Here is a 71394-nt window from a genome sequence, read left to right as displayed (position 1 = left end):
ACGCTTGACCACAACACGCGCGTGTGCAAATAAGTGTACACACACAGATAGGAGATTCTCCGTAACGTTTATGAGCACTCGCGCTACCGAGTCAGCGACTAAATGGATGTAAAGGATACAGCGCTAAAAATATATCAGGTTCGATTTGTACACTGAATTAGCATTGAAATAAAACTTCTTCCGCTAAAAGCATTCGTGCGGGAATGTTTGGGTGAATTTTGATGCTGGATACATTAGTGAAGTCGGCCGACCAGTGGCAAAAACATTTACGACAGAGAAGTACTTTGAATTCGGCCAATGAAGTTAATGGTATATGTTATAAAATGTCAACATTTTGATAGCGTTGAACAACTGGTCAACGAAGTGGCCATATAATGTGAGTCAGTCACTCTTCTGAAGGCCACCTTTTCCGGTAGAAAACTGACTGTGCTAGTGATAACTATTACTCATTGTCCTAGCAGAAACTAAGAGAATGCCAGCTATTCAGTCGGCGATACTCCGCGAACCGAATCGTACGTGCGGCATTAACACGATACGATAAATGCACTGTCTTATTTGTGCTAGTACGCCGATCCATGTAGCGGCTTTCTGCAGCTTAGGCGACAGATGCAAGCGCCTGATGCACTATTTCATTACAATTGTGTCCTGTGTTTAGGGAAAAAAAGCGCATAAACAAAACTACGCAGAAGCGCGCACGCGTGATGTTCCGGCAATGAAACGTGTACGTAGCACCCTCGATGTTTGATTGATACATAGAATAAATTAATGTAATTTCATAATGCTTACCTCGATGGGATCTTAATTATCAGGTGGAGCGCAAACGGGTGGCAAAAAAGGGTCGACTATTCCCGACAAAAGACAGTCCCTGAGCTCTGCACTTTCTTAAGGACGGCAAAATAGGCCCAATATTAGCCGCTGAAAAGGAACGTCTCCTGAATATCGGCAAAAGTGACCCAATATTAGCCGGTGAAAGCCAACGGCTCAGCCGACATCGGCTGAATACCGGTAAAACTGGCCCTATGTTTGCCGATGAAAGACATTGGCTCAGCCGATCTCGGCTGGACGGCGGCAAAGCCGGACCAATTTTGCCGGTGAAAATCCAATAATCGATGAAGGGTGGCGAAACCGACCCAATATTGCCGGCCATATTCATCGGCTCAGCCAATATTGGCTCAATGCCGGCAACAATGTTCCGAGATTGGGCCTTGCATAGCCGCCGTAAAACAAATATTGGCCCTGCGTTGTGTGCTGCCTGGGGTGCTGCGGCTTGTGCTCTCCCCAGTTTGATCGCGTGTCACTGCGATCTTCCCTACGTGTCTGTGTGCTGTCTCGCCTGCTTCCCACGCCATGCCATGCGCTACCTGCCCCTGCGTGCCAGCCCAGGACTCTGTTGCGTGCTAGCGCATTCCTTCCCGTCAGGACTTTCTCTCGGCCTGGCCCAGGCCCGTTTGTGCCGTCTCGGTTGTGCTGTATTCTAGCCCCTTCTCTCCTGTACAAAACATGAATAAACGAACTCTGTTCTTATCAGCTTAATATCTGATACGGGTCCTACTAGGGCCGAAGATATGAAACTTATTTTTCGAATGGGACGGAGTGCTTGAAGGTTGCTTCACCTCCGCCGTGGGTTGGCGCGGTATTGCACTATCTCCAGGATCGGCCCACTCACCCCCTCGGGGGTGAGAAAATTACAGTCTAAAATGAAGTAAAAGTGTGACTGAAGTAATCGTGAAATGCATCCTTTGTCTAGAAAAGTTTCTGTAGGCTGGTGTTCACCTGCTCGCCCGCCCCGTCTGACGCGGTTTTTGCGTGCACTCGCTCGCGCACGCGGTGAATGTTTCGCCCTTCGTGCACTCGTGGCGCTTGCTCCAGCTCGTTGTTGGTGTGAATGCTATTTTTTGACGGTGCTGTTAGTGTTTTTTTTCAATAGGAAGGGGGTTGAGACGAGACGACACCCATTTTGGCACTCTCGGGTTTTGAATATCTTGCGCACAATGCGAGAAATGAAGGTTTCGATTTTTATTTTGCATCTTTGTGCGTCCGTGTGGTCAGCGCTAACATTTCAAGCAACACGCATGCAGCTGCACACGCAAGCATACCCTTTTCGCCGCCTTGCGCTTGATGAAACCAAATGAAACGCTGGATGAAAAAATATATGAAGCCCTTTGAGTTGTGTTGTCATCACCGGCGCAATGACCGAGAGCACAAATTGTTCAGGTATCGAAACGTGCCGTCGGTGCCAGCAACTAATTGTCCCTGCCGCTGGTAGAATATGTGGCCCAAGTCGGCGGACACGAGAAACGCACACGAATACGCACACCCGGCGCTGCATTTCAAACGAATTCTCGCTCGTCGGGGCACCACTGCACCGGGTGGGAGGTGCGACTTTCGTTGTTTCTTAATTTTGCAGGGAATAGTATATAAGTAAGACGCGGTAAGAGAGTTTGCATCAAATTTTGGTGCTTGGCTGGCGACGAGCATTACAAGTAAACATGATGTTCGTGAAAAATGTGCACAGCATATCCACGGGTGAATGATGAAGAGCATGTGCGAAGCTCCTAAAGCAATCATGGTTACACTGTGAAATACTTAGTGGTTTCGCCCAGCAGTAATCAAAGCGATAGCCTAGTACATCATCAAAGACGTGCCAAACACTGTATATATGTATACAAGAAATTTTAGTAATCGTAAGTGGTAGCTAGACGTGGCTTCCGTTCCCCCTTCATTATAAAGGCTTTATGGCCGGTGAAGTGATGGATCGATGATGGATAGTAGTGCGATGTTTGCAAAGACGAAGTAGTGGGCAGTTTGCAAAGGATCGGTGATGGGTCGTAGTATACTGCCGGTTACGCCTTACGCCGGACGCGTGACAAGGTTAGACTAAGAAGAGGTTCGCCCCTAAAAAGAAGTGCTGGCTCGTGTTCTGTGTTGCGTGTGGACTCACGCGGCGACCGGCGTCGTGTGTGACGTCAGCGCGCGAGGGAGAGTACGTCCACATGCGTTTTTTTTGAAGTTTTGCCAAAACAAGTTGATGATTATAGAAGTCTTTTATACAGGCAAGCAATTTTTGTGGCGATTGGAGAAACAGCAATGCACTGGAGCACGCCAAACCGTGCTCATTGAACACGCCCAATTTGCCATGCTCGGCGGGTGAATTGCTTTGCTGTTATTTGCCTGGTGGTTTGCCGGATCTGTTAATATGGTCTGAAATGTTCCACTCCAATTAAGACCATTAATTCGTTATCGCATCTTGGTCTTATGGCTAAGATCAAAGAGAGCCGAGCAAGCCGTTTCATCGACCCGTTCTCGAGTCGTGCCTGGGGCCCCGTAGTTTGGCGCGGACTTCCGGGTCCCAACCAGCCCAAAAGAAGACTCTCCTTTGCGCTGCAGGCTCCCGCGCGCGGCACAGAGGCCCCCGGTCTCGGGCCTTCCAGCCCGACGCCCACCTTCCCACCGGCCAGGAGGAGTGATGACCCTGGGCGCTACCTGCAGCCCCGGAGGTTCCCGTCGCTACCGCTGCCGCCGCTACTGACTCCGCGGTTCCTGCTCCGGCTGAGCCACGAGTCACTCCCCCCGTCTCTGCGGCTCTACCGCCAACGAGCACGCGGTGACGCCCACCAGTGTGGCTGCCCACTGTGATTACCCGGTGAGGGAAAATTCTTTTCTGTTTAACGCGCCCGAATTAGATGTATCAGTAGACAACCTCATAGATGCAACAGAAGTAACAGCTGGCGATGAGAGCGGGTTGGGTCCCCAGCACATGTGGGGATGCAAGTTCCTTGTTTGTACGCGAAACGGGAGTCAGGCCACGAGGCTCACGGCAGCTGAGTGCTTCCGTGTAAAAAAGAGAAGGTGGCGGTGGAAGCCGTGGGGCCACCAATTACGTACGTGAACGTATGTCGCTTCCCCGCCTATATTCCGGACGACGTCTTCACCGATGCCCTCGCCCATTACGGCAAGGTCAAGTCCGTAACCTTCGCCACCGTGTCAAGCGGCCAGAACAAGCTTAATGGAGTACTGGTCGTCAAAGTCGAAATGAGCAGGCCGGTGCTCAATTTCGCGACAATCGCGGGGCACCGGGTAATGTTCGAATACCGCGGCATGCGCCGCGTGTGCGCGCGGTGCGGAGATATCGGCCACACGGCCGCCGCCTGTACGGCCCCGTACTGCAAGCGGTGCGGCGTTTTTGGCCATGCCACCGAGGGATGCGCGGAAGAATGCAAGAGGTGCGGCGGCCGACACGGCACGCGAGAGTGCTTTCGCCGGAAGTCTTACGTCGCGGCGGCACGTGGCTTCCCGACCGTGAATGAACTAACCCCGAACGGTAGCCAGACAAGCGGACCCGCTTCACCCAGGGCACCAGCGTCGACCTCGGACCTCCAGGTTCTGAAGCCCAAGACACTGCACCCAACGTCCAAGAAGGTGCCCAACTACTGGGATAACGGAATGACCATGGAGAGCGACGAAATGAGTGCCGCGACAACGCCGTCCGCACCCCAAGGAGGGGTAATAGAAAGCGCAGTAGACACGGCCAGCGCAACCACCGACAATGAACTAACGGCGGGTAGCGGGACGGCACTCAGCTCCACTGAGTCGACAACAGACTCGTCGTCTATACCACTGTGATGTACGCGCAGAAGATCCGCAATGCTCCTGTGGGATGTGATAGAAGAGAAAGCAGACGACGACGACTACGACGCCGGTGCTCGCGCAAGAATGCGCCAACTCTCTTAGCTGGGGGGTTGAAGAAGAAGAAAGAGAGGTGGGAGACGGTACTCTGCGTTCGATACAGTCGGGTGACCGGACCCGAGTGTCGAGGCTCCGGGACGCGGTCCACTAGTTGGAGCCAAGGTCTTCACGTGGTCGCTGACGTCCTCCGACGCTTCGCTGCGGCAAGACACCACGTTTCTCGGCATTCTTCTCACCCCATCGTCGACCTCTGCAAGAGTTCCCGCGCCGGTCGTCTCCTCTCGTCGCCCGAAGCATTGGACTCTCCGATGGGTGAGCCCGTGTCAGCTGGCTTAAGATCATAAGGACGCTCGCTGTTTAGAAACTGTTACTGTTCTTTCTCTGTTTGATGTGTTTTCGTTTGTGTGTGTGCCTTTCGTTCATGTGTTTATAAAGTGTTGGTGAAAACCTGCAAGCAGCCTCGTCGGTTTGTTAGGAACGTCCACGTTCTTAACTTGAAGATTTTAGGAACCTCACCGTTCCCATTACAATGGCGTCCGCGACAGGACGAGGCTGATTGTAGTGTTCAGCTACTCTAACGAAACATGGATCTGAAGTACTTCGTAAGCGCCAGCGAGAAGTAAGGCTTAACCGGGGACGCGCTTCGAAAGTGGGTGGAGGAGGAGCAAGCGCGTGCTCGAGAGGAGCGTGCCGCGGAGCGTGATGCGAGGCGCGAGCAGGCCGAGCGCGAGGAGCGCGCATTAGTTTTGGCTCGCGAGAAGGCAGCGTTGGACGAGAAAATTTTGTTGCTTCGCTTGCGTCTCACAGAAGCTGAAGCGGGTGCGGGTGGACGCGTAGAACCGGTCGCCGTCCCTGATCGTGTCGTGCCCCTGCAAATATGCCCCCGTAGCTTTATGCCTCCTTTTGATGAGAATCGGGACGACCTCGATGCGTACTTTAGGCGCTTCGAAGTGGTGGCAGCAGGGCAGGATTGGCCTAAAGATAAGTGGGCAACCGCATTGAGCATGCTTCTGGTGGGCGAGGCCCTCAAAGTGTTTGGACGGCTATCGCCCGCGGACTCTTTGGACTACGATAAGGCAAAAAAGGCTTTGTTGCAACGATTTCGTTTTACGGCAGATGGTTACCGTGAGAAGTTCCGTTCATGCAAGCCCGATGACCTCGAAACAGGCAGCCAGTTTGCGGTTCGGCTTCAGGGATACTTCGATCGATGGATCGAAATGTCTGAAATAGACAAAACTTTTGATGCTATGAGGGAGCTTCTGGTAGCGGAGCAGTTCCTGAAGAACTGTGATGACAGGCTGGCGGTGTTTATAAGAGAGATAAACTGCAGAACCTTAGCGGAGATGTCGGAAGCATGCGACCATTTCATGGAAGCTCAGCGACAACGCAATTTGGGTCAATGTGGAGAGACGCCTGGAGACCCGATTATAGCCGACGAAAGCAGGTATTGCAGAGTTCCGCAAAAAGCACTGCCAACAAAATGTTTCCTTTGCGACCGGGTAGGACATGACGCTTCCACGTGTCTCTGGAAGGTCGGATCACCGTTCTGCCACGCTTGTCAGAAGACGGGACATGTTGCTGCTAATTGTAAGCGGAGCAGGCTCGTCAGTAACGTGACGTGTGTGTTGGACGATGAAGCAGGAGGTGCGTCAACACAAAGGGAATGCGTGGGACAGGCGCGAGCCAATACACAGGAGTCTCGGAACACTGGCGAGTCATTACTTCTGGGTGTGTTAGCGAAAGACAAAAGTCCTGAACGTCGAGACGACGCAAAGAACAGTTATATGCCGACAAGGAAAGGCTACGTCTTCGGACGTAAGGTGACAGTGCTGCGGGACACTGGTAGCAACACAGTCATTGTCCAGCGAAGTTTAGTGCCCGATAGCGCGCTAACGGGAAAGACCGGAACTGTTGTCTTGGCGGACGGGACATCGCTCGATCTCCCAGAGGCAAGGGTCTATTTGTCATCACCGTATTATACAGACAAATTACTAGTGAGGCGTATGGAACGACCAATGTGGCAAGTAATTGTCGGGAATATCGTGGGTGCCCGAGAAGCCAATGACCCGAACCCAAAATGGCAGTAGGGGGCCAAAGAGTCAGACAACGACCCTTACTCCGTCAACTCGAACAGGAATCATAATTCCCGTGCAGTGGCTTCGTCTACGGAGTTGACTACCATCAAAGAAGGTCTACAGGGCCAACATCAAAAGTCTGGGCCTTTGTACAATAAGCTTGTTTCCCCTAATAGGCACCGGCGTACGAGATGCAGAAGCTCCTCAAAGAAGAGCGGCATGAGTTACGCACTCCCAGATGAAGCTTGTGAACATGGAGTTCCATGCTTCAGAGCCGGGCTATACAAAATCCCAGAAAAAAGAGAAAACTTTTCACCAGCTAAGCAAAAGACCATCACTTTTTGTGGTCACTCCCGCTGGTGTTGCTGTAAATGCTGCAAAGACGCCGAAAGGCAAGATCAATCTACACAGTGTGATCTTTTATTGCCAGCGTTTCGGCAAGGGCTACTTCTAACAAAGGAAGACAGGAGCGAACAGTTGTTTTTGTCCAAGTGTTCGGAGAAAAAGAAGGACATGCCGTTTGCGTGGCAGGCTGGCGCCGACAGAAACTGTATTCTGACGTATGTAGGCATAACCAAGGTGACTGTCCGAGCAGTGACAAACAAAGAAACCACTAAGACAAGATGGACACACGAGATAGAATTCTTGTTTTAAGGGATCGGCAATTCTCCACCTACGAAGCCAGTATTAAGCGCGCCAGAAATTTAGATATTCGTACTGCGGTCCGATATGAACAAGGGCGCAGCATTCCCGCTAGAAAATCGCCTTTACTATGGACTACACAGCATATCCCAGCAAGCTACTTCTCCTGTAACCAGGACAGTTTCGTACAGTGTAGAGAGAAAGGTTAGCTTTGGTGCGAGCATTGCAAATGTTTTCTTGTGCGGAGTCTGCCAACGCACGAGTGGTCGAATGGACTGCGCTCCCAAATCCATTCGTGCAGAGGCATGAACGCGCGTCTGTGATCTGGTTTGCACCAAAGTAAGCGAAAGAAGTCCTTCGTTTTGCGTACGGCGTGACGACTTTAAGCGCCGCGTTGAACTGAACGACCGCCGTCTTTGTATTCTGGCCGGGAACAGAACGCTGTGTTGTTTTTCCTTGCGTGTCGATACATCGACTTAGTTGTAGATGTGCATATGCATGAGGCGATGTGTTGAGCGTTATATTCCTAGAATACTTAAAAATGTGAATAGGATTGTTTAGCCTGGAATGAAGCGTGTGTTATAGTTGCGCGCGCATGTATCGCCTTTTGTTCGCGTTCCCTCATGAACAAAAGACTTGAATGGGGGCCTGTGTGATGTGCGCGCAGAAGATCCGCAATGCTCCTGTGGGATGTGATAGAAGAGAAAGCAGACGACGACGACTACGACGCCGGTGCTCGCGCAAGAATGCGCCAACTCTCTTAGCTGGGGGGTTGAAGAAGAAAGAGAGGTGGGAGACGGTACTCTGCGTTCGATACAGTCGGGTGACCGGACCCGAGTGTCGAGGCTCTGGGACGCGGTCCACAAGTTGGAGCCAAGGTCTTCACGTGGCCGCTGACGTCCTCTGACGCTTCGCTGCGGCAAGACACCACGTTTCTCGGCATTCTTCTCACCCCATCGTCGACCTCTGCAAGAGTTCCCGCGCCGGTCGTCTCCTCTCGTCGCCCGAAGCATTGGACTCTCCGATGGGTGAGCCCGTGTCAGCTGGCTTAAGATCATAAGGACGCTCGCTGCTTAGAAACTGATTGTAGTTAATTCTTTCTCTGTTTGATGTGTTTTCGTTTGTGTGTGTGCCTTTCGTTCATGTGTTTATAAAGTGTTGGTGAAAACCTGCAAGCAGCCTCGTCGGTTTGTTAGGAACGTCCACGTTCTTAACTTGAAGATTTTAAGAACCTCACCGTTCCCATTACAACCACACTCTGGCAGTGAGGAACATGAAGCTCCCAAGAACGTAGAGCGTCCCGGCGATGACGCACTCGCGTCACCACACGCGAAGATCGAGAGCAATCCATCGCTACCTCACGGGATTAGCCCTGCAACCAACATTGACGAAACACCCATCGTTAGCAGCGGCCGCAATAACCTGCCCCCAATCACCCGTACGTTCTCACGACGACAGAAACCGAGTGAAGCCCCCACACCAGTAAACAAAAGGACGGAGAACGCGCCTCCCATCGAGAGCGCGTCGCAGCCCAGCCTCGAGAAAAGGCATCGCTCACGCTCGCGTAGGCGAAAGGGAGAAAAACGCGGAAGCGAGACGCCGGAGCGCGCTGGGAGCGTGGAAACTAATATACGTCGTCCAAAAACATCAGACGGTAGCCGCGATAGTGACGCGGCGCGTGGGGCCGAGACCAAAAAGCCGCGGAAAGGCTCATTAGGGGACGGCAGTCTCGCTTGAAGTAGGGTCCGAACGCCTAAACAAAGCTTCGCAGTCGCGTCTCAACCGCACCTGACCCTTACCTCCTCCCCCCCACCGGTCCCGTCCTACGTCATGACCTCCCCCCCCCCTCCCAAGAAACAAAACCCGGTCATTGCTACTCTTGCTATCCACAACGGGCACACGTGGCACGGACCCCCCCCCGCCCCCCCTCTTACCGCAAACAACGCATGGAGTGATAAGAGCTCGACAGCAAGCCTGGTCCACTTACGCATCAACCGAGCCACGCTGATTCTTCTTCGCTCGCTCCCGAGGGGCCATCATGTCACAGCCACCCCCACCCCCTTCTGTTTGTGGTTTCCTTTCCTTCCCCCTTTTTATGACCCGAAGCAATGTCAATGACATACATTAAAGGGACTGTCTACCGTCCTTCATCGCTTTTCTGTTTTTTACCGCAATAGAAAGAGTACCATCTGAAGTGTCCAACCTTGCAACGGTTTATCTGGAAAGTGAGTAGAAATTTTTAAAGCAGAATTTTTCGACCTGCGTTCGGTCTTTTTCCATTGGCGTGAAACATGCCCACAACACTGGTTGGTGGACGTGATGACGATTGTAGTGCCGGTAAAAATTAAAACCGAAAGCACATTTCTGTAGGATCACTCTATTTTCGCTGGACACTATTGTAAGGAATGTAACAGTCGTTTTCAGCGCGCTAGCGGTTAAACGAAGCCTTATTATACGATTACAGAACACTTATTTTGCTGTAATCGCAGTCTATGCGTTTATTTTTTTAGCACTGCTGCCGCAATCTACGCCAAGTCGATTCATCAAAAAGAGACAATAAAAGCGAGCCTTCAGAAAGCAGCACATGTGAGACATCCTAACATCAATACAGCGGCACACTACGACCAGCGCGGAGAGCGGCATGGCATAGCGCATAAGTTGAAGCACAAGAAACCGATGACGGCGCCGCAAGCAGCCCCACCGGGCGCGTTTTTGGATGCGTAAGAAAAAAAGGCAAAAAATTACTCTCTGACGCTACCAAAGGTGCCTCAAGTGCGTAAAATACAATTTCAAGTTATACATGTTTGTTTTTAAGCAAAATGAGTCTGGCTGCGAGGATTTCTTGTCCTACCAGTGGACTGTACCACATCTCCGTTGAGAGATGTGGAACAGATCGAGTGCGCTCGATCTGTTTAAGTGTTCCTTCTTTGTGTTGTACTTTTCTAGTTTAGCGCAACTTTTCCTGCATAGTATGAACCAACTAGCCCCTCAAGACGTCCTGATCCGTTGGGTGAGTTGGGTGACGCTAGCGGTCATTCTTTCAGGATTTTCAACATCAAATTAAAAATATAATTCCTTGTTTATGGGGCGAAAGCATGCTCGTTGCCGCCGATGTGACAAACGATCTTCTAATTTTCACCACAATCAGAAATAAATCACAGCATATCCACGTGGTGAATGATGATGAGTGGGGCGAAGCGAACTCGCGCTGCAGCTCGGATATGGCATTGGCGCTAGCGTGGTCCTTCTTGATGGAAGATATGCGACTAGATTGTTTGAGAACCACAATCTGTTGCATACACAGCAACTATGGCCGAAACTGTTATCAAGGAAGTCCCGCTGGAAGCGCGCGTCGGCGCCTTCGGGCAGAGCCCGCCTCATGCGTTTTGCAGCCACTTCACGTGCTCGCACAGCGTCGGGCTCTGCCTGCCGGTACGCGCGCTTTCTCGCCGCTTCACGGTCCTTCACATTTTGAAGATCCGATTCGCGCCGCAGCCGTGCAGCCTCGGCCTCGCGGGCTCGAACGGCGGGGTCTTCTCGCCGCAGCCCTGCAGCTTGTCGAGCAGCTTCGGCCTCGCAGGCTCGAACGGCGGGGTCTTCCCGCCGCAGCCGTGCAGCTTGTCGAGCAGCTTCAGCTTCACCGGCTCGAGCGGCGGAATCGGCTTCTCGGCGTCGACGTGCAGCTTCGGCCTCGCGGGCTCTCACCTCAGGATTCCGTCTGCGAGCGCGCGCTGCCGCCGCCTTCCGTGCCCTCCGTTCCGCAGCCTTGTCTTCCATCTGGCGACTCCGAGCTAAAGAGAAAGCGTGCCAAGAGGGAGCCTCATGGCGCGTTACTTCTGAAATGTTGTCATCGGGTGTCGTTGAAAACACGAGACGTAGTAAAGAACAAAGAACGCCACACAGGCGAACACGCAGGAGAGTGTCACTCGTGAACGTCGTCTTCTTCTTTACTGCATACGAGAACGCGCGCAGTAAAGAAGAAAGAATGCCACACAGGCGACGATGCACGAGAGTCTCACTCGTCAACGTCTTCTTCTTCTACTGCATATCAGAACGCGCGCTTCTCACGAGCTAGAGGTGGCTACTACAACGCTACAAACCAACGGAGGATGGACAGACCCGCGGCATAAGGAGCCTTGCCCCTCAAATTTTTCTGAGCGATAGACAGTCCCTTTAAGCTGGCCACCTGGAATGTCCGCGGGTTCCGCGACAAGTCTAAATAGCGAGACTTTCTATCTTTTAACCACGAGCAAGGAATCGACATTCTTTTTGTTCAGGAGACCAACTTCAGGTCCCCGCTTGATGTGGCCACGTTTCGGCGCGAATGTCAAGTAGACGCTTTTTTTCATTGACAAACACGAAAGCCTGCGGTGTGGGAGTTATCTTTATTTCGGATTTCGGGACGCTTTCGAGAGAAGTCGCACTGCACTTTTGGAGAAAACGGGCGCATGATCATGCTAGACATCTACACTGACGGGAAGAAGGTCCGCTTTGTAAATGCATACGCCCCCGCGACGTGATTGAACCCACACAACTTTTTCAAAGAAGTACACGAAATCCTGCTCGAACCGCTACCACACGTTTTGGTAGGCGACTTTAATTGCGTGATAGATTCACAGAGAGACGTGACGGGCCCTGGTCGGGGCGGGTCGACCTACCACGCCAAGGAGTTGGTAAAGACCCTCCGACACATAAAGCTCACAGATTTCTGGGTCCACCTGCACGACGACCAGTTCGTTCCGACACGTACTTCCAAGACCACGGCGAGCAGGATCGATCGTATCTACCTACCGGACTTCCGGCTCCCCTCCGTGTTGGCGTGTGACGCATTAGATCTCCCGGACCTCTTAGCGAGTAAGACAGGTCATGTTCCGCTGTCAACGACACTGAGAGGATCCCCTGGCCCGCGTTTCAGCGATGTAAGCTGGCGGCTAGACCCCGCCCTCTTGCAGGACGAAATTAGCACGCAGAACATCGAGGTCCTCTTACAGGAGTCGATGCGAGACGCGCCCCCCATAAAACCGCACGTGTGGGATACATCAAAAGGAGCCTTCAAGGAGCTGTTGCAGGAGGAGGGCAGAGCTAAGAAGCGTCGCCTTACTGCGCGGATGAGTTAGCTCCTGCGCAGGATACAAATAATCAAGGGGGCTCACTCACTCACCTCCTGCACAAGCGATTACCTGCACTCACCGAAACACAAGGCACGGAGGCCCGCAAGGACGCGAGGCCCACTAGGCGAAACAGCCGAACTAGACCTACGGGAAATAAGCGGCAATGGTTGCACAAAAATCACGGAGGGGAAACGTCCGGACGGATCAAGCACGAAAGGCCCAGCGGAGATTGCAACCATTTTTCGTAACCATTTGCCGGCGCTTTTTCAAGAAACGGCCCCTGGCGAACCCAGTAACGCGTCCCGGCAAATTAAAGAACTCTGTCAGAGACTCCGGCGCCTCGACGAAGAGGAGCTCTCGGACTTCTGCGGTGAAACGACGATAGACGAAATACGCCGCTCTATTGGGAGCATGCTTCCGAACTCCGCCTCAGGAACCGAGGGCCTCATAGCTGGATTTTATGCTACCTTTATAGAGACCTTGGGTGATCCGCTCTTAGCACTCGTGAACATGCTTCTTAAGGAGCACAAGAAGCCCGAATCCTTCGGCGTGGGTCCTATCGTGCTGCTCCTGAAAGAAGGCGCCCTGCCAAGCGAACCGACGTCATGGCGCCCGATCAACTTCCTAAACGCGGACTACAAGATCGTGGCGACCATCATCAATAACAGACTAAAGCTTTTCCTGCCCAACATCATCTCTCTGTACCAGTCCTGTGCTGTACCTGGGCGATGAATGTTCGCCAACCTCGCGGTTACCAGGCATGTGTTCGAGTATGCGGCAAAGAAAAGGCTTACCGGCGCCTTTCTGTCGCTTGACCAGGCTAAAGCATTTGACAGGGTGAGGCATGACTATCTGCTGGAGGTGATGAGAGAGTACGGCTTCCCGTCGACTTCATCGAGCAGGTGGGGCTCCTCTACAGGGACCTGACCAGCAGCGTCGTCATCAACGGCTCCGCAACGGCTAGGTTCAGATACACAAGAGGAATTGGGCAAGGTTACTCGCTGGGCCCCACCTTCTTCATTATATCCATCCAACCGCTGTTCTCGAGCTTGGCTGGTGACGCGCGAATCAGGGGTCTCCCAATGACTGGATCAGAGGAAATCAAGATACTGGCTTATGCCGATGACGTATCCCTTTTTGTAAGGTACGCACAGAGCCTCGAGCAATTCCGACGCAGCTTCAACTGCTATGCGTAAGCATCGGGCGCGGAAATCAACGAGAAAAAGAGCTCGGCTTTGCTTTTCAGTTCTTTTCCCAACGACTCGATCGGCCGCGTCGAGGTAGTCTCCACGGTAAAGGTGCTCGGCATCTGTGCGTTGCCTTGTGTCGCCTGGCTCTTCGTCTACCGCTCCCGCCTATCGTGGGGACTTGCTTCGACGCCTCGCCTTCTCGTCTGAACAAGAACAGCCTTTGACAGGATACAATGACAGGAGCTTAGTATCTGATACGGGTCCTATTTGGACCCAAGATATTAAACTTATTTTTGGAATGGGGCGGAGTGCTTGAAGCTTGCTTCACCTCCGCCACGGGTTGGCCCGGTATTGCACTTCTCCGGGATCGGCCCACTCACCCCCTCGGGGGTGAGAATATTGCAGTCTAAAATGAGTTGGAAGTCTCATTGTACTAGTCGTGAAATGTATGCCTTGTCTGGGGATGTTTCCGCACGCTGGTCTCCACCCGCTCGCCCGCCCCGGCTGACGCGGTTTTTGCGTGCGCTCGCTCGCTCGCGCGCGCGGTGAATGTTTCGCTTTTCATGCAGCTCGTTGTTGGTGCGAAAGCTATTTCGTTATTGTATTTTGCAATAGGGAGGGGGATGAGAAGGGAGGACAACACTTTTGCCACTCTCGGCTTTTGAAAAGATTTGAAGATGTTGTGCACAATGAAGAGAAATGAACGTTTCGATTTTCAATTTTTATTTCGCGTCTGTGTACTCCCGTGTGGTCAGCGCTCACATTTCAAGCAACACGCATACAGCTGCACACGCAAGGATACCCCTTTCTTTGCCTTACAGCTTGATGAAACCAAAGCAAACGACGGATGAACAAATATATGAAGCCCTGGAACATGTGTTGTCATCACCAGCGCAATGGCCGAGAGCATAAATTGATCAGGTATCGAAACGTGCGGTGGGTGCCAGCAACGAATCGCCTCTGACGGTGGTGAAATCTGTGGCAACACCAAGTCGGCGGACACAAGAAAAGCAGACGAACACGCGCACGCGGCGCTGCGCTTGATTCGAATTCTCGCTCGTCGGGGCACCACTGCACCGGGTGTGTGCTGCGTCTTTCGTTGTTTCTTATTTTTGGAGGGAACGGTGTATAAGTAAGACGTGGTCTTTCTCTTACCACGTCTTACTTATACACTGTTCCCTCCAGGCGATCGCTTATCCACTGATTTCCGCGACCTTTTCCTCGCTGCTTGTGCGGCCTCATGCCTCGCTCGGACGCGGGGGCGCCGTGCCGGCGGCTCGTACACGCCACCACAGCACTCCTACCCCTCTGAATCAGCAAAACTTCGATATCGCGGACATTTCCAGCTCGGAGGCGTCGCTTGCGACTTAGGCAGTATGTACACGTTCACTTCGCACCGTGAAATGCCGTAAGAGGAGCTTCACGACCCCACTCGTGAACAAATCCGCTGTGGTGGTGTTTCGCGAAGTGCTGTGCACACCTCTGAAATTTAAACGATTCCCGTGAGCGCGGTACACCACGTTCCATTACCGCCCACCACGTCACCCCCGTTCACCGGCAGCACAAAACACGCTGGTTGACATGACGCACGGCTTCATGGGTCGGCCTCGCCGCAGGTCTTTGCTTGCCTGAGGAACGGCTCGCAGGCTGCGGCGGTGCGGTGTCAGTCACGTCGGAACTGACAAAGGCGGTTTCAAGGTATGCATGGAGTACGCTGATGCCGTCGGCACGTCCTCTTCGTGGTGCTTGACGTCGACGTTCCGTGGGCGTTGGGCAACCAGCGTACCCCGGCGAAGCCCTGTTGGATGTGTGACGTAATGGATTTTTTTTCCGGGGAAAAAAAGAAAGGCGGGGGGGTCCTGCTGTTGGTCACATTTTGGTGACATAGCTGGCCGCGAGCATTACAAGTAAACGTGATGTTCGTGAAAAAGAAGTGCTGGCTCGTGTTCTGCGTGTCGTGTGGTATCACGCTGCGACCGGCGTCGTGTGTGACGTCAGCGCGCGAGCGAGAGTATGTCCACTCGCGTTTTTTTCGAGGCTTTGCAAAGCAAGTTGATAGTTTTATAATTCTTTTATGCAGGCAAGGAATTTTTGTGGCGATTGGAGTAACAGCAATGCAGTGTAGCACGCCAAACCGTGCTCGTTGCACACGGCCACTTTTCAGTGCTCGGACGGGTGATTTGCTTTGCTGGTATTTACCTGGTGGTTGTCCGGACCTCTTAATGTGGTCTGAAATGTTCCACTCCAATTAAGGACAATTAATTCGTTATCGCTTCTCGGCCTTTTGGCTAAGATCAAAGTCGAGAACTGCGTCTCTGAACACGAGTTCAATACTCCTGGGGTCCTGTCGCGCGTACGCGGACCCCCAGGACGTCAATCGTTGGCGACCAGTAGCGGCAGTTCTGGTAGCCTTCAACCACCACCGCTGCCTTCGGGTCCCGCGACCCCATCAGCTCCAGAGGACGTTCGGGTCCCGTGACCCCACCAGTCCTAGAGGACCTGGGATGACCCGGGGAGCCACCCGAGGTTCCAGAGCCACCAACCATCGTCCAAGCAGCGACCAAGCCTGCAGAGGTCCCGGCACCACCACCTGAGCCCTGCGGTTACGAGAGTGCAGCTACCCGCTGCACAGCCACAAGTGCAACCAACCATGTCTGGGCCTACCGGGGCGTCCCCGCCAAGGAGCCACCAAGCCACGCCCACCACACCTAGTACAATTGAAATGCCGGTGAGGGAAAATTGCTTCACATTTATTGTACCAGACGGAGACGTCTCCGTAGATAACTTGATCGACGCGGTAGAACTTATCGCGGGAGAAGATAGCGTGTTATGCCTACAGCATATGGGAGGCGCGAAATTTCTAGTTTGCACTAGAAACGCAGCGCAAGCCACGAGATTGATGGTAGCGGAAGGCTTCCTTGTAAAGGAAACGAACGTACCGGTAGAGGCGGTAGGCCCCACCATCACCTTTGTGAATGTTTATAGAATGCCCGCGTACGTGCCGCACGAGGTTCTAGTCGCAGCGCTCCAGCCTTACGGCAAGCCCAAAAGCGTGACATTCGCCACAATAGCGAGCCGCCACAACAAACTGAACGGCGTCAGAACAGTTAAAATGGAAATGTGTAGACCCGTACCCAACTTCCTGACCATCCAAGGGAACAGGGTGATGTTCGAATACAGAGGCATGCGCCGAGTCTGCGCACGCTGTGGAGGCGACGGCCACATGGCCAACGCGTGTACGGCACAGTACTGCAAGCGGTGTGGTGTCTTCGGGCACGAAACCGAGAGCTGCAGCGAGGGGTGCAAACGTTGCGGCGGAAACCACGGTACGAAGGAATGCTTCCGCAAGAAGTCGTACGCGTCAGCGGCACGAGGACCGGCGGATACAGAAAAGGGAACAACAAGCTGGCAGACGCAAACGCCCCTGAGACCAAGTCAGGCACCCTCGACTTCAGGCCTTCAGGTCATGAAGCCATCAACCACACGCGCGGCGCTTCAGGCCAGACTACTGGAACGGCGGAGACTCGACCGAAACAGACACAGCAGCGCCCACACCGCCCACAAACGCAAAAGCTGCAACCAGCGAAGAACCCACTGACGCACTTAGCGCTGATACAGACAGGCGTGACCTAGAAGCAAGCGAAAGCGGGAGCACCTTATCTGAAACGGCAACTAGCACAGCACCTCATGACGAAACTAACAGCGATTGCCAGCCATCAACAACCAGCAACGAGAAACAGGATCCCAAGGAAACGACAGAAGGCCCAAACAGCACGGGCAAGCAAAATAACACGGATGAAACAATCGAAGAGACCAAAAAAAAGGCGGCACAACAGCAAGTAGACAACAGATCCATTATCAGCAGCGGGAGGTACGCCGTCCCCGAACGCGAGTTGTCCACCAAAAACACGCCCCTGCCACGAAGGGAAACTAAAGCACGAGAGACCGCAGCAGAGCGTAAGACGGCTGCGGGGGTCGGGAGTCGATCCCGCTCGCGTTCCCGCAGAAGAAGGGCCAACCAAAAAGACGAAAGAACAAGAGTTCGCGCGGCGAGTGAAGAGGCAAAGAACCGCAGATCGAAGGCCGACGGCCCGAGTAGCGACAGTGAAGAGTCCCTCCGATCAAAAAAAAAGAAACCTCGCAAATCGCCGCCGACCGACGGGCAGCAGGAGGCGAGGGATAGCGACGCCGAAATGGCGGAACCACCCCCCTCCCCCGGCAGCCCAAAGGAATGAGTGGACCGTAGGACGCGAACCCCCCCCCCCCCCACCCCATCAGCCTTGCAACCCTTCCACCATTAACCAAAGTGCACAAAAAGCACACTGCACCTTCGGGGCAAACGGCCGGACAATTATACTGGATACCTATATCGACGGGAAAAGGGTGCGTTTCGTAAACGTATACGCTCCAGTTAGGCGATCCGAAACCAACGGGTTCTTCCAAGAACTACACCAACTGCTACTCGAGCCGCTCCCGCACGTCCTAGTGGGCGACTTCAACTGCGTAGTCAACTCACACAGGGACGTGAGGGGCCCGGGCCAGGGTGGGTCGATGTATCACTCCAGGGAACTAGTCAAGATCCTCCGCCACCTGTCCTTCACAGACGTCTGGGTTTACTTGCATAACGACCACTTCGAGCCCACTCGCACATCTACGACGACAGCCAGCAGAATAGACCGCGTTTACCTTCCGGACCTCCTACTGCCCTCACTCGAAGATTGCTCCGTTCTGAAACTCCCGAGCGCACTACAAGGGAAAACCGATCACGCACCGCTCGCGGTAACAGTGAGAGGAAAGCCAGGCCCCGCCCCCAACAACACCAGCTGGAGAATTGACTCAGCCCTCCTGGAAGACGAGGAAAGCGTCGAGAGAATTAAAGAGCGACTGCAGGCCTCAATAGAAAGCATGCGGAATCTAAACCCGGAAGAGTGGGATAAGCAAAAAGAAACTTGGAAGGGAATCCTGCAGGAAGAGGGCAGAACGAGGAAGCGGAGGCTCACTGCCGAAATAAATGAAACACTACGCCGAATGCAAATCATCAAGAACGCCGACACCCTGACATTCTGCACAAGTGACTACATTGAAACACTTCAGATAAGGCACAACAGACTACTACGGGTGTTGGGTAACAGGTGTCTCAGCTTGCGACTGCTTCTGCGCAGAGCTGATAGACGGAGCGATCAAGGCGACGGTGAGTTAAGGCAAATTTATATGCATATATACAGAGGCTTTACATATTCGGCGCTGGGGCCGACAGCTTATTGGGCTCGCACAGCGGTGCGACGACGACCCGGGACTTCTTCGTTCGCTGTCTCGCTGTCTCTCTCTCTCCGCGCAGCTTGGTGCTTTTATAGCCCTGGGCGATCGCTTGCATCAGCCAGGAGCGCGAAGCCTCCAATCAGAAACCGCCGTTGGTCGCTGGCTCAAACCGGATCCGTGGATGAGAGGGCTTGCCGCGCGTTGCGGGAGAGATTTCCTTCGGTTGCGTCAGACGCAGCGCCGGAGTTGCCGGGGATTGCGTAAGGCTCCCGCCTCGTTGCATCAGCTGGTGTTGACGCTAGTTGCGTCAGACGCATCGCCGGAGTTACCGAGGATTGCGTAAGACTCCCGCCTCGCATCAGCGGGTGTTGACGCTGGTTGCGTCAGATGTTTTACCAGCTTGAATGCCTTGTCGAAGCAAGGAAGTTTGGGTTGGGAGCCCTGGCATAACAGCACCCCCGCCGCCAGACAATGCGCCGGAAAGACGAGCTGCTTCCACGTGGCTCGGATGCCGGGCGCGCTCGTTCGCCAGGTCCATCCAGGTTCACCTCCAGGGCCATGGGGACATTTGGCTCCACGCTTCGTTCCGTGAACAGATCCCAGTCGCCAGGCCGGATCCCGGCTCCAGTGGCTTGTCGCCAAGACTTGCTTTGCTCGTCTCTTCTGACGATCTTTCGTATCAGCACTTGTTGATCGTTCTGCAACTTGTCAAGAACGGTCCGACAACGAACAACACACGACACAAGCAAGTGCCCTCGGTCACCCGACAGAACACCAGACCTAAATAGAATAATACATTCCTAACTACGTTTCTGTCGAAATTTCGTTCCCTCTTTATCAAGAGGCACAGGTGGGACACCAAAACTCTTAAAAGCAGAACTCAAAATATTACACGTGTAACAAACGCAATGCAACAAAATTCAAAATAATCTTGGCCCCTTTAGATCACTCAGGACGGAAGCGCTCAGCTGAGGCCGCAATGAGCACAAAATTTTGCCCCAATTTGCCAGCGAAAAACTGAAAGGATAGCCGAAGACGGCACTGATTAGAACGCGCGACTCAGTGCGTCTGCGTTCGCGTTTAGGTTTCCTTTCTTGTAACGAACGTTCAAGTTGTGCTGTTGGAGTATCATGCTCCACCTTAATAACAGGCCGCTTTTGGACGACATGTTATTCAACCAGGTTAGAGGACAGTGGTCCGTTTCGACCACAAACTTGGAACCGGAGACGTAACAGGCCAGCTTTTGAACGGCCCACACGAGGCAGGCACATTCCTTTTCAGAGGTACTATATGCCTCTTCCCTGCAGCTCAGTTTTCGGCTTAAATACAAAAGTGGTCTTTCGTGACCAGTGTCATCTTCCTGGCACAATATAGCTCCCATTCCGCGATCACTCGCGTCGCACTGAATGATAAAGCCCTTGGAAAAGTCGGCTGCCATGAGAACGGGTTTTTCGCTTAAGGCTTGTTTAAGCTTGCAAAACGCATTCTCTTTCTCCGAGTCCCATGTCACTTTAACTGGCTCCGGCTTTCGAAGTGCGTCAGTTAGAGGGCTGGCAATGGTAGAGTAGTTTTGCACATAATGCTGATAGTATCCCGCTAGCCCTAAGAAAGCCCTTATCTCAGACTTGGTGGTTGGTCGTGGATAGTTCACGATGGCGGCTACCTTGATCTTTGAAGGTCGACGCCGGCCACGCCCCACAACATGTCCCAGGTAAGACACCTCGCCGCATCCTAGGTGACATTTGGCAGGTTTCGCTGTAAGACCCGCTTCTTTCAACTTGTTCAGCACGACTCGTAAATGTTCGACGTGTTCTTCCCAGGTGTTCGAGAAGATGGCGACATCGTCGAGATACGGCAGTGCGAACTCGGACAGGCCATTAAGAACGCGGTCCATTAGACCCAAAAAGCAATAAGGCGCATTTTTCAGTCCAAAACTCAGCATAAGGGGACGATACGTTCCGAATGGAGAAACGAACGCGGCGTAGCGGCTAGCACGCTCGGTAAGAGGGACCTGCCAATAACCTCGTATGAGGTCTAGCGTGGAAATGTAGTTTGACTTTGACACTGTTTCCACCCTTTCCTCTAGATTTGGTATCGGATAGGTCTGGTCTCGAGTTATGGCGTTAAGGCGCTTATAATCGATGCATGGCCTAGGATCCTTTCCCGGCACTTGAACCAATATTAGAGGAGATGTATAGTCACTCTCACCCGGTATTATGACTCCCAACTCAAGCATTCTATCGATTTCCTCTTTCATGATCTGCTTCTGCACAGGGGAACATCGATATGGCTTACTACGGATTGGTTCCTCACATGTCAGCTCGATGTCGTGCTTAATAACCGTCGTTTTTCCGGGACGGCTGGAAAACACGTCTTTAAACTCAGAAACAATCCTTCTCAAGTCCTCCTTCTGGACTTGACTTAGCCTTGGCTCCAGGTTCAACTGTTCCAACATCACCTCTGAACCCCTTTCGCTGACATCGCTAGAAGTCAGAATTTCTGCTCCTTCCTCCTCTGAAGCATTCAACAGCAGATTTACGACCGCTTGACGTTGAACGTACGGTTTCATCAAGTTGCTGTGATAAATTTTGTTAGACCGCTTTCCTAATTTCACTTCGTAGTTGGTATCGGAAAGCTTCGATATTACTTTAGCGGGCCCCTCCCAATGAACCTCAAGCTTGTTCTTCTTGGAAGGCCGCAGCAACATCACCTGATACTTGGAAGGGTAGCGCTAGTAGACACGGACTAGAGGAAGACACACGGACACACAGACGGAAGCGCTCTAGCAACTGGTTTTTTATTGAAAATCCGCCCTACATATATACATCGCTTTTATGGCCACGTGACAATTTCAGCGCAGTGACGAATTGAGGTACGAATTGCGCTGAAATTGTCACGTGGCCATAAAAGCGATGTATATATGTAGGGCGGATTTTCAATAAAAAACCAGTTGCTAGAGCGCTTCCGTCTGTGTGTCCGTGTGTCTTCCTCTAGTCCGTGTCTACTAGAGCTACCCTTCCAAGTATGAATTTCCAACTCGCCCAAGAAACAGCACTCCTAACATTACCTGACTTCCCACTTCGAAGGTACGTTTTTTTGCTGATTTGTCGTAGTATTCTTTCGACAATACTTGCGCTGCCTTCATGTGGCTCTCCACAAGATCTTTTGTTTTTCCGAGCCTCTGAAGGAGGTCGAGAACATAAGCAACTACACTCGGGTCCTCATCATATCCCTCCCAGGATTCGCGCAGCATTCGCAAAGGTGTTCTTAAGCTCCGGCCATATACAAGCTCTGCGGGACTAAAGCCAGTGCTCTCATGAGGAGCAGACCTCAAAGCAAACATAGCGGGAGGAATACATGCTTCCCAGTCGCATTTGTGCTCATAACAAAGAGCTCTCAGTATACGTTTCAGAACTGAATGCATACGCTCTACCGGATTAGATTGTGGGTGATGGACCGAACTGTGCACCACCTTGATTCCACATTTATCCAAAAAGGTAGAGGTAAGGCAACTGGTGAAGACGCTGCCATTGTCGCATTGAATTTCAGAAGGAAATCCGACACGCGCGAATATCGAGAGCAGAGCGTCCACGACGTGTGGAGAATTGAGCTCCCTAAGAGGTACCGCTTCTGGAAATTTCGTTGCCACACAGAGGGCAGTCAGGATGTATCGACAACCTTGCCTTGACTGCGGCAATGGCCCAACAATGTCGATAACTAGGCGCCGAAAAGGTTCTGTTATAACTGGCACAAGCTTCATGGGCGCCTTCCACTTGTCCGTGGATATCCCCACCCTCTGACAAGTGTCGCAAGAGCGCACAAAGTCTTCGGTATCTTTCCAGCATTTCGGCCAGTAAAACTCAAGGGAAATCCTAGCCTTGGTCTTCTTCAAGCCGAGATGCCCTGCCCACGCGTTTTCGTGCGCAAGTTCCAATAGCTGGCGACGATACTTTTGCGGTATCAAGAGTTGCTCATACCTGCGACCTTGTACATCTGTGTAGCTACGATACAATAGCCCAGATTTCTCATAAAAAGAAACATTCTTTTTCTTTACTCCCAATTTTACGCTTTCCATTAGCGCTTTTATCGAGATGTCTTCACGCTGCTCTCGAATGAGCGTCGCTCGATCAACCCTCGACAGCTCACACCAACTTTCGGCTACAGGCTTGAGCGTATTGCCCGCCTCGCCCAACGGCGCCACTTCGGTTTCTCCGCCGACGGAGACGACGCTACCCGCTTCCGCAGCCGGCGGTTCGAGTAACCCACCCCGAGAGTTTTCTGTCCGAGGCTCGCTCGACTCGCTGCCAAGGTCACGCAGCTCGGCCGCTTTTGCCGGTGGTGGCGTACTACATGGAACGAGATCAAGTTCCTGTGAAAGCTTCCGCGCTTGCGATCGCGTGAGGGCCATGTACGCAACGCTGGGAAAGAACGATTTACCCTGCTCTTTGAGAAGCTGCTCCGAGTTGTTCGAAAAAAGATAAGGAAAACAATCTGGGATAGCAGCAGACACAGCCGCTTCGGTGTGAAGCTTACCGAAAGAGCCTTCAATGATCACCGTAGCGATCGGTAAGCAAGTGCTCTGCTCCTCGGCGACCTGCCTGATCCATGCGCATTCTCCTGTCAAGTCGTTCGGAGACACTAATGAAGGATGGACAACGTCCATAGTTGCCGCTGAGTCTCGAAGTGCTCGACACGTTTTCCCATTGAAGCTAATCTCCTGAATATACGGTTCTAACAACCGCATGTTCTTTTCTGATTCACGGATCGTTCAACCTTTTGTTTACAATTTACCGCGATGTGCCCTTCTTTTTTGCAATTGTAACAGATTAGCGGCTTCCGTGACTCAAACGCCCGTGTAGTATCAGTGCGCTCTTTGGGAAGCTCACTCGACTTCTGCGCTTCCGTTTGCCCTTCCCTCACAGTCTCCTTCGTAAAAGACGGGTCTTTTCTGAAATTACGGTGCGGAGCAGGTTTTCGGTCATCAGGTTTTTTGAAAAGCCCTCTTTTCTCTCAGCTTTTTCAACACGCACGGCCCTACTGTGCAAGTTTCTACGAGTGTAGTACTCTTCAGCTAACTCTGCTGCCTTGTTTAGCTGTACTTCTCCAAGCTGATCCTGCAGCCAAAGCTTGACATCATCCTCGATACAGCGGTAGAATTGCTTCAATGCTATGCACTCTACCACTTCATCGCGATCAATGCTATGCACTCTACCACTTTACCACTCTTCGCCCTTGAGCCATTCAATTAAATCGGCTTTAAGACGAAACGGGAAGTCAACGTGTGACTCATTCCCCCTTTTTGCATACCGGAACCTTTGCCGGAAAGCCTCGGGTGACAATTTATATCTTCTCAACAGAGCCTCCTTAACCTCGTCATAGCTCTCAAACGCCTCCCTCGACAAGCACGTTATCACGTCGGATACTTCTCCGGGAAGTAGAGCTAACAGGTTCTGTGCCCAAAGAGACCGCTCGATGCCATTTCTATCGCAGACGTGTTCGAACTTTACGAGATACTTCGCCATGTCCTCGCCTACTACGAACGGTGGCAGTTGGTCCCGAATTCTATGTCCACTAGCCTGAACCGTCGCCGAAGCTACGCTAGGCGCTTGCGAACACTGACGGAGCGCCAATTCTATTCTTTTCATCTCGAGGCGCTCTTCGCGTTCCTCGCGCTCGCGGCGTTCTTGCCTTTCGGCTTCCTCGCGCTCGCGGCGTTCTCGCCTTTCCGCCTCTTCACGCTCACGAAGTTCTCGTCTTTGGGCCTCTTCACGCTCACGAAGTTCTCGTCTTTCGGCCTCCTCGCGGCGTTCTTTGATATCCGCCCAGGCCTCATCGACTTCCTCAGCCGTTACTCCCTCCTTCTGCATGATCTCAAGGATCGCTTGCTTTCGTTTCGCACGGCCCAGAGTAAGGCCGAGTTCTTCACAAATTTCGATGAGTTCCTTCACTTTAAGGTTCTCCATCGTTCACACTAGCCTCTTGCTATTTGCCCTCGTTAGAATCTACTTGCCGTATCCCCTATAAGTCTACTAGAAAGACACGCAAGCAATTCTCAACCTGCCGTGTTTACACCCTCCGCGTAAACTTTGGTTTGAAAGCGCTCCGACTTGGCTCGAAACAATCAAAGCTCACTCCAATGCTTCACACAACCTTCTCTAAACTACGATAACCTGTGCTAGAGAAGTCTGGTGAACTGAAGGGAAAACATCAGGCACTCACCGCATCGAGGTAGCTGACGCCGGTCGATACCGCAGCTGCCATCCACTGTTGGGGGACAGGTGTCTCAGCTTGCGACTGCTTCTGCGCAGAGCTGATAGACGGAGCGATCAAGGCGACGGTGAGTTAAGGCAAATTTATATCCATATATACAGAGGCTTTACATATTCGGCGCTGGGGCCGACAGCTTATTGGGCTCGCACAGCGGTGCGACGACGACCCGGGACTTCTTCGTTCGCTGTCTCGCTGTCTCTCTCTCTCCGCGCAGCTTGGCTCTTTTATAGCCCTGGGTGATCGCTTGCATCAGCCAGGAGCGCGAAGCCTCCAATCAGAAACCGCCGTTGGTCGCTGGCTCAAACCGGATCCGCGGATGAGAGGGCTTGCCGCACGTTGCGGGAGAGATTTCCTTCGGTTGCGTCAGACGCAGCGCCGGAGTTGCCGGGGATTGCGTAAGGCTCCCGCCTCGTTGCATCAGCTGGTGTTGACGCTAGTTGCGTCAGACACATCGCCGGAGTTACCGAAGATTGCGTAAGACTCCCGCCTCGTTGCATCAGCGGGTGTTGACGCTGGTTGCGTCAGACGTTTTACCAGCTTGAATGCCTTGTCGAAGCAAGGAAGTTTGGGTTGGGAGCCCTGGCATAACACGGGCCAGAGCACGGCAGCCGCCAGGAACCAGCCACGAACAAAGCCCCACAATAGAGCACGACCCCGCTGAAGTTCAAGGGGAACGGGACGAGAAGAATAGCGGAAGTAAAACGCCCAGATGGATCCATCTCCCGAGACTCGACAGAGATCGAACAAATATTCCGCGAGCACTTCAAAGCCCAGTTCGGGGAAACAGAAGCGGGCGACACCGCCACCGTTAGAGGGAAGACCGAGGAACTATGCCAGGCCTTGCAACGCATTGACGAGGAAGAAGTCTCGTCCATATGCGAGGAGGTCACAATCGAGGAAATCAGGTGCGCCATTGGTAACATGCCCCCCAACTCGGCTCCAGGCGTCGACGGGCTCGCGGCCAGCTTCTACGCGACCTTTCTGGAGACCGTGGGAGAAGCCTTAGTAGCGGTGGTCAACACCGTCATCAAACAACACAAGAAGCCAGCCTCATTCGGGAAGGGACGAATCGTGCTGATCCTAAAAGCAGGTGCGCCGGAAAACGACCCGACATCTTGGCGGCCTATCACCCTACTAAACATTGACTATAAAATCGTAGCCTCAGTCATAAACAACCGCCTGAAGCTCGTCCTGCCGAGCATAATAAGTCCTCACCAGACGTGCGCGGTCCCCGGAAGATCAATCTTCACCAACCTGACAGTGACCCGCGACGTCTTCGAATACGCCGCCACAAAGAGGCTCAACGGAGCCTTCCTTTCACTGGATCAAGTAAAAGCTTTTGACAGAGCACAACACCAATACCTGTTTCAAGTCATCAGAATGTTCGAATTCCCCCCGGACTTCGTCAGGCTCGTGGAGCTCCTATACAAAGACTTGTCATGCGACGTGGTGGTCAACGGCTCAGCAACTCCCGACTTTGAGTACAGGAAAGGCATTAGACAAGGTTGCCCCCTGGGGCCAACGCTCTTCCTCATGTCGATCGAGCCGTTGATCACGCGCCTAGCAGGAGACAGAAACATCCGCGGTTTCCCCCTGACAGGACTGGAGGAGATCAGAGTCTTAGCGTATGCGGACGACGTCTCCCTCTTCGTGAGGGACGAGCGGAGCCTGCAGAAGTTCTACGGGACCTTCTCCGATTACGCCGAGGTTTCAGGGGCCGCCATCAACAAACAAAAAAGCAAGGCGTTGCTGTTCGGCGCTTTCCCGCCGGACACCATCGGAAACATGGAAATAGTTACCATGGTAAAGGTTCTCGGGGTGTACTTTTCGGGCGAGGGAGTGGCAGCTCCCACGTGGCAGAAGGCGCTCGAGAGGGCCAAGCAGGCAGCAGCCCGCATACAGCAAGTCGACTTGACACTGCGGGAAAAAGCCCTGGCGATCAAAACCAGCGTGTGCGCCTTTGCCGGCTACGCCAGCAGAGTCGCCGTCATCCCAAGCAGGATCGCGGTCAAACTGAACAAAGTGACAAACAACCTGATGTGGAACGGCAAGCCCCCGCCGGTCAAAAGGAACCTGCTACAGCTCCCGGAGACTAGCGGCGGACTCGGCCTTCCACACGTCATGACCACATGCAAAATACGAGCCCTAAAGACAGCCCGAAGCCTATACCAGGCTCCTGAGTACACCGGGAAGAACCTGCTAATGTACTGGTGCAGCACCAACAACCACTTCCTCGGCGCCGATAGACACCCGGGCCCGCAAGCAGAATTTCCGTCTGCCTTCTACAAGGCAGCGGCAAACAAGATGAAAATGCTGGCAAAGGAAGCGCCTACGTCCGACGTCGACAAGGACCCCGCGGCACGTATAGTGGAAATGGTAACGTTCAGCCAACTGTCACCGGAAGAGAAACAGAAAATTGAAGACCTGAGGCTGGGAAAAGCAAAAATGAACCGCAGCCTCCCGCACGAGGTGCATGAATTCAATTGGAAAAGAATATGGAAGGTACTACCAACAAGGGAGCGTCTGCACCACCTCGGCATAGTCCCAAGTGCCCGTTGCCCGAACTGTCGCTGCGAAGAGTCGCAGCAGCACGCACTCTTCGAGTGCATAGCGGCGAAGCCGATCTGGCGCCTCGTGGCCAGGTGCTTCGACATCCGGACTCCGCCCGCACACCGCCGAAACAAAGGCGCATTCGGGAACCTGGTACCCCGCCGTACAAAAGATCAGGCTGCTGCTGTGGCGACACTTGTCAGAGCAGCTCGAAGCCGGCGGCGAGGAGAAGTTCCTACGCCTCTGGCACACGAAGTTCTTCATCGTTCAGGACGGGCAGTTAGCCCTCCCCATCACACCATATTAAGCCCCCCCCCTCTCTCTTTTTTTTTTCGCGCTTGCGCCGCGAAGTGCATCGATGTGGAAATAGACCGCGGGAGCGCAGAATCTATTACACCGGTTAAATAGAGTGTAACGGAGAATACATACCCTGTCAAGATTGTATAAAAACGCAACTTAGAGGTCCGAGTCCTGAATAAATTACCGTTCAGACAGGCAACACGGACAGAGCCTTGTAATCGCGACAATGACCACCCAGAACAACCATGTATCACAGTAAATTGGAATGTGTTTGCAAAGTTAGTTCTGGTAACAAGAGGAACCAGAAATTTGTAACGAGTGTTGTGTCACAAGGGTAATAAACTTCTCTTTGTCTGTTCGAGCGAGCCTTTTTTGACCCGTTTTCGAGTCGTACCTGGGGTCCCGTCACGCCGACGTGGACTCCCGGGTTTCAAGAAAAAGAAAAGAGTTCCGCGCCTTGGTGTTGGCGCCCTCGCGCGCGACACTGAGGTCCTAGGCCACGGGCCCTCAAGCTCTAAGACCCTTCCTCATGCAGGAGGTGCGAGGACCCCGGACCACGCCTGCTGTCCCAGAGGCCCCCGGAGCGACCTCAACCGCCACCAGCCACCCGGAGGCTCCAGTACCTGCTGAGCCAACCGTCTACGAGTGTGCAGCCTGTGCTGCACGATACCAGTCCCACAACGACTCACGCCCACCCGGCTTGCGGTGACGCCCACTACAATGGCCACCAATATCGAGCTCCCGGTGAGGGAAAACTGTTTTTTGTTTAGCGCGCCGGAAGGCGACGTCACGATTGACGACCTAATTGACGCGGTCGAGGCAACCGCGGGCGAGGACAGCGTCTTGGTGCTTCAGCACATGGGGGGCGCGAAGTTCCTCGTGGGCACGCGCAATACCAGTCAAGCCACGAGGCTCATGGTGGCCGAGGGCTTTAAGATCAAAGGTGGCGGTGGAAGCCGTAGGGCCCCCAGTCACCTTTGTTAACGTTTATCGTTATCCCGCCTACCTCTCAGATGAAACGCTATCGAACGCCCTCGCCCAGTATGGTAAAGTTAAGAGCATTACTTTCGCGACGGTGGCTAGCCGCCACAACAAGCTGAACGGCGTCCGCGTCGTGAAGCTTCAGGTGACCAGACCGGTGCCAAACTTTGTGACGATCGCAGGGCACAGGGTTATGTGTGAGTACCGGGGCATGCGCCGCGTGTGCGCGTGGTGCGGAGACACCGGTCATATGGCCTCCGCCTGCACGGCAAAGTACTGTAAGCGGTGCGGCACCTTCGGCCACGAGAAAGAAGGGTGCGACGCCGAATGCAAGAGGTGCGGAGGGAGGCACACACGCGCGAGTGCTTTCGTAAGCGCTCCTACATTGCAGCAGCACGCGGTTTCTCACCCGCGAACGAGACAATGCCAGACCAGTAGGCCTACCCTACCTAGCGCGTCCGTGTCAACATCTGGCTTATAAGTGTTGACGCCCAGGACCCCGCCCCACATGACCAAGACGGTACCAGATTATTGGGACAGCGAAGGGCAATGGGAGATGGAAGACGCGAGAGTAGCGCCAACGCCGCCCCCCAACCCCAATCGTGGCACTGTCGAGCGCCGTCGACACGAGCGACACAAACACGGAAGGGGACCAGGAAACGGGTAGCGGAACGGGGCTCAGCACCACCGAGGCGTCAAGCGACTCGAGGCTAGAAGCTCCGCCGGAGGGCGAGGGGCAGCAAGGACCCCAGGCTACAGAACCCCTAGAGGAAGGCGAGATCGCGTCACGGTCACGGGACGATGCCAACTTTCCCCCGCTCCCCTCTGAGAATAGTGCCGCTTCCAACCGCGATGACATGCCCATCATTGCCAGCGGAAGGTACCAGATTCCAACGGACCACGGGTACGCTTGCACGAAGGCCGACTTACACTTGGGCCGCCCGGCGCCCCCAAACGTCGCCCCAGTAGCCACACCGCCAGCCGCGAGCACGACGCAACCCGGAAAAGAGCAGAGGCACCGCTCCCGCTCACGCAAACGGCAAACAGACGGAAGCCAAGCTGACCCGGCGGCCCGCGCAGGGAGCGCGGGAAATAGTTCACGGCGTGCCAAAGACGCAGAAAGAAGCAGCGACAGCGACGCGCCGCGCAGGGCACAACCCAAAAAAGCGCGGAGAGGCCCCGCAGAAGAGGGAACCCCCCCCCCCCAAACGGAGACCCGAAGCCCACTTAAGCCCTCGCAGTCGACTCCTGGCCCAGGCCAGCCCCGTCCCCCCCTCTCCTTCGTTTCTGCACGGCCGTTGAAACATCCCGGCTATGCGCAATCTTCTTATCAGAACTCACTGATAAGCATCCTCCGGCCAGCCATTCACTCTCGCAGCCCAACGATGCTGAGCGAAATGTTTTCTTTCTTCGCGCCGCGTAAACAAACAGAACCTGCGCCCCCCCCCCCTTTCTTTCCTTCCGAGTCCACTTTCACGGGTCCCTTGTCGCTCAGGCCGTCACGCCGCCTCCCCTCACCAAGGAGATGTATTGTTCGCGGCTTCCGTGACGCGACTGCGACCTTACCCCACAAGAAATCAGCCTCCCCTCCACCGCGTTCCCGCCCTTGAATGTACCGCAGTCCACGGTATAAGGTTATGACCCCCTTTAAGTTTGCCTCCTGGAATGGAAGAGGCTTCCGCGACAAAGACAAACAGAAAGAGGTGGTGACCTTCGCCAAGCAAGAAGGGGTAGACCTCCTTTTTGTTCAAGAGGCCAATTTTAGAACCCCGTTGGACGTGGCAAACTTCCGGCGGGAGCACCAAATAGAAGCCTTCTTTTCTTTGACAGATACCCGGTCATGCGGTGTCGGGGTTATTTTTGTATCGGGAAGATTTAGGCAGAAAGCGCACTGCCTCTTCGGATCCAATGGCCGGATTTTAATGGTCGACATACACATCGAAGGAAAGAAAGTCCGGTTCGTAAACGTTTACGCTCCCGTGAGACGACCCGATACGAACACCTTCTACAAAGCTATTCACGCGTTTCTGCGTGAACCGATCCCTCACGTAATACTGGGGGACTTCAACTGCGTCATCGACTCACAAAGGGACATCTGGGGTCCCGGGCAGGGGGGCTCCACTTACCATTCAAAGGAGCTCGGGAAAATTCTACGCCACCTGCGCCTCACGGACGCGTGGGTTTACCTGCACGCGGACCTTTTCGAGCCCACCCGTACATCAAGGACGACTGCCAGCAGGATCGACCGTATATACCTGCCCGACTACCTATTGCCGATGCTTGAGGCGTGCACGGTCCTGATGCTTCCAGACGGACTCAAGAGGAAAACCGATCACCTACCGGTCGGGCAGGCACGATCAGATGTCGTAGAGGCACTCGAGCGGAGACGGGGCGCAGGCGGCTCGACCCTGCGCTCCTGAAGGACGAAGTGAGCGTGGAAGAAGTGCGGAAAGCACTCGAAACAACAACGCAAGGAGTGAAACCAATGACCCCACAAAAGTGGGACGAACTGAAGGAAGCCTGGAAAGGGATCCTGCAGACGGAAGGGAAAGCTCGGCACAAGCGGTACACAGCGGAAATGGCGGAATTACTGCGAAGAATGCAAATCATCCAAAGGGCTGATACGCATTCTTCGTGCACGAGCGAGTGCCTAGAGACGCTGCGGCAGAGGTACAATCGGCTCCTGCGAGCAAAAACAGCGAAAGACGAAAGCATGCAGAGTTCGGACCGCAAAGCCCTGGAGGAAGACGCGAACGGCGTCTGCGGCAATGGTTCCCGGAACATCGCGGAAGTTCTACGACCGGACGGCACGATAACGTACGACCCCGAAGAAATAGAAGCAACCTTCCGCGAGCACTTCCGGAACCAGTTCGACGTAGACAGCCCAACCGGATGTGACGCAGCCGAGGAACGCCTTACTGCCCTGTGCAGCAAACTACAAGTACTGGAAGAGGCAGACACTACGGGCATGGGGAGCGAGGCCAGCAGCGAAGAATTGTACAACGTCATTAAGGCCATTACCCAAAACACGGCTCCGGGGTGCGACGGATTACCCACGGCCTTTTACATGGTGTTTTTCGATGTTGTAGGCGACGCCCTGCTCTCGGTTATGAACATGATCGTCATGCACAAGATAAAGCCACCCTCGTTTGGGAAAGGCCATATAGTGCTGCTACTGAAAGATGGGGCCCCGCCAAACGACCCCAAGTCGTGGCGCCCCATCACGCTGCTGAACACGGATTACAAGATCATGGCAACCAATATGCATTTAAGAATAAGACCCGTACTGCCCCAGATAATATCGCCGACGCAAACGTGCTCTGTGCCCGGTAGGTCGATATTTGCCAACCTGACATTAACGAGAGACGTCCTCGAGTATGTGTTCACGAAGAAGCTCAGCGGCGCCTTCCTGTCCCTCGACCAAGCCAAAGCATTCGACAGGGTAGGTCACCAGTACCTTTTTGGGGTACTGAAGCATCTCCACTTCCCGGAAGAATTGGTCGAGGTCATAAAGGTGCTGTACAGTGACCTTACCTGCAACGTGGTCATCAATGGCGAGGTCACCCAGCACTTCCAGTACAGAAGAGGAATCAGGCAAGGCTGCCCACTTGCGCCGATTCTATACATCATCTCCCTGGAGCCACTACTGACGAGCGTAGCAGGAACATCACGAGTTCGAGGCTTCCCCCTGACAGGAGACGAAGAGGTGAGAATAATGGCGTACGCTGACGACGTCTCCCTCTTTGTCAGGGACGCCGCAAGCCTGCATGAGTTCCAGAGAGTATATAAAGAGTACGCCGCAGTTTCTGGAGCACAGGTGAACGAGAAGAAGAGCAAGGCAATGCTGTTCGGCTCCTTCCCAGAGAGTGCTGTCGGTGATATCGAAAAGGTGGCAGTCGTAAAGGTGCTCGGAGTATACTTTGCACGCGACGGAGTGGCACAAACCACCTGGCAGGTCGCGTTGGAAAGGGCCAACCGAGCGGCAACCGCGCTCAAGCAACTCGACCTGACTCTCCGAGAGAAGGCGCTAGCAGCGAAGACAGCGGTATGCGGCTACGCTAATTATGTGAGCAGAGTCGCTGTAATGCCGAGAAAGACAGGAAGCCAGCTCAACAGGGTTATGAATGACCTCATGTGGGGAAGCAAGCCCCCGCTAGTCCGAAGAAATCTCCTCCAACTCCCACAAGAAAACGGCGGCCTGAGCCTTCCACACGTGCTAACAGTATCAGGAGTCTTAGCACTGAAAACAGCCCGCCATTTGTACCAGACAACCGAATACATCGGCAGGAAGATGATGCTATATTGGTCAAGCGCCAACCACCACTTCCTCAGCAGCGAGAGTCAGTCAGGACCACGAGCGGAAGTCCCGTCCGCCTCCTACAAGGCAGTCTCCAATACAAAAAGAATGCTCGACAAAGAACTACCGGACTGCGACGTGGATGACGACCCGCCAGCGCGCATCACCGAACGACTCACGGAAACTCAGCTAACGCCAGAGGAACGGAAGAACGCTGAGGGAATGAAGACTGGCGAGCGACGGCATACCAAGGTCCCACGAAAAGTGCAGGACTTCGAATGGAAAAGGAAATGGAAAGTGCTGCCGACGAGACAGCGATTACACAGACTTGGTTTTACGCCAAACGCGAGATGCCCGAATTGCAGAGCGGAAGAAACCACTGAACACGTCCTCTTCGAATGTGTCGCGGCAAAAACCGTGTGGCGCCTCGTCTCGAATTTATTCGGCATACGGGGCCTGCCACGGAAACGAACGAACAGAGGAGCGTTCGCGCAACTACTGATCGTGTGCGCGATGTATGCCATATGGCAAAGGAGGAGCCTCGCGGAAGCGCGGCGGTTACCCGTGCGAGCGGCGTACCCGACGTTGCAGAAGGTACGCTTGCTCATGTGGCAGTTCCTAACAGAGGAACTCGAGGCCAACGGCGAAGAGAGTTTCCTTCGCCGCTGGCACACCAAATTTTTCTTTGTTAGGGATGGAAAGATACGGTATCCCATCGTACAATATTAGACACGTAGTGAATACTCTCCACCTACTCTCCGTAGCAAAGGTGAAGGGGGGAGGGAAAACCTTTGGTTTGACAACGCAGTGCGGCGAACGCGAAGTGTTAGTAATGTATAACGACCGACATTAGCGTCCACTCTATTGGTTGTATAAATTCGGCACGCAGTGTACATAACATGACATAAATGTAACCCCCCCCCCCTCCCTTCTTTTTTTTTATTTAACCAATGCATATACATTGTATAATGTGTGTATGATGCTCATCGCATAATGTACATAGTCATTGTATAAGTTTACTCTGTGATATCATGTGGAATACCATGTGATCTGAATAAAGTTGGCAGCGGACACTGAAGAAGCACATGTTGTATAGCCTGTAGTGATTAGCCGCTGGCACATTGACAATGTAACCGTGTTTGATCAGACTGATGTACACGAGATGCCTGTTATTAGTTCAATAAACTATCCCTTTGTTTTCGAGCTAGCAGTCTTCTTCTTAAGTCTGCGAGTTTTCCTGGGGTCCCGCCAAGCTGACGCGGACTCCCGGGATTCAAGGAAAAAGAAAGCCTTCTTCGCGCCTGGTGTTGCCGCTCTCGCGCGCGACACTGAGGCCCTTGGTCACGGGCCCTCCAGCCTGGAGACCCTTCTCCATGCCAGGAGGTGCGAGGACCCCGGACCACGCCTGCCGTCCCGGAGCCCCCCGTCGCGACCCCGGCCCCCACCAGCCACCCGGAGGTTCCAGGCCCTGCTGAGCCGCCCGTCCACGAGTGTGCAGCTTGTGCTGCATGTGACTAGACCTACAAGACCCGCCCCCCGTCCCAGCGGCGACACCGCCTGCGCGACCAGCGGCAACGCCCACCAGACATGACCTCTCAATTTGCTTTCCCGGTGAGGGAGAACTGTTTTTGTTTAACGCGCCCGATGGCGATGTGTCGGTCGATGACCTGATAGATGCAATTGAATTAACAGCGGGTGATGACAGTGTATTGGTTTTGCAACACATGGGGTGTTCCAAATTCCTTGTTTGCATTAGGAACGCGAGCCAGGCGACCAAGCTCATGGTCGCAGAGGGATTTAAGCTGAACCACGAGAAGGTGGCGGTAGAAGCCGTCGGTCCACCCATCACGTACGTGAATGTATACCGACTACCCGCGTACTTGCCTGACGACGTGCTAACAAACGCTTTGCGGCAGTACGGCAAAGTCAAAAGCGTCACGTTTGCCACGGTGGCAACTAGGCAAAACAAGCTTAACGGCGTCAGAGTGGTGAAAATAGAAATCAGTAAGCCGGTGCCTAATTTCATCACGATTCAGGGCCACCGGGTTATGTTTGAGTATCGCGGTATGCGTCGGGTATGTGCACGGTGTGGGGACAACGGCCGCATGGCCACTTCTTACACGACCCCTACTGCAAACGGTGTGGTATTTTCGGCCACGACACCGAGGGCTGCGAGGAAGAGTGCAAGCGATGCGGTGGACGACACGGGACCCGCGAGTGTTTTCGACGGAAGTCGTACGTCGCGGCAGCACGTGGATCCGTGACCATGAGCGTAACTGTCTCGAAGCGTGAGCAGGCCAACGACCGCTCAGCGATCCCGACGACATCAGGCTTGCAGGTCCTGAAGCCGAGTCGCCCGCGAAACCCCAAGAAAGCGCCCAACTACCGGGACGGTGAAACTGCGGACAGCGAGTCCCTCAGTTCTATAACGCAGCTCACAGCGCCAAGAGAGGACACGCGCGAAAGCGGCGAAGCGTCGACGACTACCGACACCGACACCGAGAATTCGGCAATTAGCGAGCCGGACGCTAGCTCCGGCCAGTCGTCGAATGACACGTCTTCTGCACCACGCTCCAGTGGAGAAGAGAAGGAAACCCCGAAGAGCCAAAGTTCACAAGACGGCGGCGAGACTGAGCCAAGGGGAGAACAAGGTGACGGCAAAGGGGGGCAACTAGACGCTAACAACGCGGACGCCCACATCGACAACCGACCCATAGTCAGCAGCGGACGATACATAGTCCCTGACCATGAGTACTCTTTAACATGTAAGAGGGCCGACGCCACGGCGAAGCCGTTAGAGGCAAGGACGAGTGATAGCGCGGGTCCGCCTGCGAGTACGTCACAACCCGGCCTTGAACGCCGATGTCGGTCAAGGTCGCGAAAACGGTCAGATAGCAAACGTGACGACACGGCGACAGACAGAGCAGCGAGCACGGAATTTAATCTGCGCCGCTCGAAAACCAATGAGCCTAGTAGCGATAGCGACGCAGTGTCGCGCGCCAAAACAAAGAAAGCGCGAATAGGCTCGCTGGGGGAAGGGAAACCACCGCCCGCAGATACCGAAATGGAGCACTGACGTAGTGGCCACGTCACAACATGGCAGCATACGGCGGCGGCCACACACTCGCACCTTCATCCTCCCCTACTATGGTCCTCGACACCCACTCGCATTCCTGCTCAATCTACAATGCTCGTTACTGCACCCCCGCCCCTTTTTCTTCTTCCCCGCACCCTTCGAAGACCTTGGTCGGGATCGGCCGCCTAAGCACCTCCGAAAGATTACGCCCCGCGATGCCGTAGTTTAACTACTCAGCCACCCAACTGCGTTCCTTTTATTCTGTTCCTTACTTTTTATTTTCACTAACCAAAGGTCACGGTTATGTCCGTCCTGAAGATCGCAACGTGGAATGTCCGACGCTTCAGTGACAGGGAAAAACAACACGACATTTTACGTTTCGCCAGAGACCAAGGCATCGACTTGTTGTTTATACAGGAGGCGAACTTTAGGACCCCTCTCGAGGTAGCGAACTTTCGGCGCGAGTTTCAAACGGACGCCTTCTTTTCCCTCACACACTCACACGCATGCGGCGTCGGCGTAATATTCGCAACGGGACCTTTCCGTCAAAAGGCCCATTGCACCTTCGGGGCAAACGGCCGAGTAATTATGGTCGATGTGTACGTCGATAACAAAAAGATAAGATTTGAAAACGTCAACGCACCAGTACAGCGATCCGACACGAACGCCTTTTTCAGAGCGCTTCACCCGCTACTCCTTGAACCACTCCCACACGTCTTGGTCAGAGACTTCAATTGCGTCGTGGACTCAAGCCGAAACGTCAGGGGTCCGGGACAGGGCGGCTCGACGTACCATGCCAAAGAGTTAGTGAAAACCCTGCGACATTTATACTTAACTGACGCGTGGGTTTTTCTACACAAAGACCTCTTCGCGCCCACTGGCACTTCGAAAACTACTGCTAGCCGGATAGATCGTATCTACTTACCTGATTTCCTGCTGCCGAAGCTTGAAGCCTGTGAAGTTCTACAGCTCCCAGGGCGCCTGTCAAAGAAGACCGATCACTTTCCGGTGACAGGAACGATCGGAGGCAACCCAGGCCCTCGAACAGAAATAGGACGCTGGCGACTCGACCCTGCGCTCCTCAAGGACGAGGTCAGTTTTGAGAACGCGAGGAAGGCAATAGAGGCAACAACCCGGGACATCACGACCATGACTCTCCAGAAATGGGACGACCTGAAGGCAACATGGAAGGGGATTATGCAAGAAGAGGGGAAGGCACGGCATAGGCGGTACACGGCGGATGTGAATGAACTGATGCGACGCATGCAAATTATTCAAAGAGCCGATACACAGACCTCCTGTACGAGCGAATATCTCGAAATGCTTCGGGTAAAATACAATTGACTCCTCTAAGCGAGAACCGGAAATGCAGAGGGGAGCCAGTGGTGGCACCACAACGCCACGAAACGGTACATGACATGTCAGCGGCAGCGGTTCTCGGAAGATCACGGAGGCCTTGAGACAGAACGGCACGGAAACTCATGACCCGGGTGAAATTGAAGAAATCTTCCGTGATCACTTTCGAGAACAGTTTGAGGTGGACAGTCATCCCGATACCGACCCATGTGAGCAACGACTCGCTACCCTATGCAAGAACTTACAAGTCCTTGAAGAGGCAGACAGAAACGACATAAGGTACAACGTAACCAGCGAAGAGCTTCAGAGTGCCATCAAAACCATGACCCAAAACACGTCCCCGCGCAGCGACGGGCTACCCACAGCCTTCTACACGGTATTGTTCGACGTCGTAGGCGACGCCCTCTATAAACATGGTATTCGAGCATAGGGTAAAGCCACCGTCGTTCGGCAAAGGCCATATAGCACAACTGTTGAAAGATGGGGCACCACCAAACGACCCCAAGTCGTGGTGCCCTATCACACTGCTTAATACGGACTACAAAATCACGGCAACCATACTTCATATGCGAATGAGACCGATATTATCACAGGTTATTTCTCCTTACCAGACATGCTCCGTACCCGGCCGAACAATCTTCGCAAACTTGACTTTGACAAGAGAAGTCTTTGAATTTGTTTGCACAAAGAAACTGAGCGGTGCTTTCCTATCCCTTGACCAGGCGAAAGCCTTCGATAGGGTAGGACACCGATACCTGTTCAAGGTGCTGCAGCATTTCCACTTCCCGGAGGACTTCGTCGATATTATTCGGACTCTGTACACCGACCTCACTTGCAACGTGGTTGTCAACGGAGAAATCACCAGACTTTCACTATAGAAGAGGAATCAGACAGGGCTGTCCTCTAGCACCTGTACTTTTCATCATGTCCCTAGAGCCGCTCCTAACAAGCGTGGCGGGAGCAGCACAGGTCCGTGGGTTCCCCTTGACAGGAGACGAAGAGGTGCGAGTCCTCGCGTACGCCGACGATGTGTCCCTCTTTGTTAGGGATGCTAGAAGCCTGCGCGTCTTTCGTGACATACACAGCGAGTACTCGACTATGGTGCTGCAATAAATGAGAGTAAAAGCAAGGCAATGCTGTTTGGCTCCTTCCCAGAAGACGTCATGGGAGACATAGAGAAGGTGGAAGTGGTGAGGGTCCTTGGCGTGTACTTCGCCCGTGGAGGAGTGGCACAAACCACGTGGCAAGTGGTTCTGGAGAGGGCCAACAAGACAATATCAGCAATGCAGCAGTTAGATATGACTCTGCGGGAAAAGGCGCTGGCCGTGAAAACAGCGGTTTGTGGCTACGCCGATTTCGTCAGCAGAGTAGAAGTCATGCCACGTAAAACGGCTGTTCAGCTGAACAAGCTCATCAATAGCCTTTTGTGGGAGAACAAGCCCCCCCCCCTCTCAGCAGAAATATGCTGCAACTCCCGGAGTCAAGCGGAGGCCTCGGTCTTCCGCACGTACAAACAGTATCCAAAATGCTGGGCCTGAAAACAGCACGTCGTCTGTATCACACGGCCGAGTACATTGGCAGGAAGGTGATGTTGTATTGGGCGAGCACCAACTACCATTTTCTAGACGACACCAGACAGCCAGGACCGCACGCGGAATTGCCTTCCACATTTTACAAGGCGGCCTCGAACACCCAAAGAATGTTAAATAAAGAAGCACCGAAATGCGACGTTGATGGCGACGCGCCCGCGCGCATATCGGAGCTAATCACAGAAAGACAACTTGGGGACGAAGAGTGAGCCAAGGTCGAGCACATTAAGAAAAATGAGACCCGACACCCGAAAATACCACGCGAAGTGCGTGACTTTGAATGGAGAAGGAAATGGGGGGTGTTCCCCACAAAGCAACGCCTGTGCAGACTTGGCGTAACCCCAAACTCACGGTGTCCGAACTGTAAAATGACAGATACCGTCACCCATGCCCTCTTTGAGTGCGCAGCAGCCAAAATCGTATGGCGACTCGTGACAAACTCGTTCGGTGTACGCGGTTTGCCGCATAAAAGGAAAAACAGAGGCGCCTTTAGGCGCCTTTACGCATTTATTAGTTAAATTACACCCCTTCCCCCCTTTTGTGTTCCCGGGTATTGCCCGGCAAGTGTGTTGCCATTGTATTAATTTGTCCTTGTAACGACATGTTTAATGTGACAGACGATGTATGTGCTTGCCACTGTACCAACAAGAATGGTTTGTATAATGTCTGCTTTGATCACGCCTCTCAAAGCAAGAGCGACCCCCCAATGTATAGCATATCGACTCCTTAGGTAAACGTCGTGCTAACAGAAAGTGAATCATGTGTACCTAGCCCGCAACGATTACAATATGTAACACAAAAGTGAACACAGGAACAATGTAAGTGCGTAGGCCCAGTACATTGTATTGATGTATTTTAAAGACGATAGTCTTTCTTGGGATACTTAAACGGAGAAATTTTGGTCTGTCTTTCTGTCTGTCTGTCTTTCTGTTTGTCGGCACGTCACTCGATTCAGCCACTCGGCCAAAGTTGAACCACTTGCCCAAGGGCCAGGCATCTTGAACGGCTCGCTAGGTTCATACTTGTGTACATTGTCGATCAAAAAGCAAACATTACGCATATCTGAGGCACAACATCACTACGTAAGCATTAGGTGGTGTGTTCCTTTAACAGAAAATGCATACATACGTAATTCTAAAGACCCTAGTTTCTTAAGCTGCGCTGAAAATGCGAGTGCGCGTTAAACATAACTTGCTTCGTGCCCTCTGAACGAGCTCATTGTTGTGTTTCGGTTTCGGTTCTGTATTGCACTGTACGAATGCCATGGGGCGCCGCTCTGGCATTCCTGTTTTAACCAGGCGACGTGTAAATAAAAGAGTGTGTGGAGAGTACTCGTTTAGTGCGGACGTTTCTTCTGCTTCAGCGCTTCGCGCCAAACCACGTGTTCGGGCTGGCTGGCGTCCCCGCCGGTCGTGTTGGTCACCGCCGGTATTCGCCTGCTGCTGCGCCGGGACTACCAGTCCGCAACACAGCACTCATGTTCCCGCCGTATTGCCAGATGGCGTCCATATCTCACGCAGCGCCTCTTCTATCGTCTTTAGACGACATTTGCAGCGAAGCACGCAGATACGCGGCCAATTTTTTGACAATAGTTCAATAAACTATCCCTTTGTTGGAGCTTTGGTCTTCCAAGGATCGGAGGCGGTCCCTTGTGGGTTTTGGCCACCCTACAAGGACCTTGTATCCGGACTTGGCCGTCCAGGAGGACTTCGGAGGAACCAGGAGGGACCAGGCGCTCGGACCACAGGCCAGGACCCACTAGGAGGGAGGAGCAGACCGGCGGACCAGGCATCGACCCACTACCGGAGGCGCGGATCGGGCCCACCCCAGGACGAGGAGACCACCGGGAAAGGACTTGGTAAGTGGCTACCAGCTTTCCTTGCCTGCCTCTCCCGGCCAGGTCGCCGATGCCTGCGGGCGACCACTACGGGCCACGGTCCTTGTGACCGCCGCCACCTGGGCCTGCCTGGACCTGGTGCCCCTCGGACCCCCTGGTGCCGGACCTGCTGCCTGGGCAAGGATGCCCAGCCCCCAGAGGAAGACGCCTGCCACGCCAGGGGACCCGGTCCAGCCAGGGTCTTACCGGAGTGGCCCCCCACCACCACCGTCCACCGGACGGGCGCGGCGATGACCCGCACCTGCGGCGGCGGGTTCCCCGTCGGCCCCCGCGCCCCGACGCCTTCGGCCCGGGACGGCCGCCTCCACCACGGCCTCGGCCTGGACCTCGACGCTGTCCTCTGCCTCGTCGCCCACGTCGCAGCAGGGCCCTTCACCTCGGCCGCTCCGAAGGCGACCGGCGCCTTCCCTGGCAGACTCCCCGGTACCGCCGCCACCTCGACGACCCCGCCCGGGTTCCGCGGCCTCGGACAGGTCCCCTCGGCCGCCCTCCTCATCCGAGCAACCCCAGGTCGAGCCCCGTCCCCCAGTCCTGAACAACGTGGTCCTGACGGTTTTCTATCCCGTCCCCGGCACCCTCCGCTGTCCTCAAAGGGGATGCGCCGCGGTATACACTACTTCGTCGTGGAGCCTCTGCGTTCGCTACCTGAGGCGGCACTTGGAGGGCGCCCACGGCATCGCAGTCCGGGAACGAGTCACCGTCTGCGCCGGCTGCGCGGCGCCGCTACCGGCGCAACCACAACGCTACTCTTGCGGTGCAGACGAGCCACCGGCGTCCACGTTCATCCAGCCTGGTCTTGTGTGCTCCCGAGGTTCTGGGGAGTTCCGTCTGCCGCACCACCTTGACGCGCACTTGCGGTGGCACGACCTACACGACGTGGCTGGTCCGGTTGCCAGGAGTCCGTCGCCCCCGTCTTCGGCCTCGGTCGCGAGCACTCCCACGCCATCGGGAGCACCCCCTCCCGACAGTCCGGCGTCGCCCACGTCCTCTTTGCCGAGCCTTCCTCGGCCACCGTCGCCGCCACTTCCATCGACGGCCCCTCCGCCTGTCCGTGGGCCACCCACTCTTCTGCCGTCCACACCTTGCGAGGACCTACACTCGGCCGCTTCGTCGCCCCCGGCATCCCCCGTTCCATCCGCCAGGGCCGCCTCGACCGCCTCGCGGACCTCCATGGCCTCGCCGACTCCTTCGGAGCCTGCGGAGCCTGAGGACCCTGGCCCGGATGTCCTGGAGGCCGACGACGCCGATGCCCCTGTGGGCGAGCCGGCATTGGACCTACCCCCGGACCGCACCCGCCTGCTCGCGGAACAGGTCCGTGCTCTCCGGGCAACCCTGCGAGACACCCGCACCGCCGAGTCCTGGGAGGCCTGCGAAGACGCCTGGACGCAGCCGTCCGTCGCAGCCGTCCGTCTACCTACTTCGTCGTCCGCACGTGCGCCCCGGGAGATCAACCCTGCGAACGCCGCCAATATACAGCGCCTGTACCGGCGCAACCGTCGGCGGGCCGTCCGCTTAATCCTCGAGGGCTCCTCCCACCCGTGCGCGATCACTTTGCAGGACCTACAGGATGGCTGCCCAGGCTGACACCCGCCTCCGGTTCCAGCGACCTGCCGCCCCGGCACGCGTCGACACCTCTCCCTTCTCCGAGGACGAGGTCCTCACGCGCCTCCGCAAGTCCGAGAACACCGCCCCGGGTTCGGACCGCCTTACTTACCATAACTGGAAGTCCGTGGACCCGGAGGCTCGGTTTCTCTCGGCACTCTTCAATGCGTGCATGCATCATCGCCGCACGCCGGACTCCTGGCGCACGTCGAGGACCGTCCTCATCTATAAGAAGGGCGATCCGGCTGTTCCGAGCAACTGGCGGCCCATCGCACTTGGCAGTACGGCCTCCAAGCTGTACGCGAAGTGCATTGCCGCCCGCACGCAGTCTTGGGTCATGGAACACCGCATGCTCTCGCACTGCCAGAAGGGCTTCCTCCCCTACGACGGTGTTTTCGAACTACCTGTTCCAACACCGCTTCGATGGGGCACGCTCTGGCGGTCCGGATATGTGCGCGGCCTTCCTGGACTTTACGAACGCGTATGGATCGGTCCCTCACGGAGCCCTGCTCGACGCCCTCCGCGGATCCGGTGCGGGTACTACCTTCACCGCCCTCATCGAGGACCTGTACCGGGACAACCGGACGGCCCTCGTCGCCGCCGAAGGGACGTCCGGGCCCGTTCCCATCGCTGCCGGTCTCCGCCAGGGTTGCCCGGTCAGCGGGCTCCTATTCAACCTGTTGGTCTACCCGGTGATCCGTGGAGTCCAGGGCACCGGCGACGCACACAACATCCTCGCGTACGCCGATGACCTCACGCCCCTGGCCGATTCACCCGCCGCACTGCAGCGTCGCATCGACCTCGTGAAGGCCCTTGCGACCCCACTTGGCTTGGCCCTAAACCCGACCAAGTGCTCTTCACTGCACATGTGCGGGAGAACGCCCGTCGGAATGCGGCCCACCATCTTCACGGTCTCCGGCGTCGCCATCACGCCGCTGCAGGACAGCCAGCCTCTGCGGTTCCTGGGACGCCCCGTGGGGTTCCGCATTCCTTCACGCACGGGCTCGGTTATAGACGACGCCATATCACAGGCCCGTACCATCTTGTCCTCGATGTTGGCACCATGGCAGCGACTGGACGCCGTACGTACGTTCGTATACCCGGCGCTCAACTTTGCCATACGATGCGGCGTCCTTTACAAGACCGACTGGCGCCGGCTCGACGACGCCGTGCGCGCCCTGGTCAACCGGACGTTGTACCTTCCGACCAACGCTTCGACGCATTACGTGTACGGGAGCGCCGCCGGCGGAGCTGCTGCCATCCCCGTGGCCGCGGAGTTGAGCGACGTCTGTCACGTCAACTCCGCTTTCAAACTCCTAACCATGGCGGACCGGGAACTGCGCACTCTAGCGCTCTCCGACGCCTACGCGGTGGCGTCGGCGCGCCGCGGCTGGGAGGCGACCCGGTCGGAGCTCGAGTCTTACCTGTCGGGCGAGATCGACGGCGTGTTCCGCCCCCCTGCCACTCAGCTCCGGTCGATATGGACGGAGGCTCGCAAGGCTTCGCGTCGCCTCCACGTCGCCTAGCACATTTCCCCGGACAACACCTCTCTCACTTGCGCCGACGTCACCATCCCGTCGACGCACCGGAACCGCGTCATGCGGTCCATCCGCGAGGTCCTCGCGGCGGACCGCGACCGTGGCCTGCTTGCCCAGCCGAACAAGGGGAAGGTCATGGCGTGCGTCTCGGCGGACCGCGCCAGTTCACATGTCATGCGGAGTGGGGCCTACACTCACTTCGCGGACTGGCGCTTTGTTCACCGGGCGCGCCTCAACCTACTTTCTTTGAACGGCGCCGCCATGTGGGGCTGTAGTAAGACGTTATTAGCAAGCGAAAACAAAAGTGAAGACGACGGAGTGCGCGCGAGAGGCGCCAACGTGAAGCGCGTGAGCTTCAGAACGGCGACGACAGAGCGTGCGTGGCCACTGATCGAGCAAGAAGCAGCTCGTTCGATCCGCGAGCTGGGGGCCATCAGAGCAGCCGGGACGAGCCTGGCGTTTCCTGTGGCGAACGGGTGTCCCAGGCGAGGCCTTGCGGCGTGTTCCTGCGGTGGACGTGCGAGCGGGCCAGGCCAAGCTACTGATGGTGTGCCAGATGGCGTGTCCGAGGCCAGCCAGCTACCGAGTCGGCCCATGGTGCTGAGGCTGCTGGGGTCCGGCACTACCGACTTCTGAGGACGTGGTCCTGGTGCCACGTATTGCGGTCCGGCACTACCGAATGCTGAGGGAACTCGGTGCTACTCCGGGTGCATCGTGGTGCCGTGGGTCCTGAGCGAGCAGCTCGGGATCTGGGTCTGCCACGTCGACGGCTCGTCGTGCCTCTCCTGCTGCGAGCGTGCGTCAGCTACGCGGTCGTCGGTGCCGTGAGTGACGTCTACGGAACAATAGACTCCGTACTAGGCAGGACGCGCGGATACTCGCATAGGCGTATAGGACTGTAAGGATTGAGGCTTAGAGGGAAGGTCATTTTGTATAGTAGTGTCCAGCAAATGTATGTGTATGTGTCGTTTGATGCGTGTTGTGTATAAATGTTTTCTTGTCCTTGACTCTGTCTGCGTCTGAGGGCCCACGAACCCATCATCACAGGGGCCCTCCGGAGCGCGACCAGCGATGCCGGACCTGCGGTTACCAGCGGGAGACCCTGCCGCACCTGCTGGGCCACTGTATGGCAAGGAGCGCCTTGTACACGGCTCGGCACAACGCCGTGGTCGCCCGTATCCGTACCGCAGCGTCGCGGAACTTCAGCATCGCCTTCGAGAACCGGCCTGTTGGCGACACCGGACTACGGCCCCACCTTGTCCTCGTTCGCGGTAAAGAGGCCATCGTACTGGATGTGGCGGGTCCGTTCGAAAACACGCGCAAGGCTTTCACTAACACGAGGAACGACAAGGTCTCCCGTTATGAGCTAGTCGCCGCCTACCTCCGCCGACGCTACCAGCGGGTTTTGGTGGCAGCCGTCATCGTCGGCGCGTTGGGCGCGTGGGACCCCGACAATGACCGCGTCCTGCGCCGACTCTGCTCCCGACCCTACCTGCGGCTGTTCAAGAAGACCTGCGTCAGCGAAGTGCTGGCGGCGTCGCGGAACATTTATCATGTTCATGTGCGCGGCGGCCGACCCTAATCGCTTGGCTCTACGTGCTGTGCCCCCCTAGTGTGATCGCGTGTGTCTGCGATTTTTCCCCCGGTGCATGTGTGTGCTCGGTGCTGTGTGTTAGCCGTGTCACCCAGTGCGCCCCCTGCCTTTACGTGCCTCACCAGGACTCTCACTAGTGTTCTCGCATGCCTCCCCCCCCCCCCTTGGCTACGCCCCTGCCTCTTACTCATCAATAAACCAACCAGTCCGTTCTTATCTGCTTAATATCTGATACGGGTCCTATTTGGACCCAGGATAATAAACTTATTACAGCGAAAGCTGTTATAAGATCATTTCAACGCCCGTTTTTGGCGCCGTAGTTGTCCGCCGCCGGCGCCGGCGGTGTCCGTAACCACTATCGCTCGAAATAAGAAAAAACGAAATAAGAAAAAATTTCCAGGATGGAACGGGGTTCGAACCTGGGCCCTCTGCGTGGGAGCCCAGTGTTGTACCTCAGAGCCATGCCGGTACTTGGAACTGCCTTGCAAGAAGACGCTATACAGGCTTCGTGTCCAGAAGGAACGACATTAACATATGTAATTCAGTGCGGTAGAAGAGTGAAATAACAACCACGCACCACACAACGCGAATTCTGTAACCAGGCGGCACACAATGCGAATTGCGCAACGAGTGGGCTGTTGGATGCTTCCAACCCATTACAAGGGGATCTGCAATAATTCTTCATCGTCATCACGCACAGCACCAACAAAGCGCATAATGACTTACATGTTTTTAGCGGGTACCACGGCTCTCCTTTGAATGACGAAAAATGGCGTAGTGGCTGTTTCCCTACATCACAGAAATTATGATGAGATATAGCGTAGTGTGTTCGTCGCAAGTGCACTTGCATTGGTTGCAAAGGAAGCCCATAAGCCCATCATACATTTCCTCAGGGTCTCAATAAAGCTCTTCCCTCCTCTCTCTGTCTCTTTCTCACGCCAACGTATGTTATATTGCATGATGGGAGAGTGAAATAGCGACCGGGCGTCACATAGTGCGAATTGCGTAACTGGTGAGCCGTTGAAAGCTTCCAACCCATTACAAGAGCTGAGCCACAATTCTTCATCGTCATCAGTAGTCACGTAAACAAAGTGCACATAATGCCTTACAGATGTGTAGCTGGAACCTCGCTTCTGCGCACAATGATAACTAACGGTGTTGTAGGTGCTTCCCAACTTCACAAATATTGTGATTTACAGCGTATTGGGTACGTTGCTAGTGTACTTGTATTAGTAGCCCCAAGAGAGTTTACAACGGGCTCTAGAAATGCCGCTCTTCGAGCTTTCGATGTGACTGTGCTGCGCTTTCCGGGCAGGCCTGTCGTTTTTTTTTTTTGGAATGGGGCGGAGTGCTTGAAGCTTGCTTCACCTCCGCCACGGCTTGGCCGGTATTGCACTATCCCGGGATCGGTGGTGGTGGTGGTATCTTTATTGCTCCCAGAACAAACAAAAAAAATTATAAAGAAATAGCGCAACCAGTCTTCGTACTGATCCCGGGATCGGCCCACTCACCCCCTTGGGGGTGAGAATATTGCAGTCTAAAATGAGTTGGAAGTGTGATTGTACTAATCGTAAAATGTATGCCTTGTCTGGGGATGCTTCTGCACGCTGGTCTTAACCTGCTCGCCCGCCCCGGCTAACGCGGTTTTTGCGTGCGCTCGCTCGCGCGCGAGGTGAATGTTTCGCTCTTCATGCAGCTCGTTGTTTGTGCGAACGCTATTTCGATATTGTATTTTGCAATAGGGAGGGGGATGAGATGACAGGACAACAATTTTGGCACTCTCGGCTTTTAAAAAGATTTGAAGATGTTGTGCACAATGGAGAGAAATGAAAGTTTCGATTTTCCATTTTTATTTCGCGTCTACGTGCGTCCGTGTGGTCAGCGCTCACATTTCAAGCAACACGCATACAGCTGCACACGCAAAGATACCCTTTTCGTAGCCTTGCGCTTGATGAAACCAAAGCAAACGACGGATGAACAAATATATGAAGCCCAGGAACATGTGTTGTCATCACCAGCGCAATGGCCGAGAGCACAAATTCATCAGGTATCGAAACGTGCGGTGGGTGGCAGCAACGAATCGCCCCTGCCGCTGGTGAAATCTGTGGCCCAAGTCGGCGGACACAAGAAAAGCACACAAACACGCGCACCCGGCGCTGCGCTTGAAACGAATTCTCGCTCGTCGGGGCACCACCGCACCGGGTGCGTGGTGCGTCTTTCGTTGTTTCTTATTTTTGGAGGGAAGGGTGTATAAGTAAGACGTGGTCTCTCTCTTACCACGTCTTATTTATACATTGTTCCCTCCAGGCGATCGCTTATCCACTGATTTCCGCGACCTTTTCCGCGCTGCTTGTGCGGTCTCATGCCTCGCTCGGACGCGGGGGCGTCGTGCCGGCGGCTCGTACACGCCACTATAGCAGCAAAACTTCGATATCGCGGACATAGGCAGTGTGTACACGTTCACTTCGCACCGTGAAATGCCGTAAAAGGAGCTTCATGACCCCACTCGTGAACGCATTCGCTGTGGTGGTGTTTGCCGTGCACACCTCTGAAATTTAAACCATTCCCGTGAGCGCGGCACACCACGTTCCATTACCAAGCACCACGTCACCCCCGTTCACCGGCAGCACAAAACACGCCAGTTGATATGACGCACGGCTTCATGGGTCGGCCTCGCCGCAGGTCTTTCCTTGCCTGAGGAACGGCTCGCAGGCTGCGGCGGTGCGGTGTCCGTCACGCCGGAACTGACAAAGGCGGTTTCAACGTATGCAAGGAGTACGCTGATGCCGTCGGCACGTCCTCTTCGCGGTGCTTGAAGTCGACGTTCCGGGGGCGTTGGGCAGCCAGCGTACCCCGGCAGAAGCCATGTTGGATGTGTGACGTAAGGGATTTTTTTTCCGGGGAAAAAAAGAAGGGGGGGGGGTGCTGCTGTTGGTCACACTTTGGTGCCATGGCTGGCCGCGAGCAATACAAGTAAACATGATGTTCGTGGAAAAGAAGTGTTGGCTCGTGTTCTCCGTGTCGTGTGGTATCACGCTGCGACCGGCGTCGTGTGTGACGTCAGCGCGCGAGCGAGAGCACGTCCACTCGCGTTTTTTTTCGAGGCTTTGCAAAAGCAAGTTGATGGTTTTAGAATTCTTTTATGCAGGCAAGGAATTTTTGTGGTGATTGGAGTAACAGCAATGCAGTGTAGCAAGCCAAACCATGCTCGTTGCACACGGCCACGTTGCAGTGCTCGGACGGGTGAATTGCTTTGCTGTTATTTACCTGGTGGTTTGCCGGACCTCTTAATGTGGTCTGAATTGTTCCACTCCAATTAAGGACAATTAATTCGTTATCGCTTCTCGGCGTTTTGGCTAAGATCAAAGTGTCGAGCGAGCAGTTCTTTGACTCGTCACAAAGTCTCACCTGGGGCCCCGTCACGTCGACGTGGACTCCCGGGTCCCAACCGGCTAAAAGAAGATCCTCCCAGCCCTTGGTGCTGCCGCCTCCCGCGCGCGGCACTAAGCCCTCCCCGCCCTCCCCGGTCTCGGGCCTGCCCGCCCGACGCCCACCTCGAGCCAGGAGGAGTGATGACCTTGGGCGCCGCCTGCTGTCCCGGAGGTCCTCATCGCTACCCCTGCAGCCCACCTCAACGCCGCGGTCCCTGCTTCGGCTCTGCCGCCCGTTCACCAGGGCGCAGCGCAAGCTGCGCATTACCAGACTACGAGACACGCCCCCCACCCGGCCCGGCGAGCGCCCGGCTACGCCAACCGGAATGGCGACTAACGGCAACCTCCCGGTGAGGGAAAACAGCTTTATGTTCAATGCGCCTGAAGGCGATGTGTCAATAGACGATGTCATTGACGCGATTGAGGCAACCGCGGGTGAGGACAGTGTTCTGGTGTTGCAGCACATGGGGGGTCGCGTTTCCTTGTGTGAACGCGCAACGCGAACCAGGTTACGCGCCTCATCGTGGCGGAGGGGTTCCGTGTAAATAACGAAAAAGTGGCGGTGGAAGCGGTGGGCCCTCCCATCACTTACGTGAACGTGTACCGCTTCCCCGCGTACGTCCCAGACGAAATCCTTACTAACGCCTCAGCGCAGTACGGTAAGGTGAAGGGCGTCTCCTTCGCCACGGTGGCTAGCCGCCCACACAAGCTGAACGGGGTGCGCGTGGTCAAGATAGAGACGTGCAGGCCCGTGCCCAACTTCGCGACCGTTGCGGGGCACAAAATTATGTGCGAATACCGCGGAATGAAACGCGTATGTGAACGTTGCGGGGAGGTCGGTCACACGGCCACGGCCTGCTCAGCCCTGTTTTGTAAGCGCTGCGGCATATTTGGGCACGACATTGACGGGTGCGCAGCGGAGTGCAAACGTTGTGGCGGCAAGGACGGCACGCGGGATTGCTTCCGGAAGCGTTCTTATGTCGCGGCGGCACGAGGCGCCCCACCCACCGCGGGCGATATCCCCGAGGGCGGCCGCGTGTCCGCCCCATCGAACGTGCAGGCGACGACATCGGGCCTCCAAGTTTTAACACCCAGAGCCCCACCCCAGCTACCGAGGCAGCCCTCCCCTTACTGGGACAGCAACCAACAGGAGGTTGCACAGACCGCAACGCCGCTCTCCGAGGCACAGGCCACACTACAGGAGAGCTCGGACACAGATGGCGCAACCACGGTAACGGTGGATAGCGCAACGGAGCCTAGTTCTGCCGAAAGCTCCCGAGAATCATGGTCCGACGCACGCTGGGCGAGCGAGGAGCAGGAGGTCCCCCAAATCGCCGAGCAGCTTGACGACAACATTACGCCCACCCCTCAGCTAGACAGCAGGAATTTTCCACCGCTGCCTCCTGCGAGTGGCCCTGCAACCCGCACGGATGACATTCCGACTGTCAGTTGCGGGCGCTATGTTTTGCCATCCGACAACGATCACGACCGCTCGGCGACCGGGTCAAGTCCCCGCCATCCGAGGCCTTCGACCAGTAGCGCGGCAAGTCCACCTCCCGCACCGTGTACGGCGCCAACCGGCCTAGAGAAGAGACACCGCTCACGTTCACGTCAACGGCAAACGGACGCCAACAAGAGCGCGAATACCGGGCGGACGGGCAGCCAGGAGATGAGCCTGCGCCGTTCACAAGGTAAAGTCGCGAGTAGCGACAGCGATGCACCGCCTCAAGCGAAAGCGCCGAAGCTCGGGGAAACCCCCCCCCCCCCCCAGGGGGAAAGAAAGAGCCCCCCGACGGCGGGGTAAACAAAGCGTGACGTAACAGCCACATTCGCTCAAGGCCATAATCGGCCAGCGTCTGCTTTTGCCGCTGCCCTCCTCCTCATCGCGATAGCGCCTTTTTTTCTTTTTTTTAAGGCCGACAGTCACGGCTATGACTAAGATTAGGTTTGCGACGTGGAATGTCCGAGGGTTTAGGGACAGGGCGAAGCAGCAAGAGGTATTACGGTTCGCCGAAAGCCAAGCCATAGACCTCCTGGTCATACAGGAGACAAATTTTCGGACCCAGTTGGAAGTGGTTACGTTCCGCCGAGACCACCAGGTGGACGCCTTTTTCTCATGGACGCGCACGAGAGCATGTGGCGTAGGAGTCATTTTTGTATTGGGCCGCTTTCGCCAAAAATCTGACTACATGTTCGATGCCAACGGACGCACCATCATGCTGGACGTGTTCATCGACGGAAAAAAGATACGTTTTGTAAACATTTACGCCCCGGTGACACGGTCGAACACCAACAACTACTTCAAAGAGGTCCACCAACTCCTTCTGGAGGCTCTCCCGCACGTTCTTGTGGGAGACTTTAACTGTGTGGTCGATTCCAAGCGGGACGTGAGGGGCCCGGGCCAAGGAGGATCGACTTATCACGCCAAAGAACTTGTGAAAGTCGTGCGCCACCTAAACTTGTCGGACGTCTGGGTCCACCTTTATAAAGGCTCCTTTGCGCCAACCCGGATGTCCCGATACACGGCAAGCCGCATCGACCGTATGTACTTGCCGGAACTCCTCCTCCCCTCGGTAGAGGCATGCGAAGTCCTCGACCTCCCCGACAACCTGGTGGGAAAGATGGACCACGTGCCGTTGGTAACAACGGTGAGAGGGTCGCCCGGCCCACGTTTCAGCAACACAAGCTGGCGACTGGACCCCGTACTGCTACAGGAACAGGAGAGTATCGACAGGACAACGGAGTTCCTTCAAGCGTCGATTGAAAGGACCGACCAAATAACCCCACCCGTGTGGGATAGGCTCAAGATAGAATGGAAGGCGTTCCTACAGGAAGAGGGCAAAGCAAGAAACAGACGCCTCACCGAAAAAATGAAAGAGCTACTCCGCCGAATGCAGATTGTCAAAGGGGCCGAGACGCTCACCACATGTATGAGCGAATACTACGCAACTCTCGAAGAGAAGTACAATCGTGTATTGAGGGAAAAGACGCGAAGGCCTACTGGCACGAGCGGAGGGACCGATGATGTTACTGGGGCCGATCTGAGGGAAGGTAGCGGAAATGGAGGCCTCCGGATCACGGAGACAAAGAGACCGGATGGCACAGTAACCACGGACCAGAGGGAAATCGAGGCCATCTTCCGCGACTTCTTCTTGGCGCAGTTCCAAAACAATGATCCATGCGAGTCCGAACAAATGACAGGACACATCAGGGAACTGTGCCGGAACCTCCAGCGCCTGGACGAGGGGGAGACAGAAAACCTAGGTAGCGAAACTACTCTGGAAGAACTACGCTGCGCGATTGAGTCCATGACGCCTAATTCCGCCCCGGGCGCGGACGGCCTCACGACCGGATTCTACGCCACTTTCTTCGATGTGCTGGGCGAGGCACTGCAATCGCTCGTGAACGCTATCCTTACAAAGCACCAAAAGCCCGCCTCCTTTGGGGTAGGCAGTGTCGTTCTGCTTTGTTAGGACGGGGCACAGTCAAGTGAGCCGGCGGCAAGGAGACCAATCACCCTTTTAAACACCGACTACAAAATGGTAGCCACCATTCTAAACAATAGGATAAAGCTGTTGTTGCCGCAAATAATCTCTTCATATCAGTCATGTGCAGTACCAGAAAGATCGCTATTCGCGAATCTGACGGTTATTCGCGACATTTTCGAATACACGACCTCAAGAGGCCTGAGCGGCGCCTTTCTTTCCCTAGAACAGGCGAAGGCCTTCGATAGGGTGAAACACCGCTACCTCTTCGAGGTGGTCAAAGAGTTCGGCTTCTCGGCGAACTCGGTTTGGCTTGTGGAGCTGCTGTACGAAGACCTAACTTGCAGCATCGTTCTCAACGGTTCTACGACTCCCGAGTTCAGATACACCCAAGGAATTAGGCAAGGATGCCCTCTAGGGCCGACCTTTTATATAATGTCGCGCGAACCGTTGCTGACAAGCCTTGTAGCCCACCCAAACATCCGCGGCTTCCCGATGACGGGGCAGGAGCAAGTGAAAGTCCTACCGTACGCAGACGACTTCTCCCTCTTTGTGAGAGACGTGAGGAGCCTTCAGGAGTTTCAGTCGACTTTTTCGGCGTGCGCCAGCGTCTCCGGTGCGGCTCTAGATTTAGAGAAAACCAAAGCACTACTGTTTGGCACCTTCCCGCGGGATGCAATAGGAGATATCCAAATAGTGACTTCCGTAAAGGTCCTAGGGGTATACTTCACCTGCGACGGCGTGGCGACCACTACGTGGCAAAGGGCCCTTGAGAGGGCGAGACACGCAGCGGCCCGTATCAAGCAAGTCGACCTCGCACTACGTGAGAAAGCACTCGTGACTAGAACCACAGTGTGCGCCTTCCCTTTTTTCTCCAGCAGGGTCGCAGTTATCCCGAATAAAATGGCTAGCGAGCTGAACATCCTCATCAACAGCCTCCTCTGTGATAAAGGCACCGCCTGCGAAACGACACCTATTATAGCTGCCCGAGAGTAGCGGGGGCCTCGGTCTCCCTCATGTGCTCATGACTAGTAAGCTACTCTCCTTAAAAACCTGCCGTATGCTGTAGCAGGCAACCGATTACATCGGCAAATGCCTCTTAGTGTACTGGTCCAGTACGAGCACCTTCTTTCTGGACACCGACAACCGCCCCGGGCCGCGCGTTGAATCCCCATCCGCCTTCTACAAGGCGGCGGCAACAACAATGAAAATCATCGCTAAAGAAGCTCCGGATTCCGATATAGACAAGGACCCCCCTGCTCGGATAGTAGAAGAAATAACCCACAACCAGTTGACAGAGGAGGAAAAGCGGAAGATCGACGACTTAGTACTGCGGAGGCTGTCCAAAAAACGGTACAAACGCTGCGAGGCGCACGACTTTGAGTGGAAGCGAATGTGGCAGGTTTTACCCACAAGGCAACGCCTGCCCCGCCTAGGCATCGTACCGAGAGCAAAATGCCCAAACTGCCGTTCTAAAGAATCAATATCGCACGCGCTCTTCGAATGCGTAGCGGCCAAGCCGGTCTGGCGACTTGTGGCAAGAAACTTCGGAATTCGCGCCCCTCCGATTCACAGTAGAAACAAAGGCGCGTTCGCACAGTTGGTAGTCACATTCACAATCCTCACGATTTGGAAGAGGAGGTGCCTTGCGGAGGCGAGAAACGGCCCGGTTAGGGCAGCCTACCCGGCAGCTTCGAAGGTCAGGCAGCTCCTATGGAGCTACCTCTCCAAAGAGCTCGAGGCCGGCGGCGAGGAACAGTTCCTCCGCCGCTGGCACATGAAGTTTTTCTTCATTAGTAAGGGGCAACTACCCTCCCCTCACGCCATATTGACACCCCCCCTCTCTGCCTAGAATTGTATAATGGAATAGCAATAGTTGCAGTCACGCACACGACACCTGTATCCATAAGAATTGTAATTGGTGCAGTGAAGGTTTATATAAAAACTCCAAAACAGGTCCCTAGCATTGTATAAAGAAACGACCTCTTCCGCAACACTTTGTAACGAGTTTCCCGGGAAATACCAGGCAGGCCTAGGTAAACAAAAATTAGCACCTATCACATGTGACCCTTTGTATGCACAGGACGGGCCGCTGTATTGTGTTACGAAGACTACTGTAACCAGTGTTGTTTTTGTCAGAAGTCCAATAAACTTCTCTTTGTGTAGTCTTTGGTCTACCTCAAGGTCAGGAGCGGTCCCTTGTGGGTCTTGGCCACCCCACAAGGCTTTGTATACGGTCTTCGGCCGCCCAGGAGGAGCAGACCAGGAGGGAGCAGCCACCAGGAGCAGAGACCAGGACCCACTACGAGGGAAGAGTGGCTGAGTACCGGACTCCCTACCGGAGCAGCGGCCTGGGCCTGCTAGCAGGACGAGGAGATCCCCGGGAGAGGCTTTCGTAAGCGGCGACCACCTTTTCTTGCCTGCCTCTCCCGGCCTGGTCACCAATGCCTGTTGGTGACAACATCGGGCCTTGGTCCTTGTGACCACCACCGCTACCCGGACCGGCCTGGATCCCTCGGCTACTCGTACCTGTGCGCCTGGACCTGCTGCCCGAGCAAGGATGCCTGGACGACGGAGGAGGACGCCTGCTGCCCCAGGGGATCCGGCCCAGCCCGGACCCTCTCGGAGCGGACCGGCAACACCGCCGCCCTCTGGCCGCCCTCGACGACGACCCGCACCGCCAGCAGCGGACTCCCCGGCACCCCCTGCAATTCGCCGCCGCCGGCCAGGGTCGTATGCCTCCACCGCGACTTCGGAGACGTCGTCTGCGGTCTCGGGGTCGACTTCCTCCACCTCTACCCCGCCCACTGGGCCGGTACCCCTTCGTCCACCTACACTGGCACGTGGAGTCCTCAAGATCTTTCTCCCCGTGCCTCCAGTGCTGCGTTGCATCAGGCGTGGGTTTAGCACCTCCTACGGTGGGGCCTCGTGGACGTCCAGGGTGCAGTCGCTCCGCCGTCACCTGGAGCGTGAGCATGACGTGCGCATCCAGGAGCGACTCTATGTCTGTTCAGTCTGTGCAGATTCGCTCCCTACGCGCCCTTCGGCTCACTCGTGCCTGGCCTCGCAAGTCCCCACCACTGCACCAGCCGTCTTCCGCCACCGCTGCATCCGGTGTCCTCAGGCGTTCCCCTCGGCGCGTGGTCTCCTAAATCACGAGCGCAGGCACGACCTACAGGATGCTGTGGGCGCTGCCACGGGCCGCCGTCCACCTGCTTTGTCAGCGACAGGGGCGCCCCAGGTCCCGACGGCACCTCCCAGTCCGCGGACCGCTCCAACCGACTCCTCCATAGTGGCACACCAGCCTACTAGCACCACGGCAGCGCCATCAACATCAAGCGGGGTTTTACCCGCGCACACCCCGTCACCCCTCCAGGATGTGGGCACCCCATCTGGCTCTCCCTTGGCCAGTCCGGGTTCGTCGTCGCCGGCCCCATCGTCCGGGACTGCGTCGCCGGAGGACCCCGACATGGCGGATATTGACGACGGGGCTGCGACACCCCCAGTTGACGAGCCGGCCATGGACCTTCCGCCCGACAACACTTCCTTGCTCGGTGCGCAGGTCCGCCTACTGCGAGGACTCATTCGAGAACCCCCCACGGACGAGACGTGGCGGCAGTGCGAAGAGGCCTGGTCTCAGGCGGTCACACTGGAAACGGAGGCCGTGCGTCTACCCCCCTTACGCCTGTTAGCTATTTTTATTAGCGGGTAGCCAGCGCCGCCGATCCCGTGCGCCATGATCAGCGGTGTGGCTTGAGACTAGCCTGGTGGTGGTATAGTCTCTTGAGAGTGTGCGCGTTCGTGTGACGGACGGCGCGGTTTTGCGTATGCGCGCGCGATAGACCGTGAGTGTGAGTTCGACGGACGCTATGTGTGTCCCCCCGTGTAACGAACTTCAGTACATGTGTTCCTTCGTGTGAGCATTTCTTTTTTCAACTTATTAAAACCATTTTTATTTTACCAAGCCATCCTGTGATTTGTGAGTCCCGGATGTCCAACATCTCAGAAGTGGGATTGGATTACAAGGCCTAACGAACTGAGCGGCACCGTGAACAACAAGGACGTTCAGAGTGGAGACGCCCGAGCCAACAGCGACAACGAGGGTGGTGTTACTGCTGAGACTGTGCGTGAGGCGGATTCTCCCTTGGGTGCCGGCCAAAATGATGGTGTTACCGTACGCGAACTGTTGAACGCTCTAATGGAAAATGAGCGCGTCTTAACGGCGTTGCTCGAGCGCTTGGCTCCGTCAGCGACGCCACAGCCCGTGTCCGCGGGAACGCCCGGCGGAATCGCTGCGTTCCAGGTAATGCCCGACCTCAGCAACAACATACCAAGCTTCGACGGTTGCGAGGACGCAACCTCAGCAAGGGATTGGATTGAAAATCTCCGTACAACTGCGACGCTACACAGCTGGCCTGAGTCTTTCATGCTTGAGACCGCCAAGTCCCGTTTGATCGGACCGGCAAGAAACTGGCTGCGTTCGAGGAGGTCCGAAATCAAAACTTGGAGGGATTGTGAGGAGCGCTTTCGGCGTACCTGTGTGAGCCAGACGCGCGCGGCGGAACGCGGGCGCACAATGCACGAGCGCGTGCAACAGCGCCACGAAAGCTCAGTGGTCTATTTCCACGCCAAGGTACGGTTGTCCAAGGAGGCGAACTTGGATTTCTGGGACACCCGTGAGCAGATAATCACAAGACTACTTTCGAAGCAACTCAGCACGATGTTGCTCGGAAAAAGTCATGAAGACGACGACGGCATCTTGCACGACATTCCAGAGTTCGAAAGGATTGAGCGTGAAAGGCAAGAGTTTTTTGGTTCAACACGTGACCGTAAAGCGGCGAGCGACGAAACACGTGCTCAGAATGCCAGTATGTTGCATGCAAGAAAATCAGTCGACGAAGCAAGTACTAAGGACAGGCGACCCCCTCTGTCTAATGAAAAAAGAGAACGAAAGTGCTATAGCTGAGGCCGGTACGGCCATATAGCGAGAGACTGTCCGCAACCATAACGGCCGATGAAGCGTCTTCGCTGCAATGGAACAGATCACCCACAGCGTCACTGCAAGGTGGTACTGCAGCGCAATGAAGCAAACACGATAACTGAGCCAGTATGTGAAATCAAGAGCCCAAGCGTGTTGCTGAAGGAAGTCACTATGAATGGAAGGTTCACTGTCGTTGGGATCATTGACACAGACAGTTCTGGCTGTCTCCTGCGTGCCTCCACAGCAGTGCGATGTGGCTTAGAAATCGTTCCCGAGTCTACAGCCCTGTATGGTTTCGGAAATAGCACCGTGCCTGCGGCAAAAAGCATTGGAAGATGCAAGTCCGATTTATGCATCGATGGTGTTTTGGCAAAGGACATACCCATCCTCGCAGTCCCAGATGAAGCTCAATCTGTCGATTTATTGGTCGAAAGGACATTCAGAGAGTTGCCTTACATCACTTATGCAAGAATGGGAGGTTCTATGCGGTTTTGGCATTGTAGTGACTGTCCGTTTGCTCATCTGGAGCCTGATGAAAGTCACCAAAGACTGCAATTGAGAGCCAAGGAGGAGTGCGTACTCCAGAGGGACACCGTGAACTGGATTACACTGTGCACGGAGCAAAGGATCACCACTCCCGTCGTATACAGACACTGTGGTCAAGATGTCCTGCTCGACATGACGCTCGAAGTTACTGTTCCTATAGACCCAGTGGGTGACGGTCAGGCCTTCATACAAAAGAGTCAGCCGCTTGGACAAGCTACACCAGTAGAGGTACTACAGGTTTCTCCACGAAGGTCCATTTTGGATGACGCGGAGCAGGGAAAGAAAACGGTGAAAGAGGCACCTGCACCTGTGCCAACTGAACGACAGCGGATACGACGCTGTGACGTGAACGTTGGACCCTCTGTGACAGAGTCCCAGTATTTAGAACTCGTGGATGTTTTAAACGAATTTCGAGAATGATTTGCAATGACCCCAGCAGAATTGGGCTGCACAAGTGTGCTGAAGATGGACATTGTAGAAGTGCCGGGTAGCACCCCTGTTGCATTGCGTCCACATCGAACAAACGCCGAAGGGCTAGAAACAATACGAAGAATTGTCAAGGAATGGAAGGACCTCGGCATAGTGACCGAGATGAACTTCGTTTATGCCAGCCCTGTGCTCGTAGTAGACAAAAAGAATTGGGAAGAGCGCCTTGTTATCGACTACCGAAAGCTTAACGCCCAAACCGTGAAGAAGTATCCCCTTCCCAACATAGATGATCAGTTCGAAGGCCTCGCGGAAGCTACCTACTACACTGTTCTGGATTTGGCTCAAGGCTACTTGCAAGTGCCCTTGACAGAAGAAGCCAAGAAGAAAACAGCGTTCATCACTCCAGACGAAAGTGGTCAATTCGAAAGAATGATTTTTGGTCTTACAAATGCGCCTGCCGTGTTCCAACGGCTTATGAATCGAGTGCTCGCACCACTAAGGGGTGAAATTGTGCGGTGCTACCTAGACGACATCCTCATACCGGCAAAAGGATGGAGTGAAATGGTCGTGCGATTGCGTCAAGTCCTGCAGGCATTCAGAGACGCGGGTTTGACACTGAGACTCAGCAAGTGCTCATTTGCAAACGACCATGTGGACTTCCTGGGTTTCCGTCTGATGGGAGGACTAGTACAGACAGGCGAGGTCAAAACAAAGGCAATATCCGAGTTCTCAAGGCCAAGGAATGTGCATGAGGTGAGGCGTTTCCTCGGATTGAGTGGATTCTTCAGGAAGTTCATTCACAAGTACGCCTTGGTTGCTGAACCACTCAGAAGACTAACCAAGAAAGATGCAGTATTTGAATGGAAGTCGAACCAAGAGAGCAGTTTCCAAGATCTGTAGGAAAAACTTACGTCAAACTTACGCCAGTGTTGCAGCTGTTTGATCCAAAGGCAGAAACCGAATTGCACACTGACGCCAGTTCCAAAGGGTTAGCAGGAATGTTGCTCCAGAAAAGGGTTAAGAATTGGCACCTTGTGTACTGTTTAAGCAAGCAGACAACTGAATCAGAAAGCAGCTATCATTCCACAAGCTTGGAACTGATGGCCATTGTGTGGTGTGTTGATCGACTGCGCTTCCTACTCTTGGGTATACATTTCACGGTGGTCACAGAGTGCCAGGCCCTCATCTATTTGAATGCACAGCGAGCACAGAAACCACAGATTGCACGATGGTATGACCTCATTCAGGAATTTGATTTCACAGTAAGGCATCGGCCGGGTACACGGATGGAGCATGTCGACTCATTGAGTCGAGAACCAGTGGAGTGTCCGACTGATACCATGGATGATCTTTTGGAGAGACGCGTTGAGGTATGCCTGACCTGTAGTCTGGAAGACCAGATAGTTGCCCCTCAATGAGGAGACGAAGAGTTACGAGAACCTATACGAACACTTGGAACAGCCGGAACGTGACCGCTCGAGAGAAGACAAGAACAGAACAAAGGACGATGTGCTCAAGGATGGTCGACTCCTGCGGATCATCGACTCTGACAAAGAGACGGTAACGAAGTTTGTGCTACCAAAGTGCATGAGGAAAGCAGTTGTGGTCCGATGTCATAATGTGCTTGGTCATTTTTCTGTTGACCGAACTGTGGCAAAGATCCAGGAGACTTTCTGGTTCCCTAGGATGCGCAACTACGTGCGAAAGCACATCTCGCAGTTGAATGTGTGGTCGGCATCAAGCAAAACGTCTCACCTATACGACGACGAAGGCTACGAAGAAGAATCCGAGCACCAACCAGACCAGGATCAGTGCGACGAACCCTTGGCAATTAGACGCTCACGCAGTCAACGGGTACTACCTGCCAGACTACGCGACTGTGTGCTGTAAAACAGCTATTTTGATTTATTTTCCAACCACCTTAACGAGGACGTTAAGGTTTCAGAACGGCCAAGTGTTAGCTGTTTTTATTAGCGGGTAGCTAGCGCCGCCGATCCTGTGCGCCATGATCAGCGGTGTGGCTTGAGACTAGCCTGGTGGTCGGATTGACTCTTGAGAGTGTGCGCGTTCGTGTGACGGCGCGGTTGTGCGTATGTGCGCGCGAGAGACCGTGAGTGTGAGTTCGACGGACGCTATGTGTGTCCCCCCGTGTGACGAACTTCAGTACGTGTGTTCCTTCGTGTGAGCATTTCTTTTCACAACTTATTAAAACCAATTTTATTTTACCAAGCCATCCTGTGATTTGTGAGTCCCAGATTTCCAACACGCCCAACCGGACGCCACGACCCGTGAACCCGGCCAACGCAGCCGATATCCAGCGCTTGTACTGCCGCAACCGACGTCGCGCTGTTCGGCTGGTGTTGGAAGGCCCTTCCCGCTCCTGCACGATACCCCTCCAGGACCTCCGGGAGCACTGGGGCACCACGTGGTCCGCTCGCACTGCCGACACAGACCTGTTATTCCGGCGAGTCTCCGCACCTGACGCCGTGGACACTGCGGCGTTCACGCCTGACGAGGCCGATTACGCAAATCGGAGAACACCGCACCGGGACCCGACCGCCTCACATACAACCACTGGAAATCCGTGAAGCCGGAGGGACGCTTCCTCCTCTATCATCGGCGGACTTCTGAGGCATGGCGTACCTCCCGGACAATCCTGATCGACAAGAAGGGAGACCCGGACGTTCCCAGCAACTGGCGACCGATTGCCTTGGGAATCGCGGCAGCGAAACTTTACGCAAAATGCCTCGCCGCCCGTCTCCAGGCATGGATCGTCCAGCACTCGGTCCTGTTCCGATGCCAAAAGTGCTTCCTCCCAGCCGATGGAGTATTCGAACTGAATTACATTCTCCAACATCGGCTAGACGCTGCACGTTCCGGCGGCACCGACCTCTGTGCGGCACTCCTTGACTTTACAAACGCCTATGGGTCGCTACCCCACCAGGCACTCCTGGACGCCCTCAGAGGATCCGGTGCCGGGGACGTTTTCACCGACATGATTGCCGACCTCTACCGCGTAACAACACGGTCATCGCTGCTGCTGAGGGGGACACCATGCCTGTGCCCATACTGGCCGGTCTACGCCAGGGATGCCCACTGAGCGGCCTCCTTTTCAACCTGGTCGTGGACCCAATCATCCGCGACGTCCAAGGCGAGGACGACGCCCACAACATCCTGGCGTACGCGGATGACTTGACCCCCCTCGCGCCCTACCCTGACCTGCTGCAGCGCCGCATTGACAGAGTCGAGACGCTCGCCACCTCCCTCGGCCTGTCCTTCAATCCGGCCAAGTGTTCGTCCCTTCACCTCAGCGGTCGGACACAGGTCGGCATGCAGCCAACTACGTTCACCGTCTCTGGCACGCCTATTGCAGCGCTCCGGGACTACCAGCCCCAGCATTTCCTTGTCTGCCAGGTTGGATTTCCTCCTGCTAGCGCAACAGGCAACATCATCGACTAGGCCATCTCCCAGGCACGGGCCATCTTGTCATCCATGCTAACCCCGTGGCAGCGCCTCGATGCCGTCCGTACCTTTGTCTACCCGGCATTGAACTCTGCCATGCGCTTCGGTGTGCTGACGAAGACCGACTGACGCCGCCTTGACGACGCCGTTCGGCCCCGCGTCAAACGCGTCAACCACAACGCGTCAAACCACTACGTCTGCGGAAGCGCCGGCGCCGGAGTTGTCGGTCTACCTGTGGCAGCTGAGCTAAGTGACATCTGCCGCATTGACTCGGCCTTTAAGCTCCTCACCAAGGCGGACAGGGAGCTGCGGGACATGGAGCTCTCGGATGCCTACTCGGTGGCCTCGGCAAGGCTCGGCTGGGAAACGACCCGCACCGAGCTCGAAGCCTACCTGCCGGGGTCGATCGAAGACATCTACCGGGCCCCGGCAAACCAGCTCCGTTCAGTCTGGACGGAGGCGCGCAAGGCGTCTCGCCGCCTTCGAGACGCCTGGACCTTGGAGCCCGACAACGTCCGCATTACGTGCGGTGACGTCACCCTAACGCCCATCCATAGTTGCCGCGTCATGCGGTCTATTCGGGCCGTCCTCGCCACCGAACGTGACCGGGCCCTCCATGAACAAGCCAACCAGGGAAAGGCGATGGCCTGCGTGTCAGCGGACCGCGCCACCTCGCATTTTATGCGGACTGGCGCATTTTCCCACTTCGCCGACTGGTGCTTCATTCATCGCGTCCGCCTCAATCTCCTGCCCCTCAACGGCGCCGTCATGTGGGGGCCTCAAGACCGGGACCAGCGATGTCGCACATGCGGTTACCAGCGGGAGACCCTGCCGCATGTGCTGTGCCACTGCATGGCGAGGAGCGCCATGTACACGGCGCGGCACAATGCAGTGGTCGCCCGTCTCCGTGCCGCAGCGGCCGCCAACTACTCGGTGGCCTTCGAGAACCGCCCGGTCGGGAACATGGGCTTGCGGCCTGACCTCGTGCTGGTGCGCGGCGAGGAGGCGCTCATCATCGACGTGGCGTGCCCGTTTGAGAATACGCCAGCCGCCTTTGCCAACACACGCAACGCCAAGTATGAGGCCGTCGCCGCATACCTCCGGCGCCGATACCAAGGCGTCGCGGTGGCAGCCGTCATCGTGGGAGCCCTCGGCGCCTGGGATCACGAGAACGACCGTGTGCTCCGGCGCATCTGTTCTCGCCATTACGCTCGCCTCTTTAAGAAGCTTTGCGTAAGTGAGGTCATCGCGGCGTCCCGCGCAGTGTACCACGTGCACGAGCGGGCCGGCCGTTCATGATGCCCCGTACCATCTGTGCTGGTGAAGTGAAGTGTTGTGCAGTGCTGTGCGTGCCTCTCCCTGTGTTGGTGGTACCTACCGTGCGTTGCCTTGTGTCGCCTGGCTCTTCGTCTACCGCACCCGCCTATCGTGGGGACCGGCTTCGACGCCTCGCCTTCTCGTCTGAACAAGAACAGCCTTTGACAGGATAAAATGCCCTTCTTGCATTGTCCGAAACATCGTCACAAATAAAGTCTCTGTTGGGGGATCGTATGCGAAGTGCCCCAACTGTGGCAGTACCGAAACCGCGGCTCATGCTGTCGCAACTTGTGTTGTCGCTAAGACATTCTGGAGACTAATACACTGGAGTATGCGCGGTTTACGGATCGCTACACAAGGGGCCGGTGCCCCCGAGGAGCCATTGGTAGGTTAGTAATCGCCTCGGGCTAGTACGTTTTTTGGCGGAACCGCTGCAGAGCATGTATCCGTCGGCAACGTTTGCGGCTACAGTGGCCGCTGTTAGCGCAGTTTAGGAAAACATTGCTGAGCTATCTGGAGTCCCAATTGGAAACACACGGCGAAGCTGAATTCCTGCGGCACTGGTCGTGCCCGTTTTTGACCGTGGTAAACAAAAGAGTGCGGCTCATGGTGGCTTTCCCCGACCTTGAAGTGTATTACCATTTACTTACCAGGCCGAGTCACGCACGCCGTTGAAGCATGTACACTATGACGTTTATGACTGTTACTGTATACGTTAATTTTAGTGGTCAGGTGAACTAGGCAGCAAAGAGAACTGTCCTATCTGTTCATGTGTTGTGTTAGCCCATAAAAGCAGTTGGTGCATTGTCTGCCTCAGGTCTTTCTGTATTGGTTGTATGAAGGAAAGAAGATGACTCTTAAGGACTCTTAACGAGCCCTTAAGAGTCGTCTTCTTTCCTTCATTCTTAGCAAGGGCCTCGTTCTGGCAGACTTGATGCCTTCAGGTAGTATGCGAGGTAGTATTGGTCAGCTGCCAGCTCGTAAAAAGATCACGTGCTACGTGACGCCAGAAAGGCAGAAAAAGAGTGTTCCGCACTCGCCGCCATGGCTGCGCTTGGCGCTGACTAACACTTCAAGGTTTAAATGCACATATACATCCCATAAAGTGGACGGGAGGATGACCGCCGCCGTAGCTCAGTGGTAGAGCATCGGACGCGTTATTCGAAGGTCGCAGGTTCGGTCCCTGCCGGCGGCAAGTTATCTTTTCGTCCACTTTACTTTCTTCACATTTATATTCTAAATACTACAGATAACACCCCCTATACTTTCCTTGGCGTTATTGTCTGTTAGTTCTCTATAATATCGTATTGGTTGTATGTATTTTGAAGAAAATAAGCCTTTTCTGAGTCTGTTCGGTCCGACCAGATACCATGGCACTATGAATTTTTATTAAAATAAACCTTTTCTCAATCTGTTCTTATCAGCTTAATATCTGATACGGGTCCTATTTGGACCCAAGATATTAAACTTATTTTTGGAATGGGGCGGAGTGCTTGAAGCTTGCTTCACCTCCGCCACGGGTTGGCCCGGTATTGCACTATCTCCGGGATCGGCCCACTCACCCCCTCGGGGGTGAGAATATTGCAGTCAAAAATGAGTTGGAAGTGTGATTGTACTAATCGTGAAATGTATGCCTTGTCTGGGGATGTTTCCGCACGCTGGTCTTGACCCGCTCGTCCGCCCCGGCTGACGCGGTTTTTGCGTGCGCGCGCGGTGAATGTTTCGCTCTTCGTGCAGCGCGTTGTTGGTGCGAAAGCTATTTCGTTGTTGTATTTTGCAATAGGGAGGGTCATGAAACGAGAAGACGACAATTTTGGCACTCTCGCCTTTTGAAAAGATTTGAAATGTTGTGCACAATGGAGAGAAATAAACGTTTCGATTTTTATTTTGCGTCTGTGTGCGTCCGTGTGGTCAGCGCTCACATTTCAAGCAACACGCATACAGCTGCACACGCAAGGATACCCCTTTCTTTGCCTTACAGCTTGATGAAACCAAAGCAAACGACGGATGAACAAATATTTGAAGCCCTGGAACATGTGTTGTCATCACCAGCGCAATGGCCGAGAGCACAAATTGATCAGGTATCGAGACGTGCGGTGGGTGCCAGCAACGAATCGCCCCTGCCGCTGGTGAAATATGTGGCCCAAGTCGGCGGACACAAGAAAAGCACACGAAAAAAAACCAATAAAGTTGTTTCCATCCACGCGCACCCGGCGCTGCGCTTGAAACGAATTCTCGCTCGTCGGGGCACCACTGCACCGGGTGCGTGGTGCGCCTTTCGTTGTTTCTTATTTTTGGAGGGAAGGGTGTATAAGTAAGACGTGGTCTCTCTCTTACCACGTCTTACTTATGCACTGTTCCCTCCAGGCGATCGCTTATCCACTGATTTCCGCGACCTTTTCCGCGCTGCTTGTGCGGCCCCATGCCTAGCTCGGACGCGGGAGCGCCGTGCCGGCGGCTCGTACACGCCACCATAGCACTCCTACCCCTCGGAATCAGCAAAACTTCGATATCGCGGACATTTCAAGCTCGGAGGCGTCGCTTGCGACTTAGGCAGTGTGTACACGTTCACTTCGCACCGTGAAATGCCGTAAAAGGAGCTTCACGACCCCACTCGTGAACGAATTCGCTGTGGTGCTGGTGGTTCGCGAAGTGCCGTGCACACCTCTGAATTTTAAACGATTCCCGTGAGCGCGGCACACCACGTTCCATTACCGCGCACCACGTCACCCCCTTTCACCGGCAGTACAAAACACGCTGGTTGACAGCTTGCCTGAGGAACGGCTCGCAGGCTGCGGCGGTGCGGTGTCCGTCACGTCGGAACTGACAAAGGCGGTTTCAAGGTATGCATGGAGTACGCTGATGCCGTCGGCACGTCCTCTTCGCGGTGCTTGACGTCGACGTTCCGGGGGCGTTGGGCAGCCAGCGTACCCCGGCAGAAGCCATGTTGGATGTGTGACGTAATGGATTTTTTTTCCGGCGAAATAAAGAAAGGGGGGGGGTGCCGCTGTTAGTCACATTTTGGTGCCATGGCTGGCCGCGAGCATTACAAGTAACATGATGTTCGTGAAAAAGAAGTGCTGGCTCGTGTTCTGCGTGTCGTGTGGTATCACGCTGCGACCGACGTCGTGTGTGACGTCAGCGCGCGAGCGAGAGTACGTCCACTCGCGTTTTTCTCGAGGCTTTGCAAAAGCAAGTTGATGGTTTTAGAATTCTTTTATGCGGGCAAGGAATTTTGGTGGCGATTGCAGTAACATCAATGCAGTGTAGCACGCCAAAGCGTGCTCGTTGCACACGGCCACTTTGCAGTGCTCGGACGGGTGAATTGCTTTGCTGTTATTTACCTGGTGGTTTGCCGGACCTCTTAATGTGGTTTGAAGTGTTCCACTCCAATTAAGGACAATTAATTCGTTATCGCTTCTCGGCCTTTTGGCTAAGATCAATGCGTCGAGCTAGCTGTCCTACCTGAGTTTTTCCTGGGGTCTCGTCGAGCTGACGGGGACCCCTGGGAACTTCAGAAACAAAGAGAAAGAGAAGTACTCGGCGCCGCGGCCCACGCGCGAGGCGCTGAGACCCCGGGCTTCGGGCCGTCCAGCCCGGCGCCCCTCTATCGGCGTCTACGAGGACGCGCGATGACCCTGGTGGCAACCTGCTCTTCCGGAGGCCGCCGTCGTGTGAACCACCACCAGCTCCGTTCCTGTGGCTCCAGCCCCTGCTGAGCCGCCCAGCCACGTGTGTGCAGCAACTGCTGCACAAGCACTAGTGCATACCAGCCAAGCCCAGGCCACCGAGGCGCCCTCGCCAAGGAGCCAAGTGACCACGCCCCCTACAATGGCCTCTATCGAGATGCCGGTGAGGGAGAACTGCTTTATGTTTAACGCGCCTGACAGCAATGTATCGGTTGATGACCTTATAGATGCTGTCGAATTGACTGCGGGAGACGACAGCGTACTTGTACTGCAGCATATGGGTGGCGCAAAGTTTTTAGTGTGTACAAGAAACGCCGCGCAAGCCACGAGGCTTATGGTCGCAGAAGGGTTTAGACTGAATCATGAGAAGGTGGCGGTGGAGGCTGTGAGACCGCCCATCACTTTCGTGAACGTGTACAGGCTCCCGGCCTACTTCTCGCACGAGGTTCTCGTGAGCGCCCTGCAGCCTTTCGGGAAACTCAAAAGCATTACATTTGCAACGGTGGCCAGTCACCACAACAAGCTACACGGTGTACGCGTTGCCAAAATAGAAATGTGTAGACCGATCCCAAACTTCATGAACATCCACGGACACAGGGTCTTGTTTGAATACAGAGGCATGCGACGCGTTTGCGCTCGTTGCGGTGATGAGGGCCACATGGCAAGTACGTGCTCCAAACCGTACTGCAAGCGGTACGGAGTTTTCGGGCATGACACCGACGGCTGCAGCGAAGAATGTAAGCGTTGCGGCGGCAAGCACGGTACTCGCGAGTGTTTTCGGAAAAAATCGTATGCGTCGGCGGCACGCGCATCAGCGGAGGCAGATAGTGCAGCCGTAAGCAGTCAGGCGAGATGAAATTTGCTCCCGTGCCTGGAAGCGTCGACCTCTGCCCTTCAGGTGTTAAGACCCGAGACCAAACAAACACGACGCAAGATCACACACTACTGGAGTGGTGGTGATACGAGCGCAAGCGACACCGCGGGCGTAGACGCCACGACACCCACAACGGCGAAATCGGTATCCACTGACGACACAGACACGCCCCCATCTGGAATGGATACAAGCGAAAAAGAAGTAAACGAGCAGGCGCTATCGCAAACAGGAAATAACGCGACAACAACGAACGACAGCACCGGTGAAACATCGCGGGGCGTGTCTCTAACCGAGCACTCGGAAAATGAACCGCAAAAAGCAAATGCCCACGTCCAAGAAAACGAAACAAGCAACGGAAAAGAAAAGGAAGTACAGGAAAGCAAAGTCGTACATCATAATAACGACAGTCGACCAATGGTCAGCCGCGGGCACTACGCAATCCCTGAAGGGGAACCCCAGATGTCCGGAAGGAAAGCAAACAAAGAAGCGCCACTGCCTCCGAGACAGGGGAATGAAGGCGGGACTAAACCAGGCCAGAAAGGGCACGCGGGGCTAGAACAAAGGCACCGGTCGCGTTCCCGCAGACGAACCAGCGGCACAGACAATGATGCGAAGTGCCGTACGCCCAGCGCTGACGGCAAGCACAGCAGACCGAAGGGCGACACTCCAAGTAGCGGTAGCGATGCACCCCCACAACCTAAAAAGAAAAAAAACCGCCAGAGCCCACCCCCGCCGACGGGTTCAACAGGCCCGTGGGGGAGCGAACACGAAACGGCTTGAGACGCGTTCGCGTCATATGCCTGGCAAGTTGTCCCCCTACGCCTCCCCGCCCCGAAGGGGAAGTGGAAACACCTAGGACCACGACAACTTATGCTTCTCGCTCACTAGACGCCCCCGTGGCACCCGCACACGTTTGCCTTTAATTCCTCGGCGGAAGGCCCGCCAGCTGCTAATAATGCCTGCGGGATCATTGTTTTAATAGGCCATAAGACCATGGCCTCACTGAGGTTCGCCACATGGAACGTAAGAGGACTCCGGGACCAGAACAAGCAACGAGAAGTGATGGCCTTCGCAAAAAGAGAAGGAGTAGACGTCCTCTTCGTCCAAGAGGCGAACTTTTCGAAGGAGTAGACGTCCTCTTCGTCCAAGAGGCGAATTTCAAGTGGACGCCTTCTTCACGCTGACCAACCTAAGGTCCTGCGGGGTGGCTGTTATTTTCGTGTAGGGGCGCTACCGCCAGCACGCACACTGTACTTTTGGGGCAAGTGGTCGGTCGATTTTCGCCGACATTTACATCGATGGAAGGAAAATACGCTTTGTCAATGTATGCGCCCGGTCACGCGATCCGACACAAACGGCTTTTATCGAGGCCTCCACCAGTTAGAGCCGCTCCCGTATGTACTGGTAGGAGATTTCAACTGCGTCTTGGATTCTCACAGAGACATTATGGGCCCGTGCAGGGCAGATCCACATATCACGCCAGAGAACTAATCAAAACCCTGCGTCACCTTCGTCTCACCGATGCATGGGTACGCATGCACGGCGACCGCTTTGAGCCTACTCGCACGACCAAATCGACGGCAAGTAGAATCGATCGCGTCTACCTCCCGGAGCTCTTAGTCGCCCAAATGGAAACATGCGTAGTCGCCCAACTACCTAGCTACCTGGAAAAGAAGACAGACCACTTGCCACTGTTGGTAACTATCACAGGGAGCGCTGGCCGCTGCTCGAGCAACAGCAGCTGGAGACTGCACCCGGCCTTGCTGTTGCACGAAGGCAGCGTGGAAAGGCTAGAGGAGCAGATTCGATCGACGATTCGAGACGGGTCGCACGTGGGCCCGGAGGAGTGGGATGACTTGAAGGCAACGTGGAAGGCCCTCCTCCAGGAGGAAGGGAAAGCCAGACAGAGACGCTACACGGCTGCAATAAATGAAGTTTTGCGAAGAATGCGGATAATTGAACGAGCAGACACATAGACCTCGCGCAGAAATGACTACGTGGAGACCTTACACACGAAACACAACCGCCTACTACACAAGAGGGCGCGCCGATCCCACAAGTACAATTGAACCGGAAAGCCACACAACGGTGTGTGACTTCAACGTAATACAAGGGAACGGATCGATGAAGATAACAGAAGTCACGCGCCCGGACGGCACGTTAAGCACAGATCCGGAAGAAGTAGAAGTCATCATTCGCGAATTCTTCAAATCGCATTTCAGGCAGCCGGCACGTATGATGACGACACTGAGATGGCAACGTACACAGACAACCTCAAAAAGATATGCCAGGGCCTACGACGGCTGGAGGAAGAAGAGGCCGCCGACATATGTGGTGACGTCACAATGGACGAGCTTAGGAGCGCCATCCAAAATATGAGCCAAAACACGGCCCCAGGTAGTGACGGACTAACAACGGCCTTCTACGCAAAGTTCTTGGACATACTAGGTGACGCGCTGCTTACAATGATAAATGGAATGTTTAACACAGAGACGAAACCAACTTCCTTCGGCGAAGGGAGGATCGTCCTCATCCTTAAGGATGGAGCGCCGCCGAGGGAACTCGCGTCATGGCGCCCCATCACTTTCCTAAACACAGACTATAAGATAGCCGCAACCACCATCAACCGCATGAAGCTGATACTTCCCCAGATAATCTCCCCACACCAAGCGTGTGCTGTCCCGGGAAGGTCCATTTTCGTAAACTTAACTGCTACTCGGGACGTCTTCGAATACGTCACCAGAAAGGAACTTAGCGGCGCCTTCCTATCTTTGGATCAGGCGAAAGCGATAGAGTGAGGCACAAGTACATGGTGGACGTCATGAGGGAGTTCCATTTCCCACCGGCGCTCGTGAGGTTGGTCGACCTCCTGTACAGCAGTTTGACGTGCAGCGTGGTGGTCAACGGCACAGTGACCCCCGCCTTCAGGTATGAAAGAGGCATAAGGCAAGGATGCCCTTTGGGGCCGACCTTTTTCATTATGACCATTGAGCCCTTGCTCACCTGCCTCGCGGAAGACGGCGATATCCGTGGATTCCCGTCGGTAGGACAAGAGGAGCTCAAAGTCATGCAGACGATGTATCCCTGTTCCTTAAGGGGTATTCAGACGGGGGAGGAATGCTCGGGGGAGACGGGGGGATTGCGTATCATGTGACCGCGACGTCACG

General features: G+C 54.9%; 1 protein-coding gene, 2 non-coding genes and 1 pseudogene across 3 annotated transcripts; all 4 read left to right on the top strand.

The window, feature by feature from the left end:
• Positions 1-1477: 1477 nt before the first annotated feature.
• Positions 1478-1667, top strand: LOC119375715 (U2 spliceosomal RNA). Its single transcript, XR_005180449.1, has one exon. It is a non-coding gene; the product is annotated as a U2 spliceosomal RNA (small nuclear RNA).
• A 12228-nt stretch (positions 1668-13895) lies between these two features.
• On the top strand, positions 13896-14085 carry LOC119375717 (U2 spliceosomal RNA). Its single transcript, XR_005180451.1, has one exon. It is a non-coding gene; the product is annotated as a U2 spliceosomal RNA (small nuclear RNA).
• Positions 14086-44479: 30394 nt separating this feature from the next.
• LOC119375446 (uncharacterized) lies at positions 44480-46001 on the top strand. The gene is made up of 2 exons (XM_037645625.1): positions 44480-44682; positions 45467-46001. Exons 1-2 carry the CDS (start codon positions 44480-44482, stop codon positions 45999-46001), a joined length of 738 nt encoding a protein of 245 aa, XP_037501553.1.
• A 19059-nt stretch (positions 46002-65060) lies between these two features.
• LOC119375696 (U2 spliceosomal RNA) lies at positions 65061-65227 on the top strand (annotated as a pseudogene).
• Positions 65228-71394: the final 6167 nt, after the last annotated feature.

The sequence above is a fragment of the Rhipicephalus sanguineus genome, chromosome 11 (genome assembly GCF_013339695.2).
Source record: "Rhipicephalus sanguineus isolate Rsan-2018 chromosome 11, BIME_Rsan_1.4, whole genome shotgun sequence".
NCBI classification, from domain to species: Eukaryota; Metazoa; Arthropoda; class Arachnida; order Ixodida; family Ixodidae; genus Rhipicephalus; species Rhipicephalus sanguineus.
Note: the sequence above shows the minus strand (reverse complement) of the source record. Positions and strands in the feature narration are given on the sequence as shown.

Coding starts and splice junctions, on each gene's coding strand:
- LOC119375446 (XM_037645625.1), top strand. CDS start 44,480: ATGCGGTCCATCCGCGAGGTCCTCGCGGCGGACCGCGACCGTGGCCTG. Junction 44,683..45,466: donor TCTTTGAACGGCGCCGCCAT/GTGGGGCTGTAG, acceptor CCATCATCACAG/GGGCCCTCCGGAGCGCGACC.